The sequence below is a fragment of the Sebastes umbrosus genome, chromosome 6 (genome assembly GCF_015220745.1).
Source record: "Sebastes umbrosus isolate fSebUmb1 chromosome 6, fSebUmb1.pri, whole genome shotgun sequence".
Taxonomy (NCBI): Eukaryota; Metazoa; Chordata; class Actinopteri; order Perciformes; family Sebastidae; genus Sebastes; species Sebastes umbrosus.
In genome coordinates this window covers 13,753,851-13,823,194 of record NC_051274.1, presented here as the reverse complement: position 1 = coordinate 13,823,194, position 69,344 = coordinate 13,753,851, and the positions used below count along the sequence as shown (strand labels likewise).

The 69,344-nt window shown below is 38.8% G+C and overlaps 8 protein-coding genes across 17 annotated transcripts in view; 3 read left to right on the top strand and 5 right to left on the bottom strand.

Moving 5' to 3' along the window:
• lemd1 (LEM domain containing 1) overlaps positions 1-5,163 on the bottom strand; it is a 7,824-nt gene extending 2,661 nt beyond the window's left edge. Inside the window, exons 1-4 of one of the 4 annotated variants that reach the window (XM_037773506.1) lie at positions 4,563-5,163; positions 1,861-1,963; positions 1,534-1,677; positions 103-167 (exon numbers count right to left, since the gene is read on the bottom strand). In XM_037773506.1, coding sequence (XP_037629434.1) covers positions 103-167; positions 1,534-1,677; positions 1,861-1,963; positions 4,563-4,763 — 513 coding nt within the window. In that variant the 5' untranslated portion in view covers positions 4,764-5,163. The remainder of the gene's footprint in view (positions 1-102; positions 168-1,533; positions 1,678-1,860; positions 1,964-4,562) is intronic. The other 3 variants (XM_037773503.1, XM_037773505.1, XM_037773504.1) reach the window with 3 other exon arrangements.
• Positions 5,164-21,903: 16,740 nt separating this feature from the next.
• Positions 21,904-25,912, top strand: mfsd4ab (major facilitator superfamily domain containing 4Ab). The gene is made up of 10 exons (XM_037771355.1): positions 21,904-22,252; positions 22,362-22,560; positions 22,762-23,004; positions 23,908-24,070; positions 24,220-24,335; positions 24,466-24,639; positions 24,738-24,885; positions 24,966-25,036; positions 25,166-25,286; positions 25,369-25,912. Exons 1-10 carry the CDS (start codon positions 22,023-22,025, stop codon positions 25,461-25,463), a joined length of 1,560 nt encoding a protein of 519 aa, XP_037627283.1. The 5' UTR covers positions 21,904-22,022; the 3' UTR covers positions 25,464-25,912.
• Positions 25,913-25,994: 82 nt separating this feature from the next.
• Positions 25,995-31,107, bottom strand: LOC119489191 (acidic mammalian chitinase-like). The gene is made up of 11 exons (XM_037771356.1): positions 30,995-31,107; positions 30,794-30,823; positions 30,469-30,670; positions 30,274-30,330; positions 30,018-30,183; positions 29,027-29,151; positions 28,345-28,468; positions 28,025-28,210; positions 27,730-27,849; positions 27,266-27,407; positions 25,995-26,476 (listed from the first exon to the last, which is right to left on the bottom strand). The coding sequence occupies exons 1-11, from the start codon at positions 31,041-31,043 to the stop codon at positions 26,181-26,183; spliced, it is 1,497 nt and encodes a 498-aa protein (XP_037627284.1). The 5' UTR covers positions 31,044-31,107; the 3' UTR covers positions 25,995-26,180.
• A 3,432-nt stretch (positions 31,108-34,539) lies between these two features.
• Positions 34,540-37,341, top strand: LOC119489317 (CMRF35-like molecule 1). 2 transcript variants are annotated; one of them, XM_037771561.1, is made up of 4 exons: positions 34,540-34,723; positions 34,817-35,182; positions 36,466-36,520; positions 36,683-37,341. In XM_037771561.1, exons 1-4 carry the CDS (start codon positions 34,615-34,617, stop codon positions 36,828-36,830), a joined length of 678 nt encoding a protein of 225 aa, XP_037627489.1. In that variant the 5' UTR covers positions 34,540-34,614; the 3' UTR covers positions 36,831-37,341. The 2 variants fall into 2 exon arrangements, with proteins under 2 accessions (XP_037627489.1, XP_037627490.1); XM_037771562.1 differs by having other exon boundaries at positions 34,554-34,723; positions 34,823-35,182.
• Positions 37,342-39,856: 2,515 nt separating this feature from the next.
• Positions 39,857-46,924, top strand: LOC119489765 (cell division control protein 42 homolog). 5 transcript variants are annotated; one of them, XM_037772574.1, is made up of 6 exons: positions 39,857-39,994; positions 42,378-42,500; positions 42,628-42,700; positions 42,809-42,918; positions 44,482-44,679; positions 44,848-45,412. In XM_037772574.1, the coding sequence occupies exons 2-6, from the start codon at positions 42,396-42,398 to the stop codon at positions 44,935-44,937; spliced, it is 576 nt and encodes a 191-aa protein (XP_037628502.1). In that variant the 5' UTR covers positions 39,857-39,994; positions 42,378-42,395; the 3' UTR covers positions 44,938-45,412. The 5 variants fall into 5 exon arrangements, with proteins under 5 accessions (XP_037628502.1, XP_037628503.1, XP_037628504.1 ...); XM_037772575.1 differs by having other exon boundaries at positions 42,352-42,500; XM_037772576.1 differs by lacking the exon at positions 44,848-45,412 and adding an exon at positions 45,517-46,924 and having other exon boundaries at positions 39,862-39,994; positions 42,355-42,500.
• A 2,230-nt stretch (positions 46,925-49,154) lies between these two features.
• Positions 49,155-53,213, bottom strand: LOC119490670 (F-box only protein 6-like). The gene is made up of 6 exons (XM_037774186.1): positions 52,534-53,213; positions 51,209-51,458; positions 50,973-51,087; positions 50,780-50,875; positions 49,461-49,596; positions 49,155-49,364 (listed from the first exon to the last, which is right to left on the bottom strand). Exons 1-6 carry the CDS (start codon positions 52,639-52,641, stop codon positions 49,218-49,220), a joined length of 852 nt encoding a protein of 283 aa, XP_037630114.1. The 5' UTR covers positions 52,642-53,213; the 3' UTR covers positions 49,155-49,217.
• Positions 53,214-56,018: 2,805 nt separating this feature from the next.
• On the bottom strand, positions 56,019-62,698 carry LOC119490107 (F-box only protein 44-like). Of its 2 annotated transcripts, none has more exons than XM_037773320.1 (6): positions 59,577-62,698; positions 58,223-58,472; positions 57,879-57,993; positions 57,686-57,781; positions 56,574-56,709; positions 56,019-56,475 (listed from the first exon to the last, which is right to left on the bottom strand). In XM_037773320.1, the coding sequence occupies exons 1-6, from the start codon at positions 59,655-59,657 to the stop codon at positions 56,329-56,331; spliced, it is 825 nt and encodes a 274-aa protein (XP_037629248.1). In that variant the 5' UTR covers positions 59,658-62,698; the 3' UTR covers positions 56,019-56,328. The 2 variants fall into 2 exon arrangements, with proteins under 2 accessions (XP_037629248.1, XP_037629249.1); XM_037773321.1 differs by having other exon boundaries at positions 56,358-56,499.
• Positions 62,699-62,849: 151 nt separating this feature from the next.
• The window catches only part of dnajc11a (DnaJ (Hsp40) homolog, subfamily C, member 11a), a 10,755-nt gene continuing 4,260 nt past the window's right edge, over positions 62,850-69,344 (bottom strand). The window contains exons 7-16 of the mRNA XM_037773319.1: positions 69,227-69,300; positions 68,944-69,133; positions 68,745-68,830; positions 68,505-68,621; positions 67,059-67,214; positions 66,866-66,935; positions 66,588-66,645; positions 63,896-64,038; positions 63,633-63,762; positions 62,850-63,297 (exon numbers count right to left, since the gene is read on the bottom strand). Of these exons, the coding sequence (XP_037629247.1) occupies positions 63,272-63,297; positions 63,633-63,762; positions 63,896-64,038; positions 66,588-66,645; positions 66,866-66,935; positions 67,059-67,214; positions 68,505-68,621; positions 68,745-68,830; positions 68,944-69,133; positions 69,227-69,300 (1,050 nt within the window). The 3' untranslated portion in view covers positions 62,850-63,271. The remainder of the gene's footprint in view (positions 63,298-63,632; positions 63,763-63,895; positions 64,039-66,587; positions 66,646-66,865; positions 66,936-67,058; positions 67,215-68,504; positions 68,622-68,744; positions 68,831-68,943; positions 69,134-69,226; positions 69,301-69,344) is intronic.

The window sequence follows — 69,344 nt, the reverse complement described above, 5'->3', positions numbered from 1 at the left end:
TGTGTAAGCTCCTGAATTTCACATAATTCAAGTGGTGCTATTCGTTAACACAGGAACTCTAAATAATTTAACCAAAGATATCAAGATATACAATTTTCTCACCTTACTACTCCCTTGTTGTGCCCGGTCTGACTGCTCAACTGTTTCTTCTTTTGCTCCTTCGGAACCTGTGCAAGTTACAGAAAATAATACAAAGCATATCAGGGTCATAACCACAAAAATGGCCAAGGCTATTGGTATACTAGGCAAAACCCATCACTCGATCAACACTTAGGTAGCCATTATGTTATACAGTATTACTGGCGTCCGGTACTCGCTTTCACTCCAAAAAAGGTGGAAGTATAGCTTTTGCTGCTTGACTCTGATGTTGCAATGGAACGAACAATTGACTTTCACTTCTTGGCAATATACGTTCTTTGACGATGGTCACTGACTGAGCACTATATACAGTACCATCATGCATTGCGCTGAAGGAAAAATGGAAGACGAGAGGAGAGAGAGCATCGCGATTGAGACACATCCATGAGTTGTGGCGTGAAAATAATGTATTTAATGTGTGCAGCGCATCACAACACAAACGGCCACAAAGTGTTTCGTATTTATTAACCTTAACCATGTCGGGAGAGTTTCCCCAATTTGCAGGTTCCTTTCCCTTACCAAAATGTGGTTTATTCAAGTGTGCTATTAGTATATTTCTTTTGAACTTAAAATAAGAGTATACTTTCAGTTTACTTGTACTTATCAGAGATATACTTCACAAAAGTAGACTTTGCTTATACTGACAAGTATACAGAAAAGTCTAAGCATACTTGGCTTATAGGCCTTTTTACTTAATCTTTTGATCAAGACATACCTAAGAAAAGTATAATTAAGTATTCTTGCCATATAGGCCTACAGAAAAGAATACTTGGCTTCTAGTTGTGCTTACTTTTTGATAGAATAGCCTATTAAAGTCTGTGACTGTTTGTAAAAGGATGTTTTGATATGAATTTACTTCAGTTCATCAAGTTTTTGGATTATCCGTTCACCGTAAAGGCATGCGAGAACAACACATTTTATTTATTTTCTTTAATCTCATCACAAATCATCTAGTCAAATAGCAAAAGGAGCAAGTCTCTTTATGTAATACATAAATCATTGGATAAGTACTTTAAGTTAAAGTATATAAAGTATACTTTCATGAACTGAAAAGCAGAGATGCTTATAAGTCGATGAGCTCACTATATAGTCCTCTAGGACTCCCTGGGTAGTGAGTATGGAGTAGTGAATGAGTGAATGCTTTTGGATACAACCTACTCTGTTTTATACAATGTCTAAAATGATAAGATACATTGAAATTGTGTATATTACTGTAATTATTTCCTGCAATATGCTGCCTTTTTTTCTCCTTCACATTCCCTTGCAATTTATATATTTTATCTTTTTTTATAATTTTTTTTATATATGTGTAAATACACAAACAGTAATGGTATTATCTGATACCATAAAAACTAAAAATAACTGGACCAAAAAAAACAACATTTCTGGTCATACCTGACTCTTCGTCCTCCTCTTCTCCATTTTCCTCCTCTTCTTCACTGTCAGAGTACAATACACCTTTCTCTACTCCATTCAGACGGCCATGTCCATCAGACTGAAGTTTCCTAAGCTTCTTCTCATACAAGGCTCTGGTGGAGGCTAGCATAGACAAAAAAATACTATAGCAATTTGTTTTTTTTAAGACAGGGGCAAACAGATAAAACAAATAGAGTGAAGGTGAACATTATGACTTCATTACAACACAAAACTGAATTATTGATGGCAGGAATCCTATTTCTACAACGAAAACCAATGTCAAGACAGTGATCAGTGTAACCTCACCGACTATGGGCCCAGCTTTAACCCCGTGTTCGAGCAGTGCGGCCTTCAGGTCATCATCTGTCAAAGCACTCGGGTCGAGCAGCTCTGCATCCTCCTCCTCGCCATATCAAAACACAATTTGCGTAATTTAGTGAATGCTGTTCGAGACGCGACAAAGGCTGTAGCTTGAAAGCCAGCCATTTCCAGGTGTGGGATATATAGAACATAAAAACCACTGGAGGCTGCAGTTCACAAATCTGTTCAATATTCATCTAATTTTGGTGCTGTATGAATCTTCTGCTTGTTACGTTTACCTATTGTGAACAACCACAGCAGAAGAGGTTATAAGTTAATACCGGTTCATCAGATATCAACTGACAGATAACTACAATAGGCTTATTGTTTGACTTTAAAACGCTCTACTTATCTTTCACACAGATGCTCTAACAACACTTGAATGATTCCTCCTGTAAAACACTCCACTTTCAGTAGGGCTGCAACTAACCATTATTATAATTATCGATTAATCTGCCAATGATTTTCTTTAATCTCCTAATACGAAATGTCGAAGAAATAGTGAATGAATGCCCATCAAAGTTTCCCAGAGCACAGGGTGACTTATCCAAATTGCTTGTTTTGTCTGATCAACAGTGGAAAAACCCCAAATATTCAAATTTACTTTTATATAAAACAGAAAAAAACAGCATATTAGATTTGAAAACCCCACAAAAAAAGCACTTCCTGTCCAGCAAATGTTTTACTTGAAAAAATTACTTAAACGCTTAATATAAAACTAGTTACCAATTAATTTCCTTGACTCACAGATTAATTTGACTCATCATTTCAGGCCTAAATATCAGCATTGGGTCTAGAGAGCAAATTGTGCAGCAGTTTCTAAATGTGAATCTCTAGCATGACTTTACAGCACTGTTGATGTCATAGTGGAGGCTATTCCTAAATAGACTAAACACAGTCTGCCCAAACAGACAGCCTTTCTTCCCCATGACACAGCCCAGAAACAACTTCCAGACTTCAAGTGCTGGTGCTCTTGGCACACATAAATGAGTGTGACAGGTGGCAGAAGCCAACTACAGAAACGTCTCATGTAAATCTATACCAACTAGCTATACAGCTGGTGGCTCAGTGGTCAAGGACCTCAAATGCAACAGCAAGCTGAGAGGACTGTTTGTTAGCAGTGACCCAGATCTCCCCTCCACAGCTGCTGACCTTGCACGGCATCGGTTTAATTCAGTTCATAGCAATTATTATTATTATGCTCAACATCCCCTCATTATCAAATACAATTGTTGATGTCCTTGAAGGCAGCATTGTTGACAAGTCTTTTACCAGGCAACATGCTAATAGGGTGAGTTGCCCTAATGTTGGACACTGCCTAAAGTGGGACACCTAAGCTCCAGCGGGTGTAGATCTTCCTCAAACACATAAAAGTCAATAAAACTATTGGTTAACACAAGCTGTGGTGTTATGTGGTCAAAATAATATCACATCATAAATGTCCAATCATAGATAAGGGTGGAGCAATCATCAAACAGGAAGCACCCTGTGTGAAGACCGCCCAAAGGTCAGTGACGTGACGTGTTTCGACAAGCTTAATGTTAAAGGTTTCTTGTAAAACAATCCTGATAGTTTTTTCAATCAGGATATGTTCATGATATGTTTGTTCATCAAAAAAAATATTATATTGTGTGTATATATACATATAATATAGTGTAAATATACTCTATATTTGTTATTTCAATAAAAGGTTTCATTGTCCCACTTTACCCTATGCCCTGTATAGTGAAATTAAAAAAAAATAACGGTTTAACATTTCATGAATTTTTAATTATGCTTTCTTTGCATAACAGATATGGTAATATAGGCATTCTAACATGCCTAAATGCTTCAAAGCTATTATAGTCTATTGTTTGATGTTGTTCGATTCTTCATGTTACATCCACACCTATAAGCCTAGGTTTTGTAACAGCAAAAACATTGTAAATTACTGAACATGGGATTGCACATTTAGCCTTGAGTGTTTCCTATATTAATTATGGTGATTTAGGCCTTTTAACAGATGGCCTTTAAACTGACTTTTCAGTGTCCCACATTTCGGACATGACTGTCCCACATTAGGAAATAAAGATATATCGGAGACAACTTGGTACTAAGAGTACTGATATGTCTACCATTTCTTTTATGAGTGTGATATCTGCATTTTCTTTTTTGGTTTGAATAGGACACATCCTGGGGATGTCGGAGTGGTACTGGATGTGGATTTAATGTATTGGCTTCAAATTGCAATATATTCCAGAAGTCTGAAGAAGTCCCACACTAGGCTGATTCACCCTACAGTTTGTTTTTCTTTGGGGGTGGCAATTTGTCAGATGTCAAGTAGGAAAACATTATTTTTAAAATGATGTTAGTTTAGAGCTTTCTTCCTTTTTTGTTATTGTGTTTTTTTCTCCTGGGGTTCATGGGAGTAGACTTGTATAAGCCTGTGGCTTCTTGACCTCTCCTGACACATTTCTTGTTTGTTTTTTTTCATTGACTGGATTTTTTTGCAGTTTTATATATGTGCAAATAAAAAAAAAAAAAAAAAAAAAAAAAAACACTCAGCACTATAGCACCATGTTACAGCAAGTTGCAAGTTGTGTTTGCAGAAGTAAATCAGCCATAGAAAAAAAAAATATTCTGGCAAAACAAAAGTTTGATCAACTCACTGCCACGTCTTGTACTTGATCCTCCTCCTCCTCGTCGCTAGAAAAATCCGCTGCGTTTTTCTGATCGATGTGTTTTAAGTGCAACTCCACGTAAACCTCCTTCCTACTCTTGGCAGGTGGCAGCGCGACATTGTGGGCAACTAGATCTGACTTCAGTCTAGATTTAGAGAGGAGAGCTGGGTCCTCCACAAACAGCGACATGTGTCACACAAGGACGACGAGGAAATAGACTAAATAGTTAAGCTTTTAAGTGCTTAGCTGTTCTTTATATTTGTATAAAACCTTCTTGTAAGTCAGGTGAACCCAGGCAGAGCTATAACGTTACTAGTAGAAACCCTCTGCTGCAGTCTGAGAGTCACTCTGGCTCAACTGAGAACAGCTGCAACTGAAGACTTGATTGACAGCAATGAGCAATTTAACTATTCTGTTACTGAGTAAGATACAAGCACTGCAGGCTTAAGCTTTGAAGTTCATTACCTTTTAAATTTAAGGCAAGATATTTTTTATTAAATAATGCTAAACATTAAAATAAATAAAACTGATGTGTGGCTTGGTTAACTCTTTATTTGACTGTTTTGTTTTTAAACAGGTGTTAACATTAGCTAGTTGGAAGTGTTACTTAAACCTGCAGTAGGCAGAATATTCTTTGGCATCATTGGGCAAAAAATCCATAATAACCTTTCAGCATATTGTAATTCAGGTGTTCTGAGAGAAAAGTAGACTTCTGCACCTCCTCATGGCTCTGTTTTCAGGCTTTACAAAATGAGAGAGAGCGTTCCTATTGGCTGTTCATTCAACGGAGCCAGCTGTCAATCACTCGCAAACTCCGATAAAATGGTCGAGGCAGCACTAATCAAATATGAGTCAATATTCTGCTAGCTGTAACATAAGAAAGTTTGTGTTGAGATCAGTTGAGGAAATACCAAGCACCGCCCACCAGCCGGAGCAAACTTTCTCATTTTACAGCTAAACGGTACACTACAAGATGTTTCTGAAAACATTTGAGGCGAGAAATAGGCATTACAGTAACAGAATGCACTTCCTCATGGCTCTGTTTTCAGGCTTTAAATCTTGACCAATCACAGGTAGAGAGAGCGTTCCTATTGGCTGTGCTTCAGTCATGTGACCAGAACTTGGCATTCCTTCAACAGATTACAATGGCGGGCGCGTCACAAACTTTCTCATTTTACGCATAAACCATGCACTACAAGATGATTCTGAAAACATCTGAGGTTAGAAATAAGCATTAACATAACATAATATTGATTCATATTTGATCAGCGCTGCCTAATTTGACCGTTTGGTTGGAGTTCGCGAGTGATTGACAAACGGTCCTCATAGACAGCAGACCTCAGATCAGCTCTTACAGCTTGTTTTCCTCCGGTCTGTGAAATCTTGCAGGTGCTGTGAGGAGCACCGGAGGACACAGAAGCAGGTTACCTGTTTCATGTACTACTGTCACGATATAACGACTGTTTTATAAAAATAACTTTTTTGAATCATATTTGCTCCAATCTCGCCTACTCCAGCTTTAAGTAACTATCACTGAGGTGAATGATGTTGCCCCATCATTTTATTGATAGGAAAACATAAAAGCATTTCATTGTATGTAAAAAATAATAATAATAATAATAATAACAGCAGCAGCAATTATTTTCAATTTCAATCAGCATACACTTAAATACTGTTATTAATATTATTCATTTAGGTAAAGCTCTATGAGTTAGTAATGAAGCCATACAACATAAAACTTAACACTGGTAGAACAGATGTCTTTAAAGCAGCAGTGGGTAGAATTGGAGTAAATATGATTTTAAAAGGTTATTTTTATAAAACGTATCACTATATCCTGACAGTAGTGCATGAGACGGGTAATCTGAAAAAAATCATGTGCCTCTGTGTCCTCCGGTGCTTCTAATGGCGTCTGCAAGATTTCACAGACCGAGGGAAAACAACCAATCAGAGACGAGCTAGAGCCGGCTGTCGATCACTCATGACTTCCGATCAAATATGAATAAATATTCTGTTACTGTAATTACCCACCAGCCGGAGCAAACTTTCCCATTTTACATTTTACTAGTTTGACCATTTGATTGGAGTTTGCAAGAGATTGACAGCTGCTTGTTGAATGAACAGCCAATAGAAACGCACTCTCTCTGAAATGACCTGTGATTGGCCAAAGTCTAGATGTTTTAAAGCCTGAAAACAGAGTCATGAGGAGGTGCAGAATTCTAGTTTTCTCTCAGAACACTTGAATTACAATATGCTGAAAGGTTATTATGGAATTCTTGCCAAATGATGCTAAAAATATATACTGCCTACCCCCACTTAAATGGCCTCACTGGGAGCCAATGAGTGATCAGCAGGATGGGCCTAAAAAAATCCTGAACTTCCACTTTTAAATAACAGCTGGTGTAGAATATCCCAGAGTCATTAAATTAAACACGTCTCTGAATGCACGGAGTTGTGATTTCCACAGTAAACTTCACAGTAATGAGAGCTCTAAGCTGTTCATGGAAGTTGTAGAGCAGCTGTGAGCAGCAGGAAATAAACGGTTTAATTTCCAGGCAGTCGTTTCCCAAAAACAACTCCAGGAAAAAATCTAGCTCCAATTCAAAATATCTGTATTTGCCCCACAACTTCAAAAGTTTGATGCAATGAAAGGTGCATGATGTAGCTGCTACAGTTTTTGTTAATATCATTACATAAGATTTTAGATGCTACAAATAGCTGGGATAAACAAAATGACACAGAAGCTAAACTTTAAACACATTTAAAGGTGAGGGGATGAATAGCATTTGCAAATAGCAGAGAATTGTAGCAAAGACATCTTAAAAATAATGTCCAAAAAGTCTTCAAACACAGTTCCTCAGGTGATCGTCCACTGCGTATCCAATGGCTTTAAACCCTATGTGAAATGTTAGAACGAACTCACATAGGAATAGAAAGCCATAAGACACCGTTGTGGTTTGATTTGGTGATTGGTGCAGTTTGAGAAAGGCTGAAAGCTAGAAAACAAAAAGAAGAGGGGGAAAAAAGGAGCAGGCTGCAGAAAGCATTCAGGATTTAAAACTCACATCGGCATGAATAATTAACCAAAGAAACTGTAAGTATTCATCTGAGGCCCGGGGGAGCGAAATGAAACTGTCTTGTTAGTCTTTAGACAGAAGGAATTGTATTTTTTCACAGCACAGACTCAAATAAATTGACCCCTACCCGATGCTTGAATCATACAGCAAAACCCTGCAAGCTATTCAACTCCTCTGGGGGTTTTACAGAATAATCTTTGATTAAAAATGCCATTTTAAACCAATGTCTACGGGGAAAAGGTGCAATGTTAATCAAAAGGATTCTGTTTCTGAATTCAAAACGGATTACGTAAAGTGTTTCTATATTCTGTAGCAACCCTCTGCCTGACTTCCACAAGCACAAAGGAGATCATTACCTCAGCATTTTGATTCAACCACTGGGCACAGGGAGCCTTGCAGTTTTTATTATGTTGTTGTGTCTATTGTGACCAAAATATATCTGCAGATATAAAGTTCACATTTCCATGCAGCTCTTGTGCTTCTTTATTCAAAGCCAGTAATCATACTGATGAGTCAAGCATCATTAATGTACATAAAAACTACTAATATGCTTGATTGATTTCATTATAAGTTAATTCATTTTCCTACACAACTCTTTAACCTTAAAGGTGCTGATTACGAAATTGGGAGCATTTCTATTGCCTCCGCGCATCTCTTAACACGGCGACGACCGAGCTGGCGGCTCGCGACTAGGCTGGCTGCAGCATAGGTCATAAAGTCCACCTTCTCCATGTTAGTGGATGGGACATGGGCCAAACTAAAAAGTCAAAATACACGTCAAATAAATGTTTCCCAAAGATGTCTTCGGTCATTTTAAGTAGTTCTTATCACGCTGATGAATGTTAAAGTGTTAATTTTTCTGGTAAATTTGGTTTTAATTAGTTATTTGATGCTATGAAAAGGGGGTGAGACGTCATGATTGACAGCTGTGAGTCTCTCTCGCTGACAAGCTGCATCCGTGCTCGGGTTGCGATTGGTTTGGGCATGTGTCCTCGATACAGCGGCCCATCACTATTGCGCAGACTCTGGCTCCAAATTATGTCAAAATCTCATGTGCTATGCTTCTGCAATGGCGCCGTTGGTCGGGAAGGCGTTATCAGCTGTAATCGAAATATGAGAGCAGCGCAGAGCAACGGCCATGAAAGTCAGTGGTGCACGCTCACATGCACTAAGAACAGCTAGCGCGTCTCGGATTACAATACACACAGAGGGAGAGCGACTTCATTCTCTGCTCAGGTAGACATTACTCATCTATATCTTTACATAGCAAATAGTTGTTTGCTGCCATATTAAAGCTGAAGTAGGCAAGATTGGAGCAAATATCTTTAAAAAAAATCATTTTTATAAAACGCTAAATCCTGACAGTAGTACATGAAACAGGTAACCTGAAAAAAATCATGTGTCTCTGTGTCCTCCGGTGTACTTCGGTGCTCCGAACGGCATCTGCAAGATTTTACAGACCGGAGGAAAACAAGCAGTAAGAGCTGATCTGAGATCTGCTGTCTATGAGAGCCGGCTGTCAATCACTTGTGAACTCCGACCAAATGGTCAAACTAGGCAGTGCTGATCAAATATGAATCAATATTATGTTATGTTTATGCCTATTTCTCGCCTCAAATGTTTTCAGAATCATTTTGTAGTGCACAGTTTGGCTGTAAAATGAGAAAGTTTGTGACCCAGCAGCCATGTTGGAAATCTCTTGAAGGAACGCCAAGTACCAGTCACATGACCGGAGCACAGCCAATAGGAATGCTCTCTCTCTCTGAAATGACCTGTGATTGGTCAAGGTCTGCCGTCACGGGCCACCTCAAATGTTTTCAGAAACATCTTGTAGTGTACCGTCTAACTGTTAAATGAGAAAGTTTGCTCCGGCTGGTGGGCGGTGCTTGCTATTTCCTCAACTGATCTCAACACAAACTTTCTTATTTTTACAGCTAGCAGAATATTGACTCATATTTGATCAGCGCTGCCTCGACTGTTTGATCGGAGTTTGCGAGTGATTGACAGCTGCTCGTTGAATGAACAGCCAATAGGAACGCTCTCTCTCTCTCTGAAATGACCTGTGATTGGCCAAAGTCTCTCGTCACCAACTAGATTTTTTAAAGCCTGAAAACAGAGCCATGAGGAGGTGCAGAAGTCTAGTTATCTCTCAGAACACTTGAATTACAATATGCTGAAAGGTTATTATGGAATTTTTGCCCAATGATGCCAAAAATATACTGCCTACTGCCACTTTAATGCTCTGGATATCATATACAGCAACTTTTCTATAAACTGGACTGAAACAGCAGACTGTTTACCACTATTTTAAGCACTAAGCTGAAGTGCTTTGGACCATTTTCAACCCCTGAGTGAGTAGAGACTCAGCACTCGAGCTATGCAGGCCAAATCTGCTCACCCAGATGTCCGCTCAGAAAACAGTAGCCTTTATAAAAACATGAAAAAATCTTGCAGACAGAGAGGAAACAGGCTACTATAGAGGACAGAGGAGGCATTTGTTGACATTGTATCAAGTGCAATGCTGAGATATTTGAGGCACAGAGGGGCCAGGTATTTGTCAGTCAGTGTTTCTTGTGCTTTTGCTGTTTCCAACTCAAACAACAAAAGGCCCATTGAGACAGCGTCCTTTTTTTCTCTCTGAACAAGCACACAAAGCTTCCTGTACCAGGCTGCAACTGTCCAGTACTGAGAACCATTTCTAGTCGTCTTTTTATGCACCTGTTTCAAGTTGTTCCGGCAGTGCAAGGAAGTAAAAACACTTTTTTTAGATAGTTTCACATCTTTTTTCAGAGCTTTGCTACATTTAACTTATATTTTTTTATTGCAAAATGTCCTCACTTTATCGTAAGACTTATAACTTTATTCTAAAGAGACAGAAACACAATGAAGCTGAGCAGCCTAACCAAACATTGAGCTGTTAACAACACTTATATTAATATCTCATTGGCCTGATGTCTGCTGGATATTCACCTGACCTCTGACAGAGAACATTACCTACTTATTGGGAGAAAGTGTTTACTCAATCAGGCTTTTTTCCAGGTGCAAAAAAGACCACTGTGCTCCAGGGAGCCTGTTCTCATGCATGTCTCAGCATAAATTAGTAAAGCCCCTGTGTCAGACTCTGTCCAGACAAGAAGGTGAATCTCAGCCACAGGGAGGCTTAGCTCTTATCCTTAAACATTATATTGCTCTCTGCTGGGAGCCAATTCTGGGAATCATCAGTATCCAGATGTTTTTATTGGCTTTAGATTATGTTTAATATAATTTTATACAATCTTATGTTCTTTTTTACAGAAGAGTATGAGCAACGTCTCCAAGAAATTGTAGATGTAAAGCCATAACAATACAGCAAGTGACTAATACCCCACAATTTGACATTTAGACACTGGTCTTGAATACAGGGTGATTTTTTTTATTTTATGCAGTACTACCTTTTCATATATTAAAAACACCTTCCACTGGCAGACAAGACAACCAAAACACATTGAAACACTGCATATGAAAGCCCCAGAGTATCAGTAAAAGCAGCTTCTCATCCTCACTGTCATTCTTGATGGCAAACAAGCAGCTATTTTTGCCCGGCACACTTCTGAGAGTAACAGTGGCGTGCATTTAGTGCCGGATGCATTCTTATGCTATAAATCTGACTCTTACCTCCGTCTCCCTCTCCTGCGTCCCTCGCTGGAACGAGTATGGCATCCCCTCAGCCTGATACTGTATGGAGAGACAATGGGTAGTGGGGGGGGGGAGGAGTTACTATGTGAGCAGCAGCGAGAGTAGGGAGACAGAGGGAGTAAAAGCAGAATGAAAACTGTGAGAGAGAGAGAGAGAGGGGAAAGGGGGCTCAGAAGGGAGATCGCTCGCTCACAATACTCTCAAACCACCAATCTGACGAAACGTTACATGAATGGCAATTCTTGAACCCCCCCCCCCCCCGTAGAAGAGAAAACAGCAACCAGAAATCCCTCTTCACGTGGGAAATGTAAGGAAAAACAAGAGGCTGTGAGAGAATGGGTCCTGGTTTTAAACAAGTCCCTTTCTTTGGCTTTCTCTGAATGAGTTCTTAAGATTCCAAGTTGGCAGAGTGCCCGTGGGTCCTGGATGGAAAAGGGATAAAAGAGGGGCTGAGGTAGGGGGGCTGTCTATTGTGTTTGTTCCCTTCCTTTCAGTCCTGGCACTCTGGTTGATCTTTGCAGCCAGTTGCTGAATATTCCAGTCACTTATCCCTCACTTGTATACAGGATCGATGCTCATGTTTGTCTCCAAAAACGATGACACAAACTTTTTTGTCATCCTGCACATACAGTACAGTGTTCGGTGTAAGGTTTAAAAAAAGAGGACCAAAATAATCACCAAATGAGTGGTGGACTCAAGTCAGCACTGATCTGAAGATCCTTTACAGTCTCTTAGTCTTTGTTTGGGCCTATTTTTCTCCCTGCTTTGTCCAGTCCACTAGTAGAGGGAGAATGCTGTTTTGCCTGGTGAATCTGGGATGAAGACAGCAGGTGCTGTTGCCCCTCTCTGAGCCACATTCACTCACAGCTTTCTCCCCCTCCATCCGTTTCCTCTACTAATACACCCTCCCTTCTCCACCCCCTGTCTATGTGAGAGTAGGGAGAATAAGCTACTGTATAATGAAGCACAAGAAACACACCCAGAGAAAAAGATGCAGCGTGTTGAAGGTCTTAACGAGTGATGTGTTAATCGCATCGCCCCTGATCGAAATGGCTGATGAGCGGTGTGACCACGCAGAGTGATCACGTAGAGGCTGTAAAGGATTAATGCATCCGCATCTTCACCGCTGTGCTTCTCACCGCTGCATCAGTGCCGCAAGAGAAGCCCTGTTTTCACTCCCAGTCTACCCTCCTCCTCCTCCTTCCCCACTTCTCTACCCTCTCTCTCTGTCTTCTCTCTTGCCTTCCCTCAAATAGACACACAGGCTGGCTTCATTACTATTCACCAGGTTTCACTAAGACACACATCATTGCTCCGCTCTCTACAACTGTGTCGGGAGAGGCGGGGGGAGAGAGAGAGTACAGGGAAAAGCATCTTATGATAGAAAAGAATAAATCACCATTGTGTTTTTTTCCCTGTCCGGATGTGTGTACAAACATATATTACCAGACGGCTGCATGCATGAGTTGTCTCTGACAGAAAAAAAAAAAAAAGCTTCAGGGGAAGAAAGCTTGCTGTTTTCCTTTGTGGTTTTTTTTTAATTCATCACTTGCCTTTCATTAAATCCACTGAGGTCGTACACTCTATCACAGCACTGAAGCTATTATCTGTGCTGATATACTGACAAAGCATTTCATCCATGAAAATGGACACGATGGTTGATTTCTATTCCTGTGTTGGCTAAGCCTTCTACACTCTTGTCACATCCATTTCAGGAAAACCGTACTTCACTATGAAACTAAGCCTTTGTTATGCTACCTTTGATTTTGACGGTTTAGTCAGCTGTTCTCAATAGATTACAATAATTCTTATAAGCAAAATCAGAAGGAAGGAGACACTGTGCTGCAGTGGTAACTTCCACATGAAATCATGCTAATTTGATTGTTTGGATAAGGTAGACTCTGATAGATGATATCAAAAGCTGTGTGTCTGTGTGATTCGCCTCGGGCGTTGAGACTTTCAATAATTCTGCAACCTTTCTTTCCTCTTATATCATTTAGTGTTTTAAGGTACAGATGACTCCACTCTGTGGTGGAGTTTGTCATCAACAGCTTTCTCTTTCTCAAGGCTTCAAACAAGAAATTCATCATCTTTATGAACATTTTGCGAACACAGAGGATGTATTTCCTCTCTTCTTTCCTGCATAACATCAGCAGAGAAAGTTAAAGAAAAGATGACAGAAGGGTTATTTACTTTAAACTAGCGCTGTCAATCTATTAAAGTATTTAATCGCAATTATGATTGTCCATAGTTAATGGCAAATTAATCACACACCTTTTATCTGTCTTATCAACATGGGAGTGGGCAAATATGCTGCTTTATGCAAATGTATGTATATATTTAGTATTGGAAATCAATTAACAAAACAAAGCAATGACAAATATTGTTAAGAAACCCTCAAAGGTACATTTAGCCTAGAAATATGCTCAAATCATAACATGGCAACATGTCCAACAGGCAACAACAGCTGTCAGTGTGTCAGTGTGCTGACTTGACTATGATTTGCCCCAAACTGCATGTGATTATCATAAAGTGGGCATGTCTGTAAATTGGAGACTCGTGGGTACCCATAGAACCCATTTTCATTCACATATCTAGAGGTCAAAGGTCAAGGGACCCCTTTGAAAATGGCTATGCCAGTTTTTCTTCACCAAAATTTAGCGTATTTTTGGAGCGTTATTTAACGTCCTTCACAACAAGCTAGTATGACGTGATTGGTACCGATGGATTCTTTAGGTTTTTCTACTTTCATATAATGCCAGTATCTTCACTCTAGCTTGAAACTGAACCTGCTACAACCTGAAAATCGCAAGCTGCATTAATGCGTTAAAGAAATTAGTGGCGTTAAAACAAATTTGCGTCAACGCGGCCCTACTTTAAACTAGAACCGAAATGGTTAGTCGATCGACAAAAGAAATGTCGGCAACTATTACTTTAATTACCTAGTCATTTGAGTCATTGTTTAAGGCAAAAATTACAAAGATGCACTTCTCACAGTGAATATTTGATTAGCTTTCTTCGTCTACTATGATATTAAACTAAATATCTTTAGTTCCTTGACCATTGTTTGAACAAACCAAGCAATATGAGTTAGTTAACCAAGGCTTTTGGAAATTGTGTTTTCACTATTTTCTGCCATTTTTTGTTTAAAAATAATCTACAAATGAATCTATGATGAAAATCATCGCCAGTTGCAGCCCTACTACAGACCTTGTGAGCTGGAACTTGAGTGGCACCTGATGAGTAATATTCACAGATTTGTTGTAACATGTTAAAGTAAAGCTCACCCTACACCCTTAAATCCCACTGAGAGGATTTAATGTCAGCTTTACTGCATCAAAAGAACCGATTAGAACAGTTTTCATACCAAAATCTGAAGATTAGCACAATTTGGTGCGAAATGCTGAGCCTTTAGAAGTGATGTACTGCAGATTAATATCAATTACATACATAATTGATGATGCAAAACAAAGTGTAGATAACCAATAATTAATTGGCCGCTAATAAACAATTCATGATAAGACCAATAATCATCAACAGCATTGAGCACTGGAGTATAATTAGCCAGGGATCAACAGAGTACAGAGTAGGGATTGGCTGACAGAAGCCATTATCTTCAGAGGGCTCCAGATGTGATCGGCTGCTGCGCTTTTAGGAATCCTGGCTGGGAATTCCTGATTGAAGCCTTTGGATATGCATCAACGCTCCACTGAACTTAAACTTCTATTCAACGTAATATTAAAGCCTGGACTGTTGGAGATTAAGGGTTTGCACTCAGTCCAATACACTACAAAACTCAAGTGACATTGTGAAAGAACTAATGTGCACTCATCAGGATACAAGCGTATTCATGATGACTCTGGAGTCGTATCAAAAGGCCACTCCTGCAATGTCAGGCCTTTTTCTTCTCCTGCTGTCCAACCCTGTCTTCTAGAAATTATGTTTAAATAATGTGCAACAGGAAATACGTTTTGCTAGAAAACATAATAATACGGAAGCCCTGAAAGGCAAGTGAGAATTTTTTTTTTAGGCAGATTTTTTCAAGTTACGTTTTGTTTGTTTTTTCCTCTTAGGGAAAACAAGTGAAAAAAAAAATGTAGGCAGATTTTTCCAAGTTCCTTATTTTTCTTTGCCTCTTAGGGAAAACAGGTGGAAGAATTTTTTTTTTTTATGCTGATTTTTTTCTACAGGAAGTAAATATGGACAAGCTGTTGCCTAGCAACACAATGCCGTTGAAACAGTCTATATGTACCTTGTGTTTAAAGTGCATGGAGAAATTAAAACTCACCCGGATATATACGGATACTATAAATATTACGACAACAAACAATTAGAAAAAAAAAAAAAAAGGAACTTAGAAAAACTACTTACAACTTAGAACATGGGTTAGTGGTGCACTCTGGTGGTCGAAATAAGTATTACAACAACAAACACAAACAAAGTTTGTGACCCAGCAGCCATGTTGAGATCAGTTGAGGAAATATAAAGCACCGCCCACCAGCCGGAGCAAACCTTCTCATTTTACAGCTAAACAGTACACTACAAGATGTTTCTGAGAACTTTGAGGCGAGAAATAGGCATTACAGTAACAGAATATTGATTCATATTTGATCAGCGCTGCCTCTGTTGAATGAATAGAGATAAAATCTACAGTCCTCATTCTGTGCAAAAATACATTCCAACGTACAGCTGAAGCTAATATGATGCCTCTGCAGTCTGAGTTAGGGTGGTTATCTAGTCATCTCTACTTATCTCTAATAAGTTACAATCACTTTAGTACAAAATTCCCTCTTTGTGCTTCTGTCCCTCCACCATAGCTTAGCATAGAAAAACTGCCCGGGGAAACACAAAGGGGGAATTCTGTACCTAATTTTGGAGGATACCCTCTTGATTTACTAACTCGCTGCTTAGGCCTCATAATTGGCTTCAGTTAAACTTTAGTGTGCGCAGAATGAGGAGAGTGGATTGTGACTTTGACTCACATTGGATGCAGGGATCTCTTAGTTGCCAGTATGAACAGGATGAATGATTACACCAAGAAAAACTGTTGAATGTGAACGTATCCTTTAAAGTGACGGGAAGATCGTGGTCTTGGTTAGATATTCAACAGGTACTTGAACACACTCTTGACAGGACAAGTTTACTTTTTTGACAGAAAAACAGTGGTTAAGATGTTAGTCGTTTTTTTTGTTAGTTTTTGTATTCATCTTATTTTAATCTTTTTTTTTTTTTAATTTATTTATTTATTTATTTATTTATTTTATTGGTATTTTTTTTTTTTTTTTTTCCTTTCATGTGACCAAGATCAACATTGGGTGGGAGGGGGGATGGTTTTTATTTCATGTTAAGGACAATGTGTTACGTTCTACATTTGTTAAGATGACTTTTGCCATGTCTACAAAAAAAACACAAAAAAGATTTGAAAAAAAAAAAAAAGAGATCACATTCATCCCTGTTTTTAGCATCTTGGTATTGGTCTCTTCTTACTTTTAAAATGCAAATCCTAAAGAATGCTCCCTAATCACTTTAATGGAAATGATTTCACATGAGAGTAACACTTCATTTTCTCTCTCTCTCTCAAACTTCTCTGAATAATTAGATGACATTTTAATCTGCTCATGTACTAACTTCCACAAGTGCTTTATGTTTCATCTGCTCCACCGGTTTGAAAGCCCCACACCCTCGTAGAATAGCACTGTTTTGCCCTGCAGACATGTCTGTTTGCATACCACATATCCTTGGCTCTATTTCGGGCCTGAGGAGATGTGTAGGGGGTGCACTGCAGGGCATTTCCACCCAGGGCTGCGGGGACTGACTGCAGAAATGTGGATTATGTGACAGATACATTTCTTATTGCTTCAAGAGGAGCCTGTATCTTGTCAACTTTAGCTAATCCCCTCACTTGTGTCAATGCATATACTGACTGAATCATGTACTGTATGTCTGACTGACAAGTAATAATACACACATATTGTGAATTCCTCCTTCTCAAATGTTTATTTTGCTCTCTCACATTTAATTAAATATATACATCCACGGGCTTATGAAGAAATATATTGAAGGTATTAGCATGTAATCCATGGCATTTACTCTTCTTTTGTCATATATGGCAGCATGTGCTTTTCTCTACTCTCCCTTAAGAAACATTGTATATATAGATAAAGCAAATAGTGGGGTTGGGGGAAGAGCAGAGAGAAAAATCAGATTATGATTCCTGTCATATTGTCCTGGCTCTGTCTCAGGCTTCTGATTGAGACTCGGCCAAATGTCGGCCTATGGAGACGAGACAGAGAGGAGCAAAGCAGTGCTGTTTTTGTCCACTTTAAACCCTGTTAGTGATGTCTCATCTCTTTGTGTGGCTGCCATCGGCAAACCATGAGTCAGACTGAAAAAGAGATGCTGCATTCAGGGTGCGTTTTAGAGACAGAAGGGGCAACATTATCTTTCTATAGAGGCAAACCTGATTGATCTTCGCCTTGAACTGTGGATGAATGCAGTGCTTTTACACCATCTAGTGTTGAAACTGTGTGTAGCAAATGCACATCTCTTCTCAAAAAATGTGTTTTGTAACTTTTCCCTTGGGTGTTTGAGCTTTCACTGTGCAGAGTTCGACACTAGAAGGCTGTTTTACCATTCATCTGTTCAAGGGGAAAAGTGTCTCTGTGCTCATCTGAAATCTGATGTGGAAAGTTGAAGCCTCATGGTGCACATACACTGAGAGGTTTTCAGTGAAACATGAAGCGTCTTATGACCAGCAGTTACTGAAAAGACAATAACAGGTTTTTGGTTAACTTTTCAGTCACTAAATAGGCTATAACTTATTTAAATCTAGGCCTATCTGTGCTGGATTAGGATTGCATTCATTTGTTGCTAGATTAAAATAATGGAAATGGCTAGTACAAACTCAAATAACGTTAGAGGTTATTATTGCCTATAATAACCTAAATGTGATTTGAAAAAGGACACAATTACACATAAGACAATGTGTCTTTTGCTGTGACATGTCTCACAGTTTGAGGTTACTACTTACAACACAGCACAAATAGGCCTATCATACTGTTCTTGGACATACCCAAATGTTGATATTGTCTGCAAAGAATTTAAATAAAATATCAGTCTTGCATTGTCATATTTTTACTAGTCATGGTTCATGAGACATTTTATTCATTTGATATTGTTGCTCTGACTCCTGGTTGCTGCCAACTTTTCCTTAAAGTGTTCAATAGTTTAACTGTATTACCAGAAACACAATATGTGTTTACAACTCCCTTTCCCAGCGGGTTGGAGAACTACGGTGACCTTCAGGTAAAGTAAAAACGCAAAAGGCTCTCTCTAGAGTCAGTGTTTTGTTTGTCCGTTCTGGGCTACTGTAGAAACATGGCAGAGCAACATGGCGGACTCCGTGAAGAGGACCTGCTCCCTATGTAGATATGAAGGACTCATTCTAAACTAACGAAAACACAATGGCTCTTAGTTTTAGGTGATTATACACTAATAAAAACATAGTTACTAATATTATATTCCATTTCTGCCAATAGATCCCCCGAAATGTTACACACTGGTCCTTTAATTAGCGAACACATACAGTACCTCTTCCTAATCTAACCTGTGTAAATAATAAGTTCATTCAAAAACAGATGTCCTACTTCAGTAACCAGAAGTTGCTGTTGATTTTTAACACCCCTGTTCACACCTCTGAGATCACGTTAGTTGACAATTACCTGGAGAAGTCACCTTGTGTTGCTGTATCTCCAGAAGAGGAAGCAGATGTTAATGAATGCCTTTTAGTATAAACACACATATTTCTCTGGGTTTAGTACCCGACCAGCATCTCCACCTTGCAGGGCATGTTGGCAAATCAGTTACACAGCTCAGATCGGTAGTCGGTGGGATCCTGGCATATGCTTCACTGGGTAGACAGATACAGTCATAAGAAAATGTGTCACGTTGTGTAACTTAACTCAGACAGCTAACACAGAATCATACTTGTTGTGTATTTAGAGACAAATAAACCTGCAAACACACTTTAATAGGCTAAAGTAAGGACAACTACAAGCCATGTATACCTTTCTGTAGGCCTATAAGGCAAGAATACTTTTGAAAGTATTATAATAAAAGTATACTTTTATTATACTTTTCTTAAGTATATCTCGATCAAAAGATTAAGTACAAGTGGCCCTATAAGCCTACGTATAAGTATACTTGGACTTTTCTGTATACTTGTCAGTATGAGCCAAATATACTTAGACTTCTCTGTATACTTGTCAGTATAAGCCAAGTATACTTAGACTTCTCTGTGTACTTCTCAGTATAAGTCAAGTATACTTAGACTTCTCTGTGTACTTCTCAGTATAAGCCAAGTATACTTAGACTTCTCTGTGTACTTGTCAGTATAAGCCAAGTATATTTAGACTTTTCTGTATTCTTGTCAGTATGAGCCAAGTATATTTATGGTTACTTTTGTTAAGGATATCTCTGATAAGTACATAAAAGGTCAACTGAAAGTATACTCTCTTATTTTAAGTTTAAAATAAGTGCACGAATAGCACACTTGAATAAACTTCTTTTTGGTAAGGGTAATTAGGTACCAAGAAAATAATGTATTCATTAACATAATTAATTGATTACTGAGAGCATGAAATCACACTTTTGAAAATGATACAGTAAATTAAACACATAAAGATTTGTGTCATCATCATGCAAATATATATACATCATACCCAGAGTGCCTATTACGGTGTCAGCGTCTTTCATAAAAAGTTTAAAGATTACTAAATTCACAGTTTAAATAAAAAGCCTGCATTGGGATTTCTTTAGTTTCCTTGGTTCAACCTTGCCGGAAGCCCATATTTGGCCACAATCAGTAGAGCTTTGCTTCTCCCATGCAATCATTACAGGGATTAGGTATTAAGTCCTTTCTTTTATTCAGGGCCAAGTAATACAACACATGTAAAATACACATGTTTTAATCCAAAGAACAGTTAAGTGCAATCACAAATATCTAAATCATGTCACAGCCTTGAGACACAGCCTGACATCCGTTCTCAAATGGGGTCAAACGAAATATTGTAGTGTCATATCGTATATATTGTCCATCCTAAGTGGCCTTCCTGAACTTTAGATAGACCCACACACACACATCTGCTGGCCAGGAAAGAAATTCAATAACAAGAAGGTACAAGATGAAATTTGATAACAGTTATTATTGAAACTTCACTCCTTTACTCACATTAACTTCAGTTCAGACATCAGTCTACCATGCATCACCAAATGTCACAGTATAAAGACAGTATGCCAACATCACTATGACAATCTAGCAGGTATAATGTTTACCATGCAAATTTCCCCACTGCCAATAAGATTAGGGCTGTCACAGTTAATGCGATAATAATGTGTTAATGCAACGATTTCTAGGTTGTTTCTAGACTGGGCTCAGTTTTAAAGATGGAGTGAAGTCTGAAACTGTAAAACCTAAAGAATCCATTGGTACCAACCACGTCATACTAACTTGTCGTGAAGGAGGCTAAATAACGCTGCAAACTTCTCGTCCACGCGAGGAAAAACTGGCATAGACATTTTCAAAGGGGTCCCTTGGCCTCTGCCTTCAAGATATGTGAATGAAAATGGGTTCTATGGGTACCCACGAGTCTCCCCTTTACAGACATGCCCACTTTATGATAATCACATGCAGTTTGGGGCAAGTCATAGTCAAGTCAGCACACTGACACACTGACAGCTGTTGTTGCCTGTTGGGCTGCAGTTTGCCATGTTATGATTTGAGCATATCTTTTTATGCTAAATGCAGTACCTGTGAGGGTTTCTGGACAATATTTGTCATTGTTTTGTTTTTTTAATTGATTCCCAATAATAAATATATACATACGTTTGCATAAAGCAGCATATTTGCCCACTCCCATGTTGATAAGAGTATTAAATACTTGACAAATCTCCCTTTAAATTACATTTTGAACAGATAAAAAACGTGCGATAAATTTGCGATTAATCACGATTAACCAAGGACAATCATGCGATTAATCGCGATCAAATATTTGAATCGATTGACAGCCCTACTGGATATATTCAGTACAGTATACTGAACAAAGGTCTATAAAAAGAATGAAAACATACAGTACAAGGAACAGCTTGCTTTTCATATAGCATACTTTTATTTATTCATTATCCTTTATTTAACCAGAAAGGTCTCCTTGAGATACAATATCCCTTCTGCCAGAGAGTTTGCACATCATGCATTTCTTAGCATCTATGCTCCTTTTGTAATAAGTGCCGCAAGGTTGTCCAGGTATGAAAGAAAAGACAACCTGTGTGTCATTGCTTCCTGAATGATACATTTTCCATTGAAAGTGTTGGAAGTGCCATGACATATAAATGCACGATTTCTGGTAGCATTTCAACACAGACTCTTTTTCATTGCTAATCATTGACACGATTCAAATAGTCATATTATTGTTGGAAGAATCTCCACTTCACCCATTAACTCAAGAGGACATCCTTTTGAGTTAAGCAATCTGAAGAGGAGGGCGCTGAAAGCTTTAAAAAGAGATCTAGAAAGTCATTATACTACAAAAAAGCCATCCACAAAACCTCACAGAGCTGCTGTCACATATTGAGATTGTTGTAATTAAACAGCTTTTGGCAGTTGGTTTCACTAAGGTAGATCTATCTTACTGTGGTCGAGATGTTTGTGGACGAGCGGATCGTGACCCTGTTCAAAAGGAATGCCCATCACACACTGACCTACTGGAGCGTTTTCTTCAGCTTTGGACTCTGCATTGCTTTCCTTGGACCTACAATTTTGGACTTGCAATGTCAAACAAACTCAACGCTTAGCCAGATCACCTGGGTGTTCTTCTCCCAGCAGTTCTGCCTGTTGATTGGCAGCTCTATCGGTGGTGTTTTCAAGAGGACGTAAGTATCTTTCCCCCAGACTCTGCAGTGCAGGTGTTTGCCGCGCACGAGTAATCTCAAAGCAATTTACCGCCATTATAACCATATTTGTGTCTTTCCTTTCTTAAAGGTTGTTCAGTGCTCTAGCTGCCTTATTTGTCTCGGCTCTCATCATCTCTGTAATATTTGCCATCATCCCTTGGTGCCATAATGTCCTCCTGCTTGCCATCGCCATGGCTGTGTCTGGGTTCGCGATGGGCATTATTGACACCATCGCTAACATCCAACTGGTGACCATCTATCAGAAGGACTCGGCTGTTTTCTTACAGGTGAAAAAGCCCGTAGTACCTGTACCTAAGTTATCTGTAGAAAGGCTGACATGACATTAGAGAGTGTGTGATTTGCTTTTATCCACAAATATTAACAAGTTAATTTTCTGTACGGGTTCAGTAGGTTCACTTTCTGAAGTTATGAGCCAAAAAGACAATAAGTCATATCTCTGGCTTTTGTTTTCTTCTATATTTCCGCAGGCTCTTCATTTCTTCATCGGGTTTGGAGCCCTGGTGAGCCCACTGATTGCAGATCCTTTTCTCTCCGAGACGGGCTGTGGGAATCATACAGCGAACGGGACTGAGACCATGCATCATTTCAGGAACATGCTGAGAAACAGTCCGATTGCAGGGCACAACATAACTCAGAGCCACATGGCCCACGAGGGAGGGGAAGAGGAGTCTAGTGTGCACTACGCTTTCTGGATCATGGCGCTTATCAATGTGAGACGCTGAACAGATAGTACAGTAGTAGATGTGCAAGAGAGGAGTAACTTTTTTTTGTCAATCTAATGTTTTAGTTAAAGAAGCAGTGGGTAGAATTGGAACAAATGTGATTAAAAAAAGTTTTTTTTATAAAACGGTCACTATATCCTGAAGGTAGTGCATGAGACAGGAAAAAAATCATGTGCCTCTGTGTCCTTCGGTGCTCCTAATGGCATCTGCAAGATTTCACAGACCGGAGGAAAAGAACCAATCAGAGCCGAGCTGGAGCCTTGCCGTCTCTGAGCAGCTGTCAATCACTCGCAAACTACGATCAAACGGTCGAACTAGGCAGCGCTGATCAAATATGAAACAATATTCTGTTACTGTAATGCCTATTTATCTCCTCAAATGCTTTCAGAAACATCTTGTAGTGTACTGTTTAGCTGTAAAATGAGAAAGTTTGTGATTCGGCAGCCATGTTGAGATCAGTTGAGGAAATACCAAGCACCGCCCAGCAGCCCTAGCAAACTCTCTCATTTTACAGCTAAACAGTACACTACAAGATGTTTCTGAAACGGTATTACAGTAACAGAATTGATTCATATTTGATCAGCGTTGCCTAGTTTGACTGTTTGATCGGAGTTCACAAGTGATTGACAGCTACCTCCGTTGAATGAACAACCAATAGGAACGATCTCTCTCTGAAATGACCTGTGATTGGCCAAAGTCTCCGATCACCATTTTTTTAAAGCCTGAACAGAGCCATGAGGAGGTGCAGAAGTCTAGTTTTCTCTCAGAACACTTGAATTACAATATGCTGAAAGGTTATTATGTTTTTTTTGCCAAATGATGCTAAAAATATACTGCCTACTGCCACTTTAATGGTTCAAAAGTGCAAAAACATTATTTGTGCACCCTCAGCTCCCCGTGCCCATCGCAGTCCTGTTCCTGATGTATCGGGAGCAGCTGATCCCATGTTGCCCCGGCGGCACTCCTAGTCTCCTGGACAAAGATGAACTAGCGATGGAGAACCAGCAGGGGGCCGAGGGCTCGGAGGTGGAGGAGACGAAACATGAAGCTGGAGGTAAAGACGTGAAAGAAGTGATTCTTACACGGGACTCCTATTATAAGATGAATAATACATACTTTCTTCAGTCGGTTTAGATGAAAAACACAATAAATGCCATTGTGTGAGCTACAATCTGTTATTTGTGACCTTTCGCTCTGTTACAGGTCATGGGGATATCTTTAGCTGCTGTCGGAATGATAACCTGCGCGGGCTGCCAGTATCCTTCTTTATGATTCATATCCTTGGCGGGATGGTGCTCTTCATGACAGATGGTATTGTGGTGAGTGAGGGGGCACGGATGAATAATATGACGTGCATTTCAACAAAAACTTTTATGAGTGCATACAAAATCTGCTTCACGTAAAACTCAGAAAGTAGAGCACATGAAAGAATCTGGCTTTTCCTTTCAGGGTGCGTACGCCGGCTTTGTGTACACTTACGGCGTGGCGCCACCTATGTCGTTGCCTCACAAGACGGCGGGTTACCTGGCCAGCATCTTTTGGGGAGCGATCACCGCTGGCCGCCTGTTGTCCATCCCTCTCTCGTACCGCTTCCAGCCTGTGAGACTGCTCATGTTCAACCTGGTGAGGCCAATCAAACATTCAGACATTATAGATTAGACATGCACAAAGAAACTTGAAGGTCAAACACTTCATTGATAATCTCTCTTTTGTTTTTACAGGCGGGTGCTATTGTCACTGTCTTGTTGCTGCTTATTTTCTACACCAGCAGCACGTTTCTGTACGCCGGGACCTGTTTATGTGGGCTCTTCCTCAGCAGCATATTCCCCTGTATGCTCGCTTATACTGAAGACATCCTTGATTATCAGGGTATAATGATTTACAGCAATATAACACAGTTATGGGATCAAAGCAAGGAGAGGAAATAAAGCGTACTTCTCTTTTTGCAGGATGTGCAACGTCAGTCCTGGTGACAAGTGCAGGGATGGGGGAGATGGTGATGCAGGTTCTGGTTGGCTCAGTAAGTCTGATGGGTGTCTATAGAAAAAAAGAGAGTGTGCAGAAGTGGAAAAAATAGGTTTATAATTGCAGCCCAGTGGAGGTTTAGGTTTTTGTGTTCAATAGTTTAATGTTGCCATCTCATCCCCAGATTATCCAGACGGAAGGCAGCTATAGCTTCCTGCTGTGCGGAATGATAATCGCCTGCCTAGGTTTTATCTTCTTCATTGGTCTCCTGCTGTTCCACCGAATGCACAGAAATTACCTCACAGGTACGGTATATCAGCCAACAGCCCAAGGTTTGTTTTCATTCATTTCACACTCCCCGCTTATGCTCCCTATGCATCTCAACAGGGACGACGAAAAAGTCAGCCATGGTGGAGGAACCGGCAGCGGAGCAGAATGGATCGGCCAAGACAGAACAGAAAGAGGAGGCAGAGAGCAGCTGAGAAGGGCGGCAGCTGTGTTTTGTCCTTTACTGGCTACTGTAGGGGATGAAGTATTACCACAATCTATCTTCAAAGATGTTTTACTAAAGCCTACCAATGTGCTGTTGTACTTTTATTGTTCTGGAAATTACATATTTGCAGAGTAGATAGTTTGCTTCTGTTAGAGGTTATAGTTCAAACTCTGTTTTTCTGTAAATCAGGGACGGCGTTAATCAAATTGTGGATTGGTGTCCCGTTTCATATTGCATCAGGGTTTGCAATTTACAATACAAGGATTATGATTACCTGTCGGACACTTTTAAATACTTAAATTGCTGTATTAATTGTTTTCTGTTTGTAATTGTAATCTTTTGTTTTCATATTGTTTTATGTGTTTTTGCATATCTTTTGGCATATGTACATGGAATACTGTATAATATGTGTATTGAAACAATTATACTGATACGGTGTACATAGTGTAGTTTTGATTGCTGACACCGCATTTTATAATTGACAACAAGGAAAGGATGTGGATACGTACAACACACATGATGCAACAATTCAAATGTTTATTTTCTTTGCTTTCAAAATCAACTAGTCAAGAGAGGACAGCCTCAGGTTTTACACGGTTACACATCCAGTGTGGAAGGAAGGACTTTGTACTCAGAGAAGTTGAGAACTGAGAACAAATGTAAAACAGTTATCCAGCCTTTGAACAGTAAATCTGTAACTTCAGCTTTAGGACCAGTTGCAACAAGAACAGGCAGTGTTAAAGACCAGACCCTCAGCACAGTTCTGGAAGTAGGTCTGGCCTTGGCTGCAGTTGTAGAATTGGTTCTTGTCTGTTGGGTCGGGGTACATGCCGTTGGCTTTCCCGACGCAGAACTTGCTGTCCATGCCACTGGTGCCCGAGTCCCCGCCAGAGGAGCTGCCGCCGCTGGAGCCGCCTCCACTGGAGCCGCCACCAGAGCTGCCTCCGGAGGTCGTGCTCGCTCCTGCGATTGGGGGGAGGCGAGTGGCAGGAGGGGCGCAGGCTGAAAAACGCAACAAATTAATAATTTAATAAGATTAGGGCTGTCACAGTTAACGCGAAAATAATGTGTTAATGCAACGATTTCTAGGTTGTTTCTAGGTTTCTAGACTGGGCTCAGTTTTAAAGATTGAGTGAAGATCTGAAATTATAAAACCTAAAGAATCCATTGGTACCAACCACGTCATACTAGCTTGTCGCGAAGGAGGCTAAATAACTCTGCAAACTTACTCTAAATTCTGGCGAGGAAAAACTGTCACGGCCATTTTCAAAAGGGTCCCTTGACCTCTGACTTCAAGATATGTGAATGAAAATGGGTTCTATGGGTACCCACGAGTCTCCCCTTTACAGACATGCCCACTTTATGATAATCACATGCAGTTTGGGTCAAGTCATAGTCAAGTCAGCACACTGACACGCTGTTGCCTGTTGGGCTGCAGTTTGCCATGTTAGGATTTGAGCATATTTCCTTTTTTCTTATCTGTGAGGGTTTCTGGACAATATTTGTCATTGTTTTGTGTTGTCAATTGATTTCCAATAATAAATATATACATGCATTTGCAAAAAGCAGCATATTTATCCACTCCCATGTTGATAAAAGTATTAAATACTTGACAAATCTCCCTTTAAAGTACATTTTGAACAGATAAAAATGTGCGATTAATTGTGATTAACTACGGACAATCAATCGATTAATCGCGATTAAAAAACATAATTTACAGCCCTAAATATAACACATTTTGTCATCGTGTTTCACATTGATCACCAATGATAAAGGAACTCAAAGTCTTACATGCTTGTTCCAGATTAAGGCCCTTTTTGAGGACATTAATCAGTGGGTATTTTCCCTGGTTACAGAAAGTGCCCATGTAGTCATCCATGTCGATGGTCCACACCATGGCACCTCCAAAGTTACTCTTTGTCAGCCAGTCAACCTACAGACAGCCAGAGGGGGGCGTTGTAGAAAGCATTTTAAGGTCAAAAACATAGCAGACCTTGACACAGTGTTTGCTGAAAACTGCAGCATGACCCCGCATTCGGAAAAAAAGGGGATCAAATAGAAAAATTCTAATACATTTGCTCCTGTCACATTCTGCTGTAGCACAGAGGGAAAACTTTCACATTGTATAGTGTTTAATATAAGTCTTGACAGTTTTATGTAGATTGGGAAAACATTTTTAGCTCAGAGCTCATTTACAACAGCCAACAGATCGGCCTGTCAAACGGTAAAACAAGCATTCAGCACAGTTCTGTTACCTTGATCTGGAAGCTCTTCATGTTGTCATAGCCCACCCACTGGTTTCCCTTGTAGGCATATGGCACATCCTGGGCCTTGTTCCAAACCTCGGTGGCTCCGTCTTTCAAAAAGCCGCAGATCTGTGATTTCACAAAGCGGTGCATTAATGACAGCCTATATGAACTTCTTCATCCGGAGTCTGCAATACTGCGATAAACCAACCTGCTCTGTTATCAAGCGTACAGAAGAATATTAACCGCCATCAACATTCAAGCTTATTCTCGATTACTTTATTACAACAATAAGAGAGTGTACCTCAAAGTAAGCGAGCTCTCCAGCCTCTTGTGTGTACTTTCCTGGAGTTCCAGCACCAGCGATAGATGCTCCGACACCGTTGTTGGCAGGACTCCTAAGAGTGAATGTGTTGCCATATGTGGGGAAACCAACAATCAGCTTCTCGGCTGGGGCTCCCTGGCTCTTCCAGTAGTTCATGGCATAGTCCTGAAACGAAGGGATTGGACATATATACGTGGCTGTGGAACTACTGGATGCGTTATTTGCAGATAAAGCAGGTGTATTCTTTCACACAAACCCAGTTTTGGTGAATTAAAACTGGAGGATGTTCAAGTACTCACAACGTTGAAGTAGATGAGGCTACCCTGGTCCGCGGGGCCTCTGAACAGGGGACTGCACTCGCCAGTGATGGGGTCCCAAGAGCCGTGGAAGTCATATGTCATGATGTTCAACATATCCAGGGCCCTGGGGTGCGGAAAACACGGCGGTTACCGCGGCAACACTGACAAGCTTACATTGATAATTTAGACTTAAAACTGCAGTAGGCAGACAGTTTTTGGCATCATTGGGCAAAAATTCTATAATTACCTTTCAGCATATTGTAATTCAAGTGTTCTGAGAGAAAACTAGACTTCTGCTCCTCCTCATGGCTCTGTTTTCAGAATTTAAAAAATATAGATCTTAATATAGATATATGATCAGCGCTGCCTAGTTTAACCGTTTGATCAGAGTTTGTGAGTGATTGACAGCTGCTCAGAGACGGCAAGGCTCCAGCTCGGCTCTGATTGGTTGTTTTCCTCCAGTCTGTGAAATCTTACAGATGCCATTAGGAGCACCGGAGGACACAGAGGCACATGCTTTTTCTCAGATTACCTGTCTCATGCACTACTGTCAGGATATAGTGACCGTATTATATCATATTTGCTCCATTTCTACCCACTGCAGCTTTAAAAGGGCGGGATTCAGAGTTGTTCCATTCAACTGTGACCCGGTTTGTTGCTGTGGATAAGATTGGGTGCTTACTGGCCAAGCTTGGGAATCTGATAAGCAGAATCAATGGTGCCCTTTCCAGCCGACAGGGCAGCAGACATCAGCAGACGAGCCCTGTTGCTCTGCTTGGCCTCATTCTCAAAGGCGGCTCTCATCTCCTGTTGAATGTCAACAGATATAAAATATTTAGTGTTAACTGAACTCCAGGATTCACAATCCATGATTTGTAACATGGTCTGGTTGTGAGGTTGTTTTGCTTTTATGTATATTTCACTCAGCTTAGCCCAAAAAATTTGAGCTTGAATAGTTATATTTGCAATCAGGTATGAAATTATTTTGTAACACTTCATTTTACAGGTCCACAAATTTCATGGTAATTTGGTGATAATAATACATTTCTTTGTAATTACTGCAAAATTACCCCAATATTTACCTCAAAATGTAGCGAAAATTACTTGATTAGAAAACATTGTTTAATAATTAGATGCTAAAATAGCTTATAATGGTTAAAATAGGGCCCTTAGGCTTGAGAAGCGGCTGTGCGCTGCTCTTCATCGGAGGTGGAAAACCAAAACTAATAGAAGACACTTCTGATCAGGCACAAATCTCACCATTGTGTGATTTATTGTCTACACAAATGTAACCTGGTAGCTAATGTCATGATTAAGGGAGTTTTTTAAGAAATTTCAATAAAGTTATTTGCTAATTATCATTTATTTATCAGCAAACATGGAAATAAAGCATATCAATTAAATTTGTATTCTTTTCCTGGAAATGTATTAAATAAATTACCAGCTATTGGGAAATAGCGGAATATAATTATTAAATAATGTTTATAATAAAGTAACGTTCTATAAATTTTGAGGTAAACATTGGGATAATTTGGCAGTAATTCCTAAGAAATTTCAAATAGGTTACTTGCTTATTATCACCTAATTACTATGAAATTTGCGGACCTGTAAAATGAAGTGTTACCAATTTTAAAAAAAAAATCAACTAGAAACTGAGCAATAAAATGACAAACCTCCAGGAAAACCGAGTAGTACTGCTTGTCCTGATAAGAGCCTCCTCTGTTGGCTGGATACTCCCAGTCAATGTCAAGTCCATCGAACTCATATCTCCTCAGGAATGAAATGACTGAGTTGATGAAGGTCTGACGGTTGGCAGAGCTCAACACCATTTGTGAAAACCTAATGTGGGAACAAAAAAAAAATGCATTAAAACAGACAATCTCCACTACATAGAGTGCCAAGTGTGCAGATATCTGTAGATTATCTCACCCTGCAGAGCCAAAGTTCCACCCTCCAACAGACAGGAGAGTCTTCAGTTCGCCATTCCTGTCAAGGAGTCACATATTTTACACTGCAGCGACAACTGAAAAAAACTACTCTCCTAACTGTTGCTTTATTTTATTGTTCCTTACAGGGGTTAATTCCTTTTATTCAAGAGGAAACAGACATCTTCCAGCAACTCACTTGTTCTTCAGGGCGTTGAACTGACTGTAGAGCTCCACATCGTTCCACTCGTAGGTGGCCAGCTCGTTGTTCTTGATGGTGGCAAAGGCGTACAGGAGATGGGTACACAGGCATGGGTCGATGTCAGTGGGCATATATATGGTCGGAGGTGGCCTGTACTGCGCCCAGTTTGTGAAGTAGCATGACAGTATGAAGGATGAGCCTTTGATTCAAAAGAAATGTATTATTTACACACCAAACACGTATTGCAAAATGCAATTTCTGACCATAAAAAGGAAATTAAACATGCACACTACATCCCGTAGCTATTCATAGATTGCCTTACCAAGCTGCGCGTGCAGCAGCAGGGCCAGAGCTGTAAAATTGAAAGTAACATGTTATCTTTGAGCAAAAATATATTTACTGGAAATAGTGCCCTCTAAAAATGGTTGTAATATACTGTATATCCAAATCCTGAAACTAGTAATTACCATGTGCTGCACATACAAGAGAAACATGTTTCAAAAATACAGCAGTTCTGACTTACCCGTCACAAACAGTACTTTGCCCATGTCTACCTTGTACAAGGAGGTCATCTAGCAGGTGCTCTCACTTTTATACACTCCTAGTTTTCTCAGACTTCAAACAACATCAGTGTTTATTTGCAAAAGATTGTTTCAGGGAAGATTATCAAATGTGCTGACATAATAAGGAGTAATGTGTGATTACTTATCACGCTCCCAGGCATACTTTCTCCTTGTGTGAAGGACTCGTTTATCCAAACCAAGCATAATCCAAAGCAAATACAATGCAGAAAATATATTTTAAATGTTACAAAATAAACACCAAAAGAAGAAGAAGAAGTTTGTTGTAATATTTTACCATTTATGCCTGACCTGCCAAAAGTGTAATAAATATTCTTAGCTCATATCAGAGAAAAAAAAACATGTAAATGCTTAAAGTGGATTGTCTATGCATGCACAGCACAACGAGAGGAAAGACAGATGTTTGTTAATTTGGCTACAGTGCATGAATCCATGATATCTTATCAAATATGCCTTTCATGTCGCGCAGTAAATTTACTGTCTCTGTTCAGCGGTGACATAAAGAATTAGAAGTCAACTCGCATAAACGCCAAGGCAAAATTGCCTTTGAAAAACTACTCAGACTGCAGATATGTGATGATAAATGTGTTTGACGACTCTAATCGTGCTGGAAAGAGGATCGTGATATGTCATGAAGAGGATTAAAATCAAAAGCATTCACATAGTAAATGGAGAACTTATCTAATCGTTTCTCTTCCATTATAATGCGGCCTTCTTTATCTTTAACAGCTTATGTAATATTGAAAGAAAGCTGTGCGGGTGTCAGCGGAAAACCAGAGCAGAGCAAGAAGTAATGCCATTTGCTTTTCCATAGCAATCTGCTTTTCATGGCGTGTCTGAAAAATGTAAAAAGACGTCAAACAAATGGTGAGGGAACTGAGAGTGGGATGTTTCATTTATCCTCTGATTTTCTTACTTCAAAGTGAAAAACAGTCCAATTTAAGTTTTAACCAAGGTCATTTCATCATCTCAGGAAAGTTTAGATTTTTCCCCCCCAAGGTGCAAATCAATCTGTCACATGTCATAAATGTACTTAAATTATACATCTGCTCAACTAAAAGAAAAGACTGTTAACACTGTGACCTCATCAAATAGCAAGTTCAATATTCACAAACTTAAAATGAGTTTCATAATAACTGGGGCTTTATTTTTGTCAAAGTTAACGCGATAGTAACGCAAATTTGTTTTAACGCCACTCATTTTTTTAACGCGTTAACACAACTTTTTTTTAGGTTGTAGCAGGCTCAGTTTTAGAGTGAAGATACTGGCATCATATGAAACTACAAAAAAAACTATAAAACCTCAGGAGTCCATTGGTACCAACCATGTCATACTAGCTTGTCGCGAAGGAGGTTAAATTACGCTCCAAACTTACAATACAATTTAGGCGAGGAAAAACTGGCATGGCCATTTTCAAAAGGGTCCCTTGACCTCTGACCTCAAGATATGTGAATGAAAATGTGTTCTATGGGTACCCACGAGTCTCCCCTTTACAGACATGCCCACTTTATGATAATCACATCCAGTTTTGGGCAAGTCATAGTCAAGTCAGCTCACTGACACACTGACAGCTGTTGTTGCCTGTTGGGCTTGTGTTTGCCATGTTACGATTTGAGCATATTTTTATGCTAAATGCAGTACCTGTGAGGGTTTCCGGACAATATTTGTCATTGTTTTCTGTTGTTAATTGATTTCCAATAATAAATATATACATACATTTGCACAAAGCAGCATATTTGTCCAGTCACATGTTGATAAGAGTATTAAATACTTGACAAATCTCCCTTTAAGGTACATTTTGAACAGATAAAACCAATTAATTTGCGATAAATGGTCATTTAATATTTGAATCGAATGACAGCCCTAGCTATTTTTTAGTATATGTTTCAAAAATTATCCTTTGAATAGGTTTTTATAGGTTAAATAAGCCGTAGTTATGCAGGAGGTTTTCCAAAACAGATTTGTGCCTGCGGTTGTTGTAACCTTCATGCTGCGTACTTACTCAGAACCCGTGCATGTGTCACCAGCACAGTTCTGTTTTTTCCTACGTGGGTTGACCTTAAAAGGACACTTAAGCGTCAATTCAGCTTCCTCCTAAACTCAACTGAATCTGTTCATCTATGTTGCTATAAATTAGTAAAAAAATGATAAATATACTGTAAATTTCCCAGATTGTAGTAAAAAGTAATGTTTTATGTAAAATATGATTCATGAAGTTCAGTATTATCCGGTTTGGAAAACAGGTGACATGAATGTGAACTGTGTTGTAATCTCTGCTCTCTGACACAATCAGCTCAGATTACACAACGATAATGCTTCTCGCCTTGTGGTAGTTGTTATATAAATATTGTCCTTATTGCAACATCTACATGTTTTTATGACCTTTTTTTGGCAAGGCCAATTCAATTTGGACTGAAACCATTTTACAGTTTTTCTCATTCACTTTGGCTCAACTCTCGAATGAAAATTATTTTTTCAAAACAACAACTTCAAATCTCTGAACAATTTTTGTTGTTCACAACAGATTTGATTCTCATTCATTCAAGCAAATTGCATTGTGTGCAAAAGAGTACAACTGTCTACAATGTGCACAACAACCACTTGTACATGTCTTGCTGATCAAAACTAATGAGTTGATGCTCAGTGAAACTGTGGTCCTCTTCACAACTTCTAAACATTCTTTCATTGTTTGAGCCATCATGTGCAAAACTATAAATATCTATCACATGGTGTTACGTACTGTGAGGAGGTACAAGTAGTTGTTTTTTTGCTTTACTTATTTTTGGCATAGGATTTTCTGTTCTCCGTAGATGACTTCACATAAAAGATCAAAAGTGAATTTTCTGTTTACAGTACATGTAACACATTGTCACACACATAAATGTACTGTATACATACAAATGTGCATATCCTTTTTCTGTGCACTACAGTAGGCCTATTGACTTTCAGTAAACTTTTACCTCTGTTGAATCTAATCTAAATAAAAACAGCTCAGTGCGATACACGATAGCATCCAGCTAGATACAACTGATATTCAGTAAGCAGTCAGTATCAACAAAAAGTACAACAAATGGTGAAAAAACATGTTAACATTTTAACCAGTACGGTTCCCACGATGACAAAACAACTCTCAGCTTTGTGAAGCTTTCTCAAGAAATTTTCTGTTCAACAATAGGAAGACTGCTGTAATGCATGATTGTGAAAAAATGAAAACCCTGCAACATTCTTATTGATTTTCTTCATGTCATCTTACTTCATCTTCTTCCTTTCTAAAACACACAAAAGAAAAGGCTATATATCCCAAGATGATAGATACTGTACTACATATTATCTCCTCTGACAGTCTGGTCTTTAGTGCCACCTGCTGTTTAAGTAAATAAACTGGCCTTACAGTTCCCAGTCACTCTACAGCATCCCACACAGATTGACAAGAAGATACACCGGAGAAACATTTATGTGCTGTATAGGATCTCAACACAGTAACGACCATACAAACACAAGCCTACGTGAAATAAACATTGCTGAAACTCAACAAACCACCTGATTGCACAACCTTAACCACATGAGGAATAAGAGGAAGCATCTAAATGTTGCACACTTTGCTTCTGCTTCACATTGTTCATGCATTCCCACCATGAAGACCTCAGGGAAACTACTTGGCTTCTTTAATGGTAAGCAGCTTTTTAAAAAAAACCCAATAATAATAAATACCCTAGCTGTGTAATAGCAGAGAAACTTAATAATTAACTTGTGTTTTTTTGCAGCTCCAGTTCTCTGTCTCTTCTGGCTAACAAAGCATGCAGTGGACTCAGCCCAGTTGTCGGCTCCAGACGTGGTAACAGGAACGTATGGGGGGTCTGTGACGGTCCCTTGTCAGTACGACCATCAGTTCAGAGAATACACAAAGTACTGGTGCAAAGGGCCGATATATGAGCTGTGTAAAATCGTGGTGAAAACACCCAAGAGTCGACATAGTGACAGAAGCTCCATTGCAGATGATAAGGAGGCAGGAGTCTTCACTGTTACTATGATGTCTCTCAGAGAAAGTGATAAGGACATGTACTGGTGTGTCATCGCCAGACCTGGAAGGAACATCTTCACTGGTGTCAGGCTCCGCGTCTCCCAAGCAGGTACGCTTCAGACACTTCAAATATGTTTTTACTGACCCAGAGAGACAAAAGCTTATAAGTGACTCTAACTTATAGGGTAAACTCGACTAAACTTAACTAAAATTATGTTATTTGCCTTGAAATTGTGTTTTTGTTGTTGTTGTTGTTGTTGTTGTTGTTGCTATGCTCTTAATGTCTGGCCTCAATGAATTGTCTTGTGATGTGTGGTAAAGCCAAAGACAATTTACCACATAATGGACAAAATTTCCAAACAAGAAGGACTTTAACATGGAGTGTTTTCAAGAACAACACATTTTTCACTCCAAAAAAAGTAATTATTTCACCCGTATTTCTTCACAGGGTGTGAAACAATTTCAAACAGTATTAAAGCATTGGTAGGCAGAATATTTTTTTGGCATCACTGGGCAAAAAATCCTATAATAAACTTTCAGCATATTGTAATTCAAGTGTTCTGGGAGAAAACTAGACTTCTGCACATACTCAACTAAATACTAAAGAAAGTTTGCTCCGGCTGGTGGGCGGTGCTTGGTATTTCCTCAACTGATCTCAACATGGCTGTCGGGGTCACGAACTTTCTCATTTTACAGCTAAACAGTACACCACAAGATGTTTCTGAAAACATTTGAGGTGAGAAATAGGCATTACAGTAACAGAATATTGATTCATATCTGAGCAGCGCTGCCTAGTTTGACCGTTTGATCAGAGTTTGCGAGTGATTGACAGCTGCTCAGAGACGGCAAGGCTCCAGCTCGGCTCTGATTGGTTGTTTTCCTCCGGTCTGTGAAATCCTGCAGATGCCATTTGGAGCACCGGAGGACACAGAGGCACATGATTTTTTTTTCAGATTACCCATCTCATGAACTACTGTCAGGATATAGTGACCGTTTTATAAAAATAACTATTTTTAATAATATTTGCTCGAATCTTGCCAATCGCTGCTTTAAGAACATCATACAAATAAATTCCAATAAAAACCCCAGACAAAATAAATTCTTATAACAGCATTCTGTCACTCAATGGGACAGAAGGTTTGGGACCTTAATTACATAATTTACAAAAAAAACATAGAATCATTTTATAACATCATTAAAATGTGCAAACAGCTTAATTTCATGTTCTCACGTAACATGATATGGCAGGCCAACATATGATATTTAGTCAAGGAATATTGGGCCCATATATGATGGTTAGTAGTATATTAATGTAGCTTCTAGGAGACATTGTTCAGTCAGTAAATGTCATCTGTTGACTTTCTGACTTTTCATTTGTGTTCTTTTCCACAGTGATAACAACAACCGCCAGCACAACAGTCAGTCCATCACAACAAGATGAAATAAGGTGAGAAGAGTCTACAGGGACAATACTGCAATTTCCATATTGTCATTCAGTGAAATATTGATAAAACAGTTAATATAATTCAATAAATAAATGTATGAAATGATATGTCACAAACAAAAACTTACTCTAATCCCCCTTTTTTTTTTTTTTTTGGTTTGTTAGTTGGTGGGCGACTCTGCGTTGGATCCTCTTTATTTTAATGTTGTGTTGTTTGGTATCGACACACATCGCTGTGTGGAGGATAAAGGTGGCGAGGAAAACGCAGCTGGAACAACAATGTCAATATCAAAACTCAAACATCTATGATTGAATGTCAGGCAACACCACAATTTGAAATCATGGACGAATTATAAACTCGTTCATATGAGGCCACAAAAGGATTCTTCCAGTGCAGAGTCAGTCTGTCATGTGTGTGAATTAAACTGAGAAATAAACCAAGTGAAAAAGTGGCTTTCGGCTTCCTTTTTCTTAGTATCTAAATGATTAAAACCTAATTAATTTCGGTGCCACGGCCTGAGATAACTTTGGGCCCCACTTTTGAATATCCAATCATCTTATTATAAATGTTCAAGTCTGGAGAAGTGAGGCTTGGCTTTCATCTAATTTATTTGCAGATCTTATATGGACCGTCATAGATATTCTTTTTACGTTTAACCACCAGTTTCTATAGCGGTTTTATAATATTTGTCAGTGGTGTACTCCAAAGATCTGAAAGCCATGCAGAATGAAAATCCTGTCACGCATAAATGAAGGCCCAACTCTTGTGATGACCTGCTTTTAAAACACAAATGTTGACAAATAATAAAGTTGAATGGCAGTGATCTCCTACTGTATGTATGTTTTTTGTTAATTTAAGAAAGGGTCCCAGATTAGACTTCCTTAGAAAGTCTTACGGGATACCTACAGCTGAGATGGAGTGTTTCTCTCTTTATGCAAACTGGTGGCTTCCAGTTACAATCTGTCACAGCCCGGCTCTTAGACTGGGACTAAAACAGAAAACACAAGAGTATACTAACTAATAAAGTAATGCATTTACTTCAAAATAATCAAAACAAGTCCAACAAATAGATGGGAGGAACCTGTATAGTCAGCAGTGTAGCGAGTGGATGAGTAAAATATGCTGCAAAACAAGGAAAAGCAACCAAAAGCCACAACGCAGACGTTTGTGAGGTGAGAGCTGCCCAAAGGACTAGGGGCGTAGGACTGGGGGGGGGGGGGGTCTGCAGCCACCACCACGCAGAGGAAGGGCCGTCACAAATCAAAGCTAAATTATATTAAAATTCTCCAGAAAAAGGTGACATATATTCTCTAGAAGATGCAGTGGTGATTTGTGATCCCTGCAAAGCAGATTTCATTACCCTGCTGGTTGTAGTTGCATGATGTTGGCCTGTACAATTTAATGCAACAACCCTGCATTAAATCCTATTTTTGTGAAACATGTGCTTCAGAGAGGCACTGAAGTATTTAGTCTATGGTATTTGATTGCATTATATGTTGGTTTTGTTTATATTCTGTCACCCTCATGCATGTAAAAGAGGGTGGATAAAACATCAGAAAACACCTTTGAGGTTTATTTCACTGCAGATTTGTTTGACTTTCCATAGCAGGAAAAGCACAGGTGTTACTAATAACATTAACAACGGCTCACTGAAGCAGCTTTATGCAATTCAGCCGTCATTAATTTTATTAGTTGCACCTGTGCATTTGCTGCTGTGACATGTAAAAATGTCTTCCACCAAAAGGCCTACAGCAAAGTAGCTGTGCCTTCAAAAACACATCACAGGATTGAGTCAACATAAACAACAAAAGAGCATTTTAGTAATGTTTTCATTTCAATTGTATTCTACAGGGTTTCATATTTTTCTGTATGTATTGACCAGCTCAGCTAAATACATAAATATAATGCATAAATACAAAGAATATGTATTTATATAATGCAGAAATACATGTTCTTTGTATTTATGCATTATATTTATGTATAAATATAAATAATATTTATGCATTATATTTATGTATAAATATAATATATATTTATACAGAACACTCTAAATACAAAGAAAGTGTTTGATACTCAAATCAGTTAATTTGTCATATCTAGCTCTGTCAAATCTAAATGTATCGGTCTTCTTGTAAAGATACAGAATGGCCTCCCTGTATATGTAGGGTGGAAGAGGTGAGCTCAGATTCAGGTAAGGATGCAAGGTGTGAGAGATTTAGGAGGTGATGTCACCACTTCTGCTGCAGGAACCTCTGGCATGAACTCGCGTCAAGACAGTCACCATAACCAGAGACAGGGAGCTTTCAAAGTAAAAGCACATGGGAGACAAGTGAAGACTTGTATGAATGAACAGTGTTGGAAGAAGCTAAACCACAGTGTAAAAGTACTCTGTTGCAAGCAAATCATGCATTAAAAACCTTGCTTTAGTTGAAATACATGATTGTTAGCATCAAAATCTATAGCCTAAGTAGCCTACCAAGAGTAAAAGTACTCATTGTGCAGAATGACCCATTTCAGAATAATACTTATAATATCACCAGATTATAATTAGTGATGCATTAATGTAAGCATCACTAATGTTGCAGCTGGTAATGTGGAGCTAATTTCAACTACTGTATATACCGCCAGGTATCTTAATCCATAATACTGCATCACCATTTATTAGTTGATTTATAGCCAATTTTGTATTCATAATCTGAATATGCAAAGTAACTAGTAGTCTAACAAATGTTGTTTTCTATCCTGATATTGGGCTAAATAAATCAAATTGGCTTGACTTAAAACTGCAGTGGATAGTCCACTTACACTTACACACCAAAAACTGACAATAACTGCACTATACTGTGCAATATTGCACAGTCATTATACAGTGATATATGTCATTATCATTATTACTACTCAGGTGTAATTCATACTGTGCAAAATTTTCAGGTGGAATTTCATTGCATTCTCACTGTGCATTATCATTTTCCACTTGTGCAATTTTGTTAAAAGTCTGTTTAATGTCAATACTGTATATACTGCTCCTATTTTTATACTTCCTTCTATTTAAATGGTTCATATTTTGTGACACTTTGTTTAGCTCTTTTGTTTTACTGTGTTAGTTGATGCATCTTGTTTTTTGCACTATCCCCTTTGCTGCTGTACACTGCACATTTCCCCACTGCAGGACTAATAAAGCAATATCTTATCTTATCTTAAATTACATTCCACCACTAATCAAGTATATAAACTATATACAGGGACAAAGTAGCTCAAATACTAGCAACTGTAGATGTAATTACCACATTTGTATAGCTCTGTTTTACTGTGAAGGTGATCTATCCGGTGTTATCCTCAGCAGCTTGACAGTGTGAGTGTGGAGATCTCAGCTTCTTCTCTCTGACTGTTAGCTGCTGCTGCTGATCTGCTGGTTGCCAACGCCCGGCGACATACACAGCTAACGTCAGCTAGCCGAGACATCCGGAGGGACATTGGTACGTAACGCAAACATTTCCTCACTGTCTCAGCCTGAAGTTACATTATTACAAATACAAGTTCTTACATTGTTTCCACGCTTCGTCTTGATAGCTGGGACTTTAGACAACCAGTTTACAAGCTAACGTTAGCTAAGCTAGCTAGCATTGTCTAGTGGTCGCTAGCACTGCGTTAGCTGAGCTTGAAACACATTTTCACCATCGTTATTGTGTAAGTAGATGTAGTGTCATATTGTGCGGTTAACACCAGCACTTTATTTTACAAATACTAGTAAATTAGCAGTGTAATCCAGTGATGCAGCTAGTGAGTAACGTCAATAGCTACCGTTAGCCTCCAGACAGTGTTGGTGATGGGTGTGACACTCTGCTCGCTCACGTTAGCTGATGAAACACAACCTTTCCCTTTACACCTCCTCTGGTTTAATCCAAGCTGTCATTTAGGAGTTGATCAGAGTAGACACACATATCATGTCAGTGCATGTCACAGCCTGAGAGACAACCACAACAACAACACATAATAGATGTAACTCACACTCTGCCTTTTATTTACTCCTCCACTTCAGGGTTGTTTTTTTTTTACATTTATCCTTTGATATTGCAATATATTGTTATTGTTTTTTTATTTGTTTGTTTGTTTTATTGACACACAAACATGAACTACTTTTTTGTTGTTTTCTTCCATTTACATGCATGTTCTTTTTAAATATCTATATATTGTATTTTGCTTAATGAATTGTATATATGTGTATATGTATATATGTTTTTGTTTTTATTTTGTTCCTTTTTTAATTTTATTTATTATTGAATTGACGTTTTGGCAATATTGTTCACCTGAGCTTAATCCAAGCTGTCATTAGCAGTTGATCAGGGTAGACACACAGATAACCTGAATTGAGTTCAGGGCAAATGTTAATACAAGCAGTATAGTCCATTAGTCGTTATTTATGCATTTTTCATGCTTTATACTTTATACTTTATTGTCAGACAGGTCTGAAATTTGTTTTGCATAACAGCAGCTCCGTTTGCAACATCACAGAAAGGACAAAGACAATAAACAAGGATACAAACATTTAAACATTACAATCACAGAAGACAATATTCAGGGCCCTTTAACGCACATTTGATCTGGGATTAGGCTCCATATTTAGTTTAAGGATTGACTGATGCAAAAAAGAGTGCTTCAGTCTAACCTTATTAAATCGTGGAACCCTGTATCTCCGATTCGATTCGCTGAATGACTTATTGCCAAGAAACTTCTGAGCACATCTCTGGTAATCACAAGATTTAAAGTGGTGCTTTTGAGTGATTATTTGTGGAGAAACTCAAGTTTCACAGATCTGTAGATTAAATCAACTAATAAACAAAGTCAACTAAGAATTTATTTGGTCGAGGACAGCCCTAATTTTTGTTTTTTCCAACAAAAACAAAACAGCAACCTTAACAACAAACTATTAGATTGTAGTCTTGTGATACTGTTTAAATTTGTAAAACAAAACATGAATGTTAAGTTTATGAATACTCAATCGTGCATGCTGATTTGCAATATTCAGAATATATTTCCTGAGGCATTTCAGATATATCTGGATAACTGGGGATCCTGTTTTCTTAATGGCCCTCTAGTCATAGGAAGTCTCTAGTCATAGGAAGTCTCTAGTCATAGGAAGTTCTGTTCATCATGGTGGTTAGAAATGTTTTTAAATATGTCTTTTTTTTAGGGCCGCCCTCTCTTAGTCGATTAGTCGACTAATCAGTCGTTTTGGTCTTGGTCGACTAAGATTTCTTTAGTCCATTAGTCGTTATTTATGCATTTTTCATGCTGAATGACTTATTTCCAAGAAACTTATGAGCACATCTCTGGTAATCACAAGATGTAAAGTGGTGCTTTTGTGTGATTCTTTGTGGAGAAACTCAGTTTCAAAGATCTGTCGATTAAATCAACTAATAAACAAACTAAGAATTTATTTGGTCGAGGACAGCCCTAATTTTTTAGCATAACAGAAATCTATAAAGAAATAAATGAAACAAAATAATAATAATACAAGTGCAGACATACAGTATACACATATAGTAAGTAAGTAGAATGTATTTATATAGCGCTTTTCAGAGACATAAGTAACAAAGTGCTTAACAAGGGCATTATATACAGTATGTAAAGTTGTTCCTGCCCTTAAGAAGTTTGGCACCATGACAACAAAGGTTATATTAATGTAAAACAATCCTCCTTCCTTTTTAACTCCATCCAAAAACCGGTAACCCCATCTTGCTCCCCGTCACCTTATCTACCAATATCTCCTAACTTTTTTAGAACGATTATAGTAATATATAAATATCCTAACAAGTTATCACCTCTCTCTCAGCAGCTAACTAACTGTATCGCCAGCAGGAATCAGAAAACACAGCGATGCAGACTATCAAATGTGTGGTGGTGGGTGATGGAGCAGTGGGAAAAACCTGCCTGTTGATTTCATACACCACCAACAAATTCCCCTCTGAATATGTCCCAACAGTAAGTAAGTTTGGTGTGTGTTTCACAGTCAGGTGCATGCTGACAGACAGACAGACACATGTTGTTTATTAAAGTAAAACATACTTCTTGAACGGATTATAACATGTCATTCATTCTTCTATCACAGGTTTTTGACAACTATGCAGTAACTGTAATGATTGGGGGTGAACCATACACCCTTGGCTTATTTGATACAGCAGGTAAGATTATTATTTTTTTTTTACTCTTTTCAATTAAATTCCTAGTTGAATTAAGTACAGTTGTTATAGTCTGTCCACAGCTAATTTGTGGCGTGGTCCCTGTTATAGGTCAGGAGGACTACGACAGGTTACGACCACTAAGCTACCCACAGACGGATGTCTTCTTAGTCTGTTTCTCAGTTGTTTCCCCTTCCTCGTTTGAGAATGTCAAAGAAAAGGTGAGTACAGAGGGTTTATCTAAATATAGCGGGGTTGCTCACCTGAAAATCTAATAACATCCTCTTTCCAAATATCTGAAATTAAACCGCTTTCACGACATACTCCATTTAATAGCACTCTGCTCTATGTTACTAAGTGATTGGAAAATCGTAAAGTAGTATATAGCAAGGAGTTAAGGTATGTAGATCGAGATTATAAACGGAGAAACAACTTACTGTTTAAAATAACAATTATGGATTTTTATTTATTTGTTATCAAACTACTGAAACAGACAGAAACTGAATCAAGCAGAAGGTAAGAGAAGTTTTAAAATACACCAACTGAATGTAATGGTAATGGTTCATCTGATGCACTTGATTTAAGCAGACAAAATACCAAAAGTTAATTTTCTTAGAGGATGTTGACTTTAAATGCAACACATTGTGCTGTTCAGTATTTCTCCTCCTTGCTGCCTCTGTCATAAAACACTGGAAGGTATTTTTTTTTACTGTGAATCACACAGGATCCTATGATCACAGATAATGGTATAAATAAAAGTGTAAAGTAGGCGGTATTTATAAAAAAGAAAAAAAAAACAGTAACCTTAACAACAAACTATTAGACTGTAGTCTTGTGATACTGTTTAAATTTGTAAAACAAAACATAAATGTTAAGTTTATGAATACTCAATCGTGCATGCTGATTTGCAATATTTCAGAATATATTTCCTGAGGCATTTCAGATGTATCTGGCTAACTGGGGATCCTGTTTTCTTAATGGCCCTCTAGTCATAGGAAGTCTCTAATCATAGGAAATTCTGGTCATCATGGTGGTTAGAAATGTTTTTAAATATGTCTTTTTTTTAGGGCCGCCCTGTCTTAGTCGACTAATCAGTCGTTTTGGTCTTGGTCGACTAAGATTTCTTTAGTTCATTAGTCGTTATTTATGCATTTTTCATTTTCACTTATTTCCAAGAAACTTATGAGCATATCTCTGGTAAGCACAATATTTAAAGTGGTGCTTTGGTGTGATTCTTTGTGGAGAAACTCAGTTTCACAGATCTGTCGAATAAATCAACTAAGAATTTATTTGGTCGAGGACAGCCCTAATGTTTTTGTGACAAAATTACATAGCATAACAGAAATCTATAAAGAAATAAATGAAACAAAATAATAATAATACAAGTGCAGACATACAGTATACACATATAGTAAGTAAGTAGAATGTATTTATATAGCGCTTTTCAGAGACATAAGTAACAAAGTGCTTAACAAGGGCATTATATACAGTATGTAAAGTTGTTCCTTTCCTTAAGAAGTTTGGCACCATGACAACAAAGGTTATATTAATGTAATTTTGTGTGCAATGTAATTCCTTTTTTACTCCATCCAAAAAACAGTAACCCCACCTCCTCCTTGTCACCTTATCTGCCAATATCTCCTAACTTTTTTAGAACGATTATAGTCCTCAGAGTTGAGTTCATAGCATTTTTATACGTAATATCCTACATGTAGCATCATTATTTAAACGAGTGTAATCTGCCTTTTGGTGACGAGCATTTTGTCTGTTTTTTTTTTCTTTAGTGGGTTCCTGAAATAACTCACCACTGTCCCAAGACCCCGTTCCTGTTGGTCGGCACCCAGATCGACCTGCGTGATGACCCCTCCACAGTGGAGAAGCTAGCCAAGAACAAACAGAAGCCAATCACCCCCGAGACAGCAGAAAAGCTGGCCCGTGACCTTAAGGCAGTCAAATACGTCGAGTGCTCAGCCCTAACACAGGTAAGACCTCCCTTTAAACAATAAGCTTAAGGCATGTGCTTGAATGTCCGTTTTCCTAACGAGGGTGGAAATACGTCGCCTTGTCTTTTGCTAACAGCAGTCGGCTAAAACTCCATCTAACTCTGTGTCGTGTGCCTGTCTCTCTCCCTTCTTTTCCTCTTTCTGTAGCGGGGACTGAAGAACGTATTTGACGAGGCTATCCTCGCCGCTTTAGAGCCCCCTGAAACTCAAAGAAAGAGAAAATGCTGTTTGTTCTGATGTCTTCTCGCATCTTGCTTTGCCTCTCGATCGTCTGCTGCTTACTCATTGTAAAGAGATGTCTGTCACTAAAATAACCACAAACGCTCTTTTAAACTTTAAAACTTTGTGCCCATTAACTTTTTTTTCTCTCCCCCCTTCTGTTCATGCATGCTTTCTTTTCAACTTGGCCTAATCACAATTATCCACGCTGCCTGATATAACAAGAGTGCCAATCTTAAGTTTTTCTTTCTGTCGGCACCGCGTGTGCAAGTCTGTGAAACTGACATGACTGCGTTTGTTTGTGTTACTCAGTATCAGTTGTACCCTACAAAATCATTTATGCCACCATCTGTCTTAGACAGTAATAACCTTTTTTTTTTTCTACTGCAGCATCAAACATTTTCCATAAGCTTTTGTCTTTACTCAGACAACTTGATCATGAAGGAGTCTTGTATAATGTTATTTGAATAAAGGAAAATTTTGATCGCCCTGCTCCATTTCTACCCAGCCTTCTTTTGCAATTAGTTCCATGAAGATGCTCATTTGTATTTGGAACACACAGCCCTGTTTTTGAATATTAATATTTTATGTCCACAGAAAGGATTAAAGAATGTGTTTGATGAGGCAATACTGGCTGCCCTGGAGCCCCCTGAACCTAAGAAAAGGCGTAAATGTGTTCTGCTCTAAGGCTCGCCGCAGCCCTCTCCACACCAGTTTCCAAATGTAGGTTAACAGTACCGAAGAGGTTTGTTGCACAAGCACATTCCAACGTGAGTTAAAATATTGTGAAATATTTGCCTTCTGACTGACTTGACCTAAATACATACGCAATGTGTTAAAACATAATATTAAGATTGAGTAACATTTGATGCCGTTTGTGATGATTTGATGCCATTGAAATGGTCTTACAATGATGTGAACACTTAACGATATATCAACAAAGTTTAGGTGACATTATTAAATAACATGTCAGTTTGACCACATTATGTTTGGAGTGCAGACTATGAAATGGTATTTTAATAGAACTGTTTTATTGACAGCCCTGTAAAAAACACAAACAAGCTGATAATGTTTGCTTAGCGAGCTGCTCCAATTATGTCGAAGTACATCTGTTTTTTACTTTTCAAGTTTATCATTTATACTATATGTTCAACCCTGGTTTTCCCAACATTTTGTTAAGAATGATACATTTCTCAAAGTGTTCACAAAAAGTTGCTGTATTTTACTTATTTTTGACATAATTTCATGTTCAACGTCAACATAGCCTCCAGCCGGATCTAAGAAATATTTGACGTAAAATGACATTTCTAGGCTATGCTCCGTCGTAGTTCTAGTTTGCCGAAACATAACCTGATAAATTGACACTTGTCAAAGTAAAGATCTGCAGAAGAAGCTGACAAAGAAATGTAAGAAATGTAACATTTTAATTGTCAATTTAAGTAACTACATGCAAGAAGTTGGAGCACAACAATTTCCCTGTTTACTTTCTGTGACAGAAGCGAGTTCACAAGAAGGTGATGAGTGTCCTGAATGCTTGTCAAAAAGTTGAACTTTGCAGGAGAATTCCAGCCTATAACCCCAGGCTAATTTTGTAAAATGAACATACTTGCTGCTGAAGTCAGTAACATATTGTGACAGTTCTTACAACATGCTATACTTAGTTTGAAACCCTGTGAAGATTTCTGAGTGACTGAACTAGCACTATTTGCATTTGTCTTTTGCTATAACCACGCCTGGATGATGGGCTTGAATTTGATTTGTAAATATAGTGAGAATAACTCACTAATAACTTATTGACTGAATACAACGTGTGCATTACTGATGCAGAGATTTAAGAGGAACTGAGATGACACTGAAATCCAAATAACCAGGAAAATGTTGGGAGAACGAGTTTCTTGGACTCTTTGGTTTTTATTCAATTTAACATCGAAGTTGTACTGTATCTCGCTTGTGATAAAGCACCACAATAAACCAGTATTATGAATAAACCTAACTTACAATACTACATGTTGTTGTCTTGACTTTATGGTTACATAAACAATGTCATGAACTTTTTATATATTTTCCACAGATAATGTAGTTATTCAGTACAAATGTTCAGCATCACAACTTACACAGTACACAGCAGTGCAAAGAATATTATTAGTAATTCCATTAAGGCTGTTTTTTCTTAGTAGTGCTTCAGTGTTATACAATATTTATAGACAGAATACCTTCTGATCTGAGAGATCAGCTTTTTGACTTTTTTTTTTTCTTGACATGTAGCCTTCATATAACATTACGTTATCACTCCACCTTTCAATGAATATGACTGAGAAGCAAACAAACATCAGTCAAATAGTTCACTTAAAGGGGAACTATGTCCATTTTCAAAATTCATAAATGTTATTCCTATGGTCTAAGACAGTCCAAAAAATATTAGTAAACATGAACAACTCTCCATCAAAACAAAAACTGGAGTGCTAAAACTCCAATTTGGGATGTCATCGGGTATAACGTGTGGAGTTGCTTCATAGATGATGAATTGGGAGAGAGGTTCTAGATGACACTGAGAGCACCCAGGGGGATGATCTGAGTATATGGGAACATTTTATGTTTCACAACAGACAACACCCCAATAGAATAAAGCTCATTTGGGTATAAAAAAGAAAAACCTTCTGTGGGTCCACAAAATCAGTCTCCCATTCATTGTCTAAGGAGCAGCTCCAGACTTTACACCCGATGACATCACAAGTTTGAGACTTACTTCTCTGGTTTCTGGCTTTGAGAGAGAGTAGCTCATGTTCACTAATATTTACTGAAATTTCTGCAGCTATGGAAACGACATACTGGAATTCATAACTTGGATGGCGTTCCCCTTTAAAAAGCCTAATCTGCAAAGATGCCTTGTTACTCTTTACTGCATCTTGTCCTAACATTTCCATGACTAGTTAGCGTACAAAATGACTTAACAGAAAACGATTTAATTCAGACTAAAGTGTACATTTTCATAAAAAATGAGGAATGTTGAATAAGGAAGGTGATGTACTGAAACTAATTGTGACATGGCTGCTTTCAAATTGACAAACCGCATTGTGTTCTCGGGGACTATATTGACTCTTTGGTACCGAAACAACTTACCTCACTGCAGAGATAAGTGTATCAGGCTCTTTGGGAAACATGGATAATGACCCATGATCCTCATTTTAGAAATTATCAACCAGATGCCATGAAAGGTAATAACATTTAAATTTAAAGAACCAGTGTGTAACATTTAGGGGGATCTATTGGCAGAAATGGAATATTATATGAATAAGTCTTTAGTGTATAATCACCTGAAAATAAGAATTGTGTTTTCGTTACCTAAAATGAGTCGTTTATATCTACATAGGGAGCAGGTCCTCTTTAAGAAGCCGGCCGTCATTTTTCTACAGTAGCACAGAACGGACAAACTACTATGTTAACTTTTCCTGCTTTGGCTGGAGTCGATAAGATTACTTGCACCGGAGTTAACCCCCCCGTCACTCCACTCAGCCGCCGGGAAACAAGACACAGGAAACCTCTGTTGGTCTGGAGGAGCTGCAGCATTTATTTCTGCACAAACTGCACCTTCCACTGTACATTCACTTGATGTTCTCAAAGCTGAACTAACTCTGTCTTCTGCTCCACTAGCTCACTTGCTCCTTCACGCATTTGCCGCCGCTCTCTCTCTCTTGCTTCACCACTCACTTCCCACGTACACACTGGGGCTGCTACTCTTACAACAGCTCTAGACCAGCGTAGTTCTTCTACACGCCTGGCACACGGGAGAGGTTGCGATTAGCAACCTCACCGCTAGATGCCGCCAGATGTTACACACTGTACCTTTAAGTAAAATAAATTATATTTCGGTTAACTATTTCAAATGGTCTCTTAGAGTGATTTTACTTTAAACTAAGATTTGAATAATTTAGAATTTTTTTTTAATATATATTTTCAGTTTTCTCTTGTTAAAACAAATATGTCAATAAAATTTGCAGTTGTGCTGTACAGCACTACTTTAACTCACGAACCTTATAGCACCAAAGGGTGCTATGCTACTATAAATACGTGTATGTCTTCTTAAGGTGCGGCTTTGGGAGTGCTTTCAAAATGACATTTCATAACGAAAGTGACGCACATACATAGTATTCAGAGCCTTTTTGCCTGAAGAAATGTTCCTTCAACATGTAAAATGACTGTAGATTATATAATGAAAATAAGACAATTTCCAAAAAGAGGGTGCAATTTTGCAATTTCAGGAAAAGGCAGGAAGCAGGCATTAGATGAATCCCTAAAAGCTATGTGTCCATCGCTGGACATATCTCCACACAGCTGTCGGTAAGGCGAATTCCATACCATCCTGCCCAGAACTGCGTGTCTTTTCCTCCGTGGATAAAACGGATGTATCTCACTCCTGGTCCGTAGTTCTGGAATACGTGGGTCATCTGAAAAACACACATCAGGAAGTCTAGAGTTGCCCTTGAGCTTTGTACCTCCTCTGCATCGTATTAATGAATGCTTCATGCTTTGTATGTTCATACCTGATTCCATTTCTGATCGTTCCACTGCTCAAAGTAAACAGTCTCAGGAGCGAACGTCTGGACAGGATTCTTTCTCAGATTCAGCAACTCTACACGGATTTCATATTTACTACCACAATCCCATCGTGGTGCATACCTAATATAACACAGATGCAAACACGTATGCACATGGATCAGGGGTCCAAAATTAGAATCAGCCATGGGAGCATTGTTCATTGGTGAACCAAATTACAGCCACAGTAGAAATACATTCCTATATGTTTTCTTTTTTACTTATTTTAGTTTAACAGTTGCACTATGAGATTAGGAAGCGGTCTTATTTTGAGTGTAAAATCACATACTGTCTCAGTACAAAAAAGGAATATTGCAGATGTAATTGATGCTGTAGGTTTTCTGACAAATGACAAACAGTGGCCTCCTTCATTTATACTTAAATTAAAGTTCTGTTGACACAAATCTGTGTCAATCTTTTTCCTTAGAGGACCCTTTTTCTATCACTGAGTGAACTGACGACCCCTGACTAAGTGACATATTTTATGGATATTTCCTATTATATTCAATGCATAACACTAACAGTACAGAACAACGGATAAACTGTACAATTATAACCCAAATATTGAACAAAATAACTGCATGACGTTTGTGTAAAACGAGCAATTTGTATGAATTTTGAGCAGATTATTTCCTGTAAATGTTGCATCAGAGATGAGTTTACCTGTTATTTTTAGGGACTTTTAATACAATTATGCATTATGGATAGGCCTATATTTTTTATTTTTTAACAATAATACAAACTTAGACTTCTTTTTTGACAGATTTAATGTTTTCTTCTCCCTGACGCTTGGTCATTGTTCTATTAGCTCTTTGGTTATTTTAACTGCGTACTTTTCCGGCTGTTTAGCAGAGAGGGAAGGCTCTGTGAATATAGCTTATGTTCAGGTTACCAGGTCATATTTATTGAGCCTTTACATGAGCCTTGTGTCTACATTGTTATCTAAAGTAGATGTATGAAAATTATGTAAAAGTTTTAATGCAAACTATCAAAGGGAAGCCTGGACCACAGGCCGCTATTTGCCTACAACTGCACTAGACACTCATTTAGTTCGATTTTAGACAATCTTAAATATGGAACTGGTTAAATGTATTGCATGTAATTTTCATAAATCTTTTAATACTTGTTTTTGTTACTAGCATGTTTTTTTTTTTTTAACACAGCAAAATAACTGACTGCAACATCTGGATTGTGTTTGACTGGCTCAATTTGCAAAAAAAGGAATTACTTTAGAGCTGTGAGAGTATTTCATGTGTGTCATTCTCACCAATCAGATATTTTGATGTCTGGCTGGAAGTGATCCATAAACGATGGGTTGTAACCTTCTGCCTCCAAATCAATCAGCTGCGACTTCCTGCACATTCTGCAGAAAACAGAAGATGTTTTAGCTGCTACATAACAGAAATGTATCATATCATAAAATTGCCATATGTTCTGGAAAACTGCTGGTGAATACTCACCCGTAAGAGGTCACAAAGGTTTTCTTAACTGTCTCATTTGGATGTGGCACCATAACTTCCTCCACTTTCCACCTATCACCACCATTCTCCAATATCTGCCAGTTCTTCATTTTATCTATAAAAAAACAAAGAGGGTTGTTGTGCAATTATTTTGTGGAGCTAATGTGTTGTTCAGCAGGAGAATAATGGCCTTAACACCACAGCATGTTGAGTAAAGTTCTGTGGCTACTTCTTACTTTCTCCTCTTGGATTCTTGAGGAGATTTCTTCTCTTCTTGCACAAGAAGTAAAACAACCTCCAGTCTTTGGGTATTTTGGAAGCATCGCGGAGGCGATATCCTTCTCTTCTGCATCTCTCCCTCCACAGAGACTCGCTGTCAGCCACTTCTTTCCATTGATGGCACACTAACCGGCAAACAAGAACCACCTGTTTGGGAGGAAGATTCAGGAAGATCTCCTCCAGGATCTCCAGAGGAACAGGGAACAGCTGAAAAGAAACAGACAGGACACATTAATTCCACAGGACACAGGACCAAATTACATTTGGAAACAGGCACATCTGGCTGTAGATGTTTTGAATGTTGATGAATGTTTTTTGATACCTTATGATTCTGTAATTTGCTCTTCGTCTTCGTTTTCAATTATTATGTTTGTTTTATGTCTGCAACCGTGTAACTGTGCTGCTGCCTATCTTGGCCAGGACACTCGTGGAAAAGAGATTTTTAATCTCAATGAGTTTTTACTTAAATAAAGGTTAAATAAAATAAAAACAATTAAGATCAAACTCTACATAATCTGTTAAAATCAACTGACTTTGGACCAATGCCCCCCCACTGCTTACATAATCACAACATTATACACTAACCTACATCAGCATTGTGTCTCTGTATTACACAGACAATTAAAACAAAAAGTTATAGAATTAAACAAAAGCTGTTAAAAACACATCATTTCGTTGTTCAGTTGTGTGTATTTTGTTTGTTTGTTTGTTTAGCTTGTCTAGCCCCACAATGCACCAACATTTGATGTCAACTCATATAAAGTCAAATATTCAATCAGGTTTATAACCAAACAGCCAAACAGTAGGGGGGGGGGGGGGGGGAATCCATGATTTTACAGACGGTGACAATTCAATTCAGTAATTGACAAGTCCACAACCAGCACTGCTCCCAGTAGACCACTTACACACCAAAAAACTGACAATAACCTGATATTTTCAGGTTGAATTTCATTTCATTCTCACTGTGCAATATCATTTTCCACTTGTGCAACATTGTTAATGGTCTGTTTATTGTCAATACTGTATATACTGCTCCTATTTTCATACTTCCTATTTAAATGGTTCATATTTTGTGACACTTTGTTTATCTCTTTTTTTTTTTACTGTGTTAGCTGATGCATCTTGTTTTTTGCATTATCCCCCTTTGCTGCTGTACACTGCATATTCCCCCACTGAGGGACTAATAAAGGAATATCTTATCTTATAAAACGGTGCACCCTATATAATGTCTGAAACATTTAGACTGCATGGTCTAAATTCAAAGTTGTACTAGTCCACTTACATGCAGTGAGAGAGAGGCTGTCGGTCCTGCAGCTGAAGACACATCCCGACTTGAGGCTGAACCAGAGCTGTGAGTTGAACCCATAGCTTTCTTAGCTTTCCTCTTCATGCCCGGGAATACAGACACATAAACTCAATCACTATCGACCTCTTAGCAAAGACACACCAGTGTGTAACGTCTTATAGAGCTACAGTATCACCAATATGGACACAGGTATTTATATCACACAACACGGAAGTGCGGATCGAGATTAAGACACTTGGTATATAAAGTGAGTTAAAAACAGCTGCAGTGTTTCCTATAACCTTAACTTTAGTAAATGACTACTAATGTCTCTGAAATGACAGTCACTTTCGGTTTACGCGTCTTCATATGTCTCATACTTATTCCCAGAAGACATTCTAGGCTACTATTCCTATCAGCTGACGGAGGGAGCGCTCGTTATTGACCCCGGGACACTCGAGCGTCCTGGACGTAAAGTGACGTAGACGGAGCTAACCGCTAAATTAACGCTAGCTTACAGTCTGTGGTAGCTAGGTATGGTAGCCACTTTGTGGTAGGTAGCGATACGCTAAAAAAGCGGCTATTCACGTATTCCAACCGGTAACCGGGATACTGAAAAACGTCGGTTTTGCTGCTGACTCCGCCTACCCGTGTGAGTTTCGGTGTACGCCGAGTAGAATTAATGACGAACCCTCTTGAATTCCTCCTTTAAGAAAACTTCCGGTATGCGTCATCGCGATGGGCGGGGCTAAGAGCAACTGAATTAAAGCTTATTGTGGTCCTGTAAATATTTACATGTGAATTGTGGAAAGATGTCAATCATTTTATACTTGTTAACATTTTCTCAGATTTTGCCCTGTTCTATAGAAATATTGTATTTGGTTGCTATGATTACAGTGACAAAGACAGCAATGCATTTTTTCTTATTAATTCAATTTTAATTCTCACAAAGTTACACATTCACAAGTTGTGAATTTATGAAAGAAATGGATCTATATCTGTCAACAAATTATTCCTCATAAAACAAAAAAGCAATGAAAACAATGAATGTATGCAGTATCTTTAAAGTGTTTAAGTGGAATTATTGTCATACTCTCGCGTTGTCTTTTTTTCTTCTTTTTTTAATTTTATGTTGTTTTTGTTTCATTTCTGTTGTCCTTTTATGTTCGGCACAGCTCTTTGTTTATGTTTTCACTATGCTTATTCTGTATGTAAATGTTTTTAATGTTTTCTGCTGTTACTATGTATATACTGTCATTTTGAAATAAAAAAAAACTGAATTAAAGCTGAAAATTAACTGAAGGAAACAATATTGTGGATTTTCTATTACATTTTAAATATTTATTTGTTGAAATAAAAAAGTAGAAATGAAAAATGCATTATACTCCTAAAGGATTTAACCTCTAACTGTATGATTTAACCAAAACTGGTCCAACAAGGTGTTTGACAGAACAGTATTTAGGAAGCAGGGATGGTGTGAATCAATTGCAAATTTAAAGTTACAGGAAATATGCGGAACTTTTTTATACATCACTATATAGATATTATACACTCCGTTAAAAGTAGGGTATTACAAATATAGTTAATGTAAATTAAAGTAACAACGTGTAAGGAGTCACACATTAATTAATTAGTTGCTGTAAAAACTTCTGAATACAGGAATAAGTACTATTTGGATTTGTTCTATTATGTCCTGTATGACCTATAGGCCTACACAACACCACAACTATAGTTGGTGGGTTTGAAGATGATATTTAAATATAATAAAAATGATATCACTTATTAAAATGTGTGCATTAATGATACTGAGATTTAGAGAAGCTGAGGTGAGGCTGAAATCAAATGATAGAACAAGTTATCTTGGAGTCTTTGGATTTTATTCAGTTTGACATCAAAGCTGTAATGTATTTCACTTGTGATAAAACAAAACAAAAAAATCTAGCATTAAAGAAGCAATATGTAGTACTGGCAGCTAGCGTTTAAAATGGGTAACAAACAAAGCCCAAATTCAAAATTGTTATATTATATTATATATAATATTTATTACAGTAAATATATTACATATTGGTCCTTTAAGATATTGAATCCTAATTTAAAAGGACTATTTGTAACTTTCAGAAATGACTGTTAACAGCGACACCTGTGGCCGTTAAGTCAACGAAAGTCAGCGTCGGGCTCGTGCTTGTGCTCGCTCTAAATAGACATGAACGAGCATCGCTCAAAACAGTGAGGCGACACACGTCAGCTAAAACCACAATATCACTCTATATTTCAGCTGCTTGGCAGTAATGTTAGCTGACCAGACGAAGGTCTCTCCATGAATCAGTGCTGATCCTAGTGTTGGCTTTTCCTGCCTCAGCTGCAGCAGGAAGAGAAACATTAATGCCTCCCGACTGCGCCCGCAGGGAGACATCGGAGTTTTGGTCGGACACAATAACGTTTCTCTCTGCGGAGCCCCGTCACTTCACAAGACACTGAAAACCTCTGTTTGTCTGGAGGAGCTGCAGCATTCATTTCTGCACAAACGTCCACTGCACATTCACTAGATATTCTCAGAGCTAAACTAACTCTTCCTGTCTCACGTCTAGAGGTGGAGCGAGACAGCGAGACAGCGAGACAGCGAGACAGCGAGAACGCGCGCTCTGTGTTAGTGAAGGCAGGCAGGCGGCGGAGCGGGGACTTCAGCCACACGCGAGCGCGCATGTGTCCCGACCCGGTACATTTATACGCTTAAAAAGTTACAAACAGTCCCTTTAAAATACAGTATGTTGGTTACTGACTTGGTTACATAGATGAGGTTAATGAAATACTGTATAAAATTCCAGAGAAGACACAGGACTGATCGGAACAAAAGATTTTAAACAGTGCAAAGCAGCAGTGCAAAGAAATACATAAATCAAGGCCAAACAGTAGCGCTGCACTGTTAAACTTTCCCAAAGAGAATCCCTTTCTCAACAGTCTAAATGAAATTCATTTGATGTTGACAACTTCCACAGGTCAGTAAAACTGAGGAGATGCATCCCTTCATCCCTCAACCCTCATCCCTAACCCCAATTCCTTCATGCTTCAACCTTCATCCCCTTCATCCTTTCACCCATCATCCCTCATCCCCTAATCACTCGACCCTCATCCCCTAATCCCTCAACCCTCATCCCTAACCCCAATTCCTTCATGCTTCAACCTTCATCCCCTTCATCCTTTCACCCATCATCCCTCATCCCCTAATCACTCGACCCTCATCCCCTAATCCCTCAACCCTCATCCCTAACCCCAATTCCTTCATGCTTCAACCTTCATCCCCTTCATCCTTTCACCCATCATCCCTCATCCCCTAATCACCCGACCCTCATCCCCTAATCCCTCAACCCTCATTCTCTAATCTCTCAACCCCATCCCTTCATCCCTCGACCCTCATCTCCTCATCCCCTAATCTCTCAACCCCCATCCCTCACCCTTCATTCCTTCATCCCTTGACCCTCATCCCCTAATCCCTCAACCCTTATCCCCTCATCCCTTTATCCCTCATCCTCCTTCTTAACCCATTCCTCCTATATCATCATTGCTCCCCTCCATCTTCAATATGTGATAAACTATTCCAAACCCAAACCCTTATCGGCGTGGTCTTTGTTAGTGAAACATCAGCTAGGCTGTTTTGCAGTACGGCTGATCGATTGTCATGCAACAGCAGACACAGAAACATTCTTGTTACATGTCAAATTATTGCATATTATATAAGGCAACTAAGAGGTGCAATTTCAGGAAAAGGCAGGAAGCAGGATGAATCCCAAAGAGCTATGTGTCCATCGCTGGACATATCTCCACACAGCTGTCGGTAAGGCGAATTCCATACCATCCTGCCCAGAACAGAGAGTCCCTTCCTCCGTGGATAAAACAGATGTATCTCACTCCTGGTCCGTAGTTATGGAATACATGGGTCATCTGAGAAAACACACATCAGGAAGTCTAGAGTTGTCTTTGAGCTTTGTACCTCCTCTGAACATCATCATAATAATAAACCACTCTTGCTCTGTTCATACCTGATTCCATCTCTCTTCATTCCACTGCTCAAAGTGAACAGTCTCAGGAGCGAACGTCTGGACAGGCTGCTTTCTCTGATTCATCAGCTCTACACAGATCACGTATTTACTGCCACAATCTGATCTTGGTGAATACCTGGTGTAACACACATAATCATGTACAGTACACACTGATGCTTAGTCTTTCAGTGATTTCATTTTGTCATACAGAGAATTGAATGTGGAATGTTTTAGATAAATTTTGATCAGTCAATTTGAAAACAAATCTTTAAAAATATTGCGATATTATATTTTGTGATACCGTATAGATTCTCGAAAACCCTGTATCAATTTTTATTGCATGGTTTTGTTGAATACTCGATTCTGATTGGTCAATTACGGCGTTCTATGGTCTGTTATTTCTTTATAGTAGACCGTTGCTATGTATAACAGACCGTTGCTATGGACGCAGTTCTGATGTCGGACTCTGGCGTACCGTTCTTGTGTCAAATTATTGATTTATTAAGTACATAGCCATGTAATAAGCAGGGTAACGTACAGCTAGCAGGTCAAGGCTCTTCACTTCAAGGTTTATTTCACAACAATGACCAGCTCACTGTACATTATCCCTTACTTAATTAATCATTTACATGTAGAGATTAACTCAGACAATACTTAATTTCATTTGCAAAGAGATGCACCCTCTCAGTGTATGTGCCCTCTCAAAGTAGTGCTATGATGTTGGATGTTACAAAGACTGTGATAAATGCAGATCCCACTGTTCTGATTGCATAAAAAAGTTTTTTTTACTCAGATTTTATACATATGGTGGTGTGTTCTTTATGATGACAGTTTTCCTAAAATTAGATTTAAATAATCGCAATATATCGCCTTGCTTACAGTATCACAATATATCGCAATATATTGAATCGTTTCCCCTGTATCATGATACGTATCGTATCGCATCTGGCTTATTTTTAACGATGTTGCTACAATTACTAATCTCAGTAATTACCTTTGTGGTTTCAATGTGAAACCACAAAGAAATGATGGCCAATAATAATATATTAAATTGGAATTATCCTTTTATCAACAAGAATCAGTGAAAGTACTTCATGTGTATTTTTTCTCACCAATCAGATATTTTGATGTCTGGCTGGAAGTGATCCATAAACGATGGGTTGTAACCTTCTTTCTCCAAATCAATCAACTGCGACTTCTTGCACATTCTGCAGAAAACAGAAGATGTTTTAGCGGCTACATAACAGAAATGTATCATATCATAAAATTGCAAAATGTTCTGGAAAACTGCTGGTGAATACTCACCCGTAAGACGTCACAAAGTTTCTCTGAACTGTCTCATTTGGATGCGGCACTCTAAGATCGTGTACTGCCCATCCATCACCACCACTCTCCAAAATCTGCCAGCCGCTCAGGTCTTCTGTAAAAACAAAGAAGAGGGTTGTGAGAGAAATCATGTTGTAGTGCAAACTGTATTTCAGGCCTTAAAAGGGACTATATGTACGTTTTTACACATATGAACATTTTTACTAACAGTCGTTGACTTAACGGCCACAGGTGTCACTGTTAACAAGCAATTTTCTGATTCTTACATCTAGCCCCTTTAACACCACAACATGTTGAGTAAAGTTAGTTCTATGGCTTCTTACGTTCTCCTCTTGGATTCTTGAGGAGATTTCTTCTCTTCTTGCACAAGAAGTAAAACAACCTCCAGTCTGTGGGTATTTTGGAAGCATCGCGGAGGCGATATCTTTCTCTTCTGCATCTGTGCCTCCACAGAGACTCGCTGTCAGCCACTTCTTTCCATGGATGGCACACTAACCGGCAAACAAGAACCACCTGATGGGGAGGAAGATTCAGGAAGATCTCCTCCAGGATCTCCAGAGGAATAGGGAAGGACTGACAAAGAACAAAAAGGACACAGGACAGCTTTATTTATCTCAAGAAGGGCATTTCATTTTGCAGCTTTACCCAGTCCATACACACAGCTTAAAAACTTGCAGGTAAGGTGTTATGTCAGAGGCAGATCAACATACTTGGGTCAATACAAATGGACAGCGAGCAGCAGTAAATAAAATAAACCATTTTGCTATAGTTTAAATAGGCTAAGCTGAGTTTAAAAGAAGAACAGTTATTTAAAAATGACTGCTGACACACACAATGCCTATGCATGCGTATATACACATATGTACATACGCACATACACATACATATATACACGCATACACACACACACACAGCATAAGTGGATTCATTCAATTCACTTAAAATGACTACCATCGACTATCATCAACTACCATCATTGAACCAGCAAATAAATGAGAAAGTTTGAGGACTTTCATTGAATGATTGATTAAAAATTACATAAAATAGCATCACAGACACAAAAAGAGTTGAGCTTCGCATTATAGGTCCCATATTATAAAAAAGTGAGATTTTCATGTTTTTTTTTATTATAAAGAAGGCTTAAGTCCTCAGGGAAATACACACAGCCCATATTCAGAAACTCTGCATTTGAAACAAGCCATCAGGATTTCTGCCCGTTCGTGATGTCACGAATATACAATATGTAGACCCATGACACAGTTTTAAACATAAACATTCTAAATGTGTCCCAGTCTATCCTGGTTGCAGTGTATGTGAATGTCATCAGCTGACAGGAAGTACACATGGACCCAAGCTGTTGCCTAGCAACGCAATTCTGTTGCAATTCCTTCAAAATGCGCTAAAACGGAGACAGAGGGTGAATTCAGGCATATTCAGGCTGACAGTATGAGGAAAATGTCGTTTTTTTTAACATTAAAGCCTGTAAACATGTTCTAGTAGAAACACAAAATACAAATATGAACCTGAAAATGAGCACCATATGGGACCTTTAAGTGAATTCTTTGTTGTCCACACTTGTTTAACAGCTGGGCTACTTAACTTATCTCTACAGGCTGCAGTCATGTGAAGCTCTTTCATCAGTTACTCTGCATTGAGATGAATAAAGTGAACACTTACATCTCCCAGTGATCCCAGTGGTCCTGCAGCTGAAGACACATCCCGACTTGAGGCTGAACCAGAGCTGTGAGTTGCACCCATGAAGACTCACCTGTCTGTAGCAGCTTATAGAGCTACAATACCACGATTATGGCCACAGTTGTTTATATATCCGATAACACACAACACGGAAGTGCGGATCGAGATTAAGACACTTGGTATAAAGTGAGGTAAAAACAGCTGCAGTGTTTCCTATAATCTTTAACTTAGTAAATGACTACTAAGTTCTCTGAAATGAAAAGTCACTTTCGGTTAACGCGTCTTCATATGTCTCATACTTATTCCCAGAAGACATTCTAGGCTACTATTCCTATCAGCTGACGAAGGGAGCGCTCGTTATTGACACCCAGGACACTCGAGACAGAGAGCGAGCTATAGCCGCTAACTTCTCCTCCTCAGGACCTCCAGAGGAACAGGGAAGAACTGACAAACCCTTAAAAAAGGACACAGAGAAACTAAAACTCTGGATTATGTGCTTCCAGCAATGCCCCCCCACTGATCACATAATAATATAATCTACAAGTTTAGCCTCACTACTATTGATCAGACAAAAACATTTAACACAAAGTGTAGGTCAACATTTTTTTTTTTTTTTTTTAAAATAAATAAATAAAAAAGTAAAACAATGATTTTCGGAGCTGGTTTTATTGCTCTCTGTATATTTATTAATTTGCTTTTGTTGAAAATGAAAGTGGGACTTCTCCCCATTTGAAAGTCTAGCCTTTACAGATAATCATCCAGGTGGTGTCCATGCTGTGGTTTATGTAGTAATTCTACTGTTCGTTTTACTTTTATATTTATTCTTTTTTATTTATTTATGTTTTAAATTTGTTCTTTATTTGTTTTGAAAAAAATGTATTTTTTTCCTGTGGGGGGTGGGTATAAAAAACACGACATGATGATATGCACACTACTATAGTTACATACAATATGACATTATGTACATTTTAAGGCAAGACACTACAGACAAAAATATTGTTTTTTTCATGCACAGGTAAATTTTGAAATTTGGGGCTATTTGGCTTCTATAACAGAAGTCTGCTTTCAGACTAGTGGAGAGAAAACATCCAAAATACACATTCAGGGGTTTATTATACACTTTTCTATTGTGTCTGTAGATTTCTCCTAAATTCACAAAGATCTATCGTTAGATAATAATGCCTCTTTTGTATATTTAAACATAACATTTCAGAAAACTTGTAATATACAAAAAATAATTGACTTAATCAAAATAAATAAAAAGCTACATAAATAAATAAATAAATGGCCTACTTAGGCTATGCCATCTTGCATTTCACTACACATTTATTTGTATGACAAATAAAACCTCTGCATTTTTTTTTCTATTTCTAGTTAATTCTATTTTCTTTTTTATTTCGCTGAGTGCAATATTGTTGTAATCCACAGATGCATATAGTCTGGCACTGACACTGTCTCCACTCCTCCTGTTAAAGAAATAGCACTTTTGCTTCCCTTACTCCTGTCAGTGGATCAATGGTGCGCTCGTTATTAACACCGGGCCGTCCGGGCTGGATTTAAGAAGCGTGGGCGGAGCTAACCACCAAAAGAAGAAATATAATTTTGAAATGCATTTCCTCAGTGACATATCAGCAGCTGAGAGGGTCAAATATTGATTTGTATTAATTGTTAAAAAGGGGGCACACAGCTTATTGTTGAAATCTGTCTTGCTGTTAAATAATCATGTGTTCCTGATCAATAGTCTCCAAATAAGACTGTTTAAATTAATTGGTTTGATAATTGATTGGTGGATTCCAGTTGTCCTGTGAAACTTTAAACACATATAATGATCTGACAAAGGGTGCAATTGATTAACTTATAAATAATAAACATGGAGGAACTGACACAAACAAAACAATGACTGAGATAAGTTGAATAAATAACGTGTCTTTAACCGATCAAGTCAAGGAGCAGAGAGATGTCTCTCTCCAGGATAAGAAACTGATAAAAATAGATTAATTTGATTAAGAAAAACAATGTGAACACTCACAATTTCAAGTCATGTATCACAAATGCAGTTATTGTAAATTTGAGGAGTTTATCACAATGTTCTCTCTGGAGTTTACTGAGTTACTGGCGTGAGTTCACATGTTCAGGGTTCATGTGTGACTTTAATCAATACGGTATTGTACTATTTTGTAAAATGAACATACTAACTTGCTGCTACTCTGCAGTATCATGTCAGATACTTTTCAAAATGCTACAATACCGTTACGTACGTTGTTGAGATTTCGCTTTTTGAATAAAATTAAACAGATTAAAAACAAAAACATTTATATTATTTCACATATCTGGATTCAGCCTGTGTGATTTAACCACATTAAAAACACAATAGGCCAAAATTCTCACAGAGGTGGAATTTAAAACTCCATTTTCTTGTTGAGTTATTGCAGTATAGGGGGACATGGTAAACAGTGGAGCAGTTATTTCTTGATGAAATCTTTCCACTACTGTTACAATACTGTCATGTTGTCATTACTGTGAAAACTACTCTTCCGGTGAGGCAAATGTATTGTACCCCGATCCATATTGTCTTTAAAAACAATACTTTTTAATTATATTGATCACCAAACCATAACGTTCAGTTATCCCGGAGAAAATACTGATAATAAAAAATAGATTGGCCTGATGAAAAACTCGTCAAACTCAATTTGCTTTCAACAGAAGAATGATTGTAGAGATGTTGTTTTGGGTTTCAGGAAGCATTTGGTCAATATGTCGGCCCTCTTTGCATGATCTGCTTGTGAAAAGGCACGGTAGCATTTTCTAAAGGGAGTAAGGCAATCTTTGGTCCTGTAGTGGTTTCAGTTAATCCTCCCTTTTCTATTTATGGCACACACACTGGCAAACAAGGGATCATAGGGAGAAGACCGACAGTAAAACAAACATGTTGAACCATGTTGCGTAATTTTAAAATGTCAGCGATAAACTCTCTCTCCAAACTCTATCCAAACACAACATTTTCTATGTAGTATTTCCATGCTGAACTACATTTGAAGCTGTGCCGTTTCACCTTTCACATTCATATTATTATTCAAAGTCACACATTCACATAATTTCAGTAGTTTTCCTGAGCAAACGGACGAATCAGCAATGCTTCAATTATTTGGGTGAAACTAAAATAATCAAAAACATTTCATTTTATGAAATATATACAAAAAAGAAACCCACAATTTTTTTTTTTTTTTTGAAAAATACCAAAATGGTTAAGCAACATGAGAGAGACTGATTTTAATAATATGGCAAATAAACAGAGGTGCATTCATGTCTTCAAATCACATAGGCACTGCAGTTTGTGTACAATCCAGTACATAGAACTCAATCATAAATTACAAGCTTCACCGAAAATAAATGGATACCAACGAGGCTCGATAAGATGGTAGCCACCGATTTTGGTGTCACACATTAGAATTTCAAGCAGGCCACACAACCCTGTCCATGCATCCTGAATCACGATCAATCCAGTCTGTGATGCTTTCACTCCGCTCTGCGTATTTAAATGAATATAAAGACAAAAAGGGTAAATGCACGATCTCTGAGTAACGAGGACTTTGATCCGTGTCGTATCTAAAACAGGTTTATCCGTCTTCTGTCAAGCAGCTGAGAGGTGAGTCTTTTTGGTCGGCGGAGAGGAGCTCCTATGTGTCTGCGTCGATCCTGTGAGCTGCACGGTGGAAAACGAGAGCAGAGGAGTCAGAAATAACGCCGCTGGCAGGTAACTTAGCTCAGTGGATTTTTAGGAAAAACATTCTCTGGAGTTGAGATACAATATTCTGAAATGTGTTGCATCACACACGTCTACAAAGGCTTAGGGTTCAAGTAAATCCCCCCTCTGCTGTCAGTAAGATCTGAAAACAGTGACGGGGTTAGACAGTTCAAGATAGTATATATGATCTGCCAAATCATAAAGGAGCTAAATATTACATGAATGGGGGCAAAACGATGACACAATCCCCATATGAGGTAGAGTCACTGTGCTGTGTAATACATTGGACTTACATTGCTTTGGTATCCTGAGTGGTTCGTTGTCTCCTGACAGGACTTGATGCATGACTCCGCGGAACTGATACAGCACCTTCAGGCTCTTCTCCTCCCCCACACAGGGGTCATAGAAACCAGGGAGTCCTGACTGGAGAGACAACACAAGGTCATGCACCAGCAGCAGCAGCAGCAGCAGACTGAATCCTCATACAGCAAGTTGAGGACATCAGTTTGTAACACTGCAATAAAATGGAAATCTTGCACTGGATTACTGTACTTACCTTTGTGGCCTCAGTGAGGATGAGTTTAGAGTCCTTCACCAGACACTGCAGTGGCACGGTCACATCGATGACCTTTGCCCTCTCGTGTTTCCTACTGTTGTCTGTCACAAACTTGCCGTACCAGGCGTTGAGGATGATGAGACCTGGTTAGATGAAGCAGCAACAGGGATAGTGTGAATCAACTGGAAATGGAAATGTATTAATGCGTTTCAAAAGGTCAACCACCAAAATGGCCTACTTAGTTTGATTTAAAGAGGACCTATAATGCTCATTTTCAGGTTTGTATTTTAGGTTTCTACAAGAACATGTTTACATGCTTTAATGTTCAAAGAAACGCTGTACTGCAGCACCTCTTTTCACCCTCTGTCTGAGCTCCTGCCCCCCCCAACCCCTCCTGAAAAGCCCAGTCTGCTGATTGGTCAGCTGGCCCACTGTTGTGATTGGTGGACTCCGCTCCAGCTCCACTCTAACTTGCTTTGTTTTGAGAGCATGTCAAACTTGCCGCTAGGCAGGTATTATGCAAATGTGTTACTTGGTGACATCACCATGTTACGGAAGAAAAGGCGGGACTTGAATCAAGGCGTTTCAGGCATCTCATGGAGCAGTGTTTCTGTGGGGGAGAGTAAGTTCCGTTGGCGTGAACTTTGGGCTTTGTAAAGCATAAAAGCATAATATATCTCCTTTAAGAGTAGATATTTAAGGATGGCAGATATTTAAGGATGGCAGACAAAATAGATGCAGATTTTTGAATGAATTAACATTAAAAGTCCAGCGTACATCCCCACTTCCACTCTAGAATTATTTGAATCTTGCATGCCAGCAATTTGAGCCACATATTTAATAACAGAACCCGTGTCATTTTTGAGACTTTGTTGTTTTGCAAGTATATAACAAAAAGACAGCAAAATTAATTTTAATTGCAAGCTGCATAAAAAATACCATAGCCATTTCATAGAGAGTGGTCCATTGAATAATGAAGAGGAGCCGTGTGTCTGTCATTATACACGGACACACACACACACACACAGTGCTATTAACAGTACTTTACAAGTGCAAAGTCTAGAGGACCTCTGATGCTACTAAAATTAAAGCAACCTCTACAGTGACAGGTGTCATAAGCCAATTATCACTCACCAAACTCCCCAAGGTGAAAATGATACTGTCTGCGGAGAGCTTTTTGTTAGTGTACTTATCAAAAGCAAACTAAAAAGCGCCAATTATCACTCGTTGAAACGAAAGCAGGAGGGTCATTAAAAAAATCCACTGAACTCAATTTCCTTTATTAACAACGTTAACCCTATTTTAAAAGCTCTCCACAAAATCACACTAGATACTATCATTTTCCACTAAGTAAGTCTCCTCATACTACAATGGATAGGCCCACACATACACTAGTCTGGCCTTTGCCAGGTGTACAGTCCCTTTAGATGTCAGTGAACTGCTCATGAAGATCACTAAAAGCATGTTTAGCATGCTTTAATTTAGCTTTTTTTTTAGGTGTGAACTGTGGCAGAAAATTTAAAACGGACTATTCTTGTTTCATATAGTGACTACAATTATGGCAGGGCGGTTGTGTGCCTCCGCCAACAAGTCAAGTTGTAGTTTACATCCATGTCTGTCCAAAATGTCATCACTTCATCATTTTATCCAGTTCACACATTTGTGTGAAATTGTCATAATTAGCATATGAATCCTTGAGCTAAAAACATGTTTTGTGAGGTCACAATGACCTTTGACCCCCCAAAATCTAATCAGTTCATCCTTGAGTCCAAATGGATGTTTGTGCCACATTTGAAGAAGTTCCCTCAAGGCGTTCCTGAGATATCGCGAGAATGGGACGGACATGAGGTCACAGTGACCTTGACCTTTGACCATCAAAATCTAATCAGTTCATCCTAGGCTTGCCGCACCACCCATGCCGAGTTGACAGACAGGACGGTGGCGGAGGATTTGGTGTCAAAGTGAAAAGCAAAGGCGCCTATTTAGCAATATTTCGTATTTAGACCCAATGCTTTGAGGGAAACATGATGTTAATGAAGCACTTTGAGCGCTATATAAATGCAAGTCCATTTACCGTTACCATTAATGAGGCATTTGCTGTGCGGAGCACGGAGCGGTCACAGCCGGGTGGAAACCTGCGGCCCGGTAGCGAAAGCTCAACCGGAGAGGCCAGGCACACAGCCATCAAACGTTAAAGGCCAAAGTGAGCGCGCTCCACATATATTGAGCATTTTCTTGTAAAATGTAATACCGGTGTTGTCACAGGTTTATTAAGCGGTGGGAAAATTTCCTCACCGTGGCATCCCTAGTTCATCCTTGAAATCCTGACATCCTTTGTGCCAAATTTGAAGAATTTCCCTCAAGGCGTTCCCAAGATATGACGAGAATGGAACGGACGTGAGGTCACAGTGACCTTGACCTTTGAACCACCAAAATCGAATCAGTTCGGACAAACAACTCGAAAACATAATGCTTCCGGCCAAGGCTGTCGCCGGCGTGGAGGCATAAAAAACGGTACTGTATTTTAGGAATTACACTTTGAAGTTAGAAACATTGAACCAGGCATCAACCAATTTCACCTAAAACGTATTAGAGTGGGTTCAGAATGTAAGAGAATCAAACAGTTTCACAACCTGCTTAAAAAAACATTATTCCCAGGATAAGCTCATGCCTTAAATATTACTGATCTTACCCATTCTAGACTCCTCACTTTCAATAATCCTGCGCACAGACTCCTGCATGAGCAAGACCTTTAGAGACGGAAAAGGCACACAGAGGGAGGGAAGACACAAACAATGAGATTTCGCATCACATGGATTTATACTAATGAATTTCACTAAGACTTTGCTGCATCTTTTCTAATCCCATCTTCGTCCGACTGGTGTGGGACTTGTAATATTTCATGACAAGTCATGCATATAACCTCAATGTAGGATTGGTAGCCACATTGTAAGCCTGTAAAACACTCACAGCAGCCTCCGCCTCCTGTTTCTTCTTGGCTATATTAGAGGCCGAGCTCTCCCGCTGCTTCTCCAAGTCTCTGGTGAGTTTGAAAGATAAATGGAGAAATGAAATGAGCTCATAAAATCTGGCCATAAGAATACATGCGGTGCTATTTCCAATAACATTTCTGGCATGAAACGGCCAGCTTGAAGTTTCTTACTCTTCCTTCTGGGCCCGCACGTAGGGTCGGATAATGAGCTGCTGGATGGCAAGGTAGAAAACCAGTGGTCCAACTGTGGCGTAAAATACAGCACTTGGCAGGAGTTGGTCGGTCAGGTGGATGGGGAAGAAATACGTCTGGCTGGCTCTGTTTAGTCTGCAGACAGAGAGTTGGTGTCATTATTTATATCTGAATGGCCACTAACTGGCTGCTAAATCGGTCACTCCATGTAATGTATTTGTGGGGATTTCTGTCTGAAAATGGCAGAGGGTCAAATTAAAAAATAATACGCATTCTCTCAGCTACATACAGTTATATGCCTAAAGATGACAAAGTGAAAATAATGTGCCATACTCTAGGTTAGACAGGACAGTGAGTATGCTGATTGTTCCTCAGATGTTGAAAAAAATTGTCCCAAAAAAGTTATGCCCAAAATAGGGCTGTCAATCGATTCAAATATTTAATTGCGATTAATCATGATTGTCCATAGTTAATCGCGATTAATTGCAAATTAAACGCACATTTTTATTTATCTGTTCAAAATGTTTCTTAAAAGGGAGATTTGTCAAGTATTTAATACTCTTATCAACATGGGAGTGGGCAAATATGCAATGACAAATATTGTCCAGAAACCCTCACATGTACTGCATTTAGCATAAAAGATATGCTCAAATCATAACATGGCAAACTGCAGCCCAACAGGCAACAACAGCTGTCAGTGTGTCAGTGTGCTGACTTGACTATGACTTGCCCCAAAACTGCATGTGATTATCATAAAGTGGGCACGTCTGTAAAGGGGAGACTCGTGGGTACCCATAGAACCCATTTTCATTCACATATCTTGTGGTCAGAGGTCCAGGGACCTCTTTGAAAATAGCCATAGCAGTTTTTCCTCGCCAAAATTGTGCGTACGTTTGGAGCATTATTTGGTCCCCTTTGCGACAAATTATGACATGGTTGGTACCAATGGATTCCTTAGGTTTTCTACTTTCATATGATGCCACTATTTTCAATCTAGCTTTAAAACTGAGCCCGTTACAAACTCCGAAATGTCGGCAGCCTGTTGGATTTTAAAAATGAGGTTATTTAAAAATTACAAGTTGCGTTAATGCGTTAAAGAAATTAGTGGCGTTAAAACAAATTCGCTATGTTTACTATCACGTTAACTTTAACAGCCCGAGTCCAAAACTAAGAAGAGATATACTGTACATGCTTAGTCTATTAAACTCATATCCCAGGACCAACTAGCATCTCAGGGGGTCCAATCCTGTGGTTACATCCTCAAAGATGCACCCCCCAGCGCACACACAACTTGTAGGAAATCCACTGGACTGGCTGGCATGATGTCACGTCTTGATTCCTATGGGTGCCATGGCAACAGCGCTGCCAGGAAAACCCTCTGGAACCTGCATCAAACAGGAAACTGGAGAACAGAGAAGCCCTTACTTGATCTTAAGAGAGACACCTTGGGGCACTCCCACGCTGACGGTGGCCCCCAGGACGCTGTGTCGACTGATCTTCCTCTCTGCGCCGTACTCCACCACGGTCCCAAAGAAACCGGATCTGTAACATAAAGACACAGTCACTATCTCTCTATCGGCAGTCAAAGTTTACTTGAATTTGAGCTGGCAGTTCTTTCACAAAAACTACTAACTATGTAGAGTATATTGCACTTTGACAACATACTTTACTGAGCCCTTAATCTTCGTCTGGTCATCATCCTGGAACTTGTATTGGTAGCTCATCATCGCAAAAGTATGAGGAATGCCAAGCTGCAGAGACAGAAAAACAGTAAATGATCATTTTGGCACAATCCTGACAAGCGATCGTTTGATGGTGTCTTCGGCTTTAACATTAAAGTTAAATATAACTGCTGGCTGCAAACCTGCATTGCGAAGGTGAAATGGCTGCTCTTGGTGTCCCTGACGATGCTGGTGTTCATAGAGGACTGGGTGCCCCAGCGCCACTGCAGGTAGCCCATGGTGTTCTTGTCTAAGTGACGGGCCAGCACCGTGGTAAACCCGGGACGCACGCCTCGGGATGAAAACTGGAGCCCGCACTGAGCGGTCAAGAAGCTGAGGCAAAAAAAAATAAAAAATAGAAATCACTGAATTGTTCATGTTGTAGTAAAAAAGAAATACAGATTTCTTTCCCATTTCAACACGTACCATCGAGGCGTCAAGTTTCGGAAAATCTTCATTCCTAAGAGAGGTCCATGGGTATCTCCAGCACCAAGCTCTACCTGTGTGTACACACACACACACACACACACACACACACACAACA

Coding starts and splice junctions, on each gene's coding strand:
- mfsd4ab (XM_037771355.1), top strand. CDS start 22,023: ATGTTTGTGGACGAGCGGATCGTGACCCTGTTCAAAAGGAATGCCCAT. Junction 24,336..24,465: donor TCATGACAGATGGTATTGTG/GTGAGTGAGGGG, acceptor TTTTCCTTTCAG/GGTGCGTACGCCGGCTTTGT. Junction 24,640..24,737: donor GACTGCTCATGTTCAACCTG/GTGAGGCCAATC, acceptor TTGTTTTTACAG/GCGGGTGCTATTGTCACTGT.
- LOC119489191 (XM_037771356.1), bottom strand. CDS start 31,043: ATGACCTCCTTGTACAAGGTAGACATGGGCAAAGTACTGTTTGTGACG. Junction 30,184..30,273: donor TGGAACTTTGGCTCTGCAGG/GTGAGATAATCT, acceptor TTCCCACATTAG/GTTTTCACAAATGGTGTTGA. Junction 28,469..29,026: donor CAGATTCCCAAGCTTGGCCA/GTAAGCACCCAA, acceptor TCCGCACCCCAG/GGCCCTGGATATGTTGAACA.
- LOC119489317 (XM_037771561.1), top strand. CDS start 34,615: ATGAGGAATAAGAGGAAGCATCTAAATGTTGCACACTTTGCTTCTGCT. Junction 35,183..36,465: donor GCTCCGCGTCTCCCAAGCAG/GTACGCTTCAGA, acceptor TCTTTTCCACAG/TGATAACAACAACCGCCAGC. Junction 36,521..36,682: donor TCACAACAAGATGAAATAAG/GTGAGAAGAGTC, acceptor TTGGTTTGTTAG/TTGGTGGGCGACTCTGCGTT.
- LOC119489765 (XM_037772576.1), top strand. CDS start 42,396: ATGCAGACTATCAAATGTGTGGTGGTGGGTGATGGAGCAGTGGGAAAA. Junction 42,701..42,808: donor TGGCTTATTTGATACAGCAG/GTAAGATTATTA, acceptor TCCCTGTTATAG/GTCAGGAGGACTACGACAGG. Junction 42,919..44,481: donor TTGAGAATGTCAAAGAAAAG/GTGAGTACAGAG, acceptor TTTTTTCTTTAG/TGGGTTCCTGAAATAACTCA.
- LOC119490670 (XM_037774186.1), bottom strand. CDS start 52,641: ATGAAGAGGAAAGCTAAGAAAGCTATGGGTTCAACTCACAGCTCTGGT. Junction 51,459..52,533: donor CAGCCTCTCTCTCACTGCAT/GTAAGTGGACTA, acceptor GTTTCTTTTCAG/CTGTTCCCTGTTCCTCTGGA. Junction 49,597..50,779: donor GACATCAAAATATCTGATTG/GTGAGAATGACA, acceptor GTGTTATATTAG/GTATGCACCACGATGGGATT.
- LOC119490107 (XM_037773320.1), bottom strand. CDS start 59,657: ATGGGTGCAACTCACAGCTCTGGTTCAGCCTCAAGTCGGGATGTGTCT. Junction 56,710..57,685: donor GACATCAAAATATCTGATTG/GTGAGAAAAAAT, acceptor GTGTTACACCAG/GTATTCACCAAGATCAGATT. Junction 56,476..56,573: donor ATGAAGAGAGATGGAATCAG/GTATGAACAGAG, acceptor GTGTTTTCTCAG/ATGACCCATGTATTCCATAA.